At 43.4% G+C, this 72,089-nt stretch overlaps 1 protein-coding gene across 1 annotated transcript; it reads right to left on the bottom strand.

Annotated features, from left to right (window-relative positions):
* Positions 1 to 20,008: 20,008 nt before the first annotated feature.
* Positions 20,009 to 52,857, bottom strand: LOC132210412 (uncharacterized; the record flags this gene model as incomplete). The annotated part of the gene is made up of 12 exons (XM_059649990.1): positions 20,009 to 20,838; positions 23,931 to 24,126; positions 24,456 to 24,568; positions 25,201 to 25,281; positions 30,971 to 31,108; positions 32,267 to 32,404; positions 32,497 to 32,634; positions 38,013 to 38,232; positions 38,869 to 38,981; positions 44,299 to 44,556; positions 44,996 to 45,041; positions 52,702 to 52,857. Coding segments are annotated over 12 exons (1,842 nt in total), but the record flags the coding sequence as incomplete, so codon positions are not given.
* Between the last annotated feature and the right edge of the window lie 19,232 nt (positions 52,858 to 72,089).

A 72,089-nucleotide genomic window follows, 5' to 3' on the forward strand; every position in this document is an offset into this window, starting at 1 on the left:
TGAGAATCTGTGTCTGAATTTTCTTTTTTGCCAAGGGGTGTATTTATGGGACGTTACTGAATTAGAACACTTAATGAGCAACAGCAATTGTATCTAGTATTCTGTTAAGTTTTTCACAAAGGTTAAGTTATTCTAAGTTCTTATTTCTTTTGTTTGTATTTTAACTATAGTATTTAAGTATGTCGTAGTTTTGCTTAATCTTGAGTGGTTTGACCAGTTGCATTTCATCTGTAATGCAGCACTTCACATTGTGACCTGGGGTAGACTTTATAAAATGCTCTCTACCACCTGCTGAAAAATTGCACAGACTGACGATACCTCAAATGGCAGTCTCATGTATCAGTACAAACCCTTACGGGTATCAATTGTAGCATTCTCCTGGGAATCCTCGCCGAGCTGCATATCGAAATACATGCGGCTAACATGCAGCTTCGTGAAGAACAGCCCTCCTGCCAGCATTGTTCATAAATCCACTATAGGTGTAAAGAGGTGTACTGTTTGTTTAAGATGCCAAAAAATCTGAACTGACCTGTTGGCCTTTCTAATTGGTACAACTGAAACCTCACACTGATTTTCTCTTCACTGATGCTCTCAGACCTGCTGAGCATTTCCAGCAACTTCTGCTTTTGTTCCTGATTTACAGAAACTGCAGATCTTTCATTTTTTATTTAGTAATTAACTCATTGCCACATCTCTTCTAGGCACGTCCACATTGAAGAAATTCTGCTCCTCTCCCTGACGGGTTTTCAAATTCTGAGGAAGAGTCACTGGACTCGAAACGTTACGTCTGATGCTGCCAGACCTGCTGAGCTTTTCCAGCAACTTTGACTTTGTTCCTGCCCATTCTGAAAACTGGTCTGGTTTGATGATTCTTTCATTTTCCAGCCTCCTAATGTCTGTCTCCATTTCCGGATATAAGGTGAATGGCATCAGGTGGGCCTTGCAAAATCACACATTTGCTTCCTGATCAACATGTAAGTTGACCTTGGCTCCTTTAATGGACCCACGTCTTACATAAAAATGTCCAAGTATTTAATTAAGACTATTCAGGCAGCCATTTTCAAATCAAGAAGTATTGAGCCCACCAAAGTGAATCTTTCTCAACTAGTTTCACCCCAACCAGCTTCGGCTCAAGGTTTTTCCTCCAATCACTAGTAACTGAACCATCTGCTTCTCTAAGAGACTGGAATGAAAGTTGTCCCCTTAATCTGTAAAGGCTTCTGGTATATGTTCTCAGTCTAGCTGAGGTCTTGTGCAAATTTAAGGGTTGGAGTCCAAAGTGGGTTCTGTTAAAAGCTGGTTCTGCAATCACATACTCCCCGTGTCTGCGCAGGTTTCCTCCAGGTGCTCTGGTTTCCTCCCACAGTCCAAAGAAGTGCAGGGATAGGTGGATTGGCCATGCTAAATTTGCTTGTACTTTGCATCAGGTTTCACCAAAGAGAGGGACATGATGGATGTTGAGGTTAGGGATAGATGTTTGATTACTCTAGGTCAAATCAGCATAAAGAGGGAGGAAGTGTTGGGTATCCTAAAAGGCATTAAGGTGGACAAGTCCCCAGGCCTGAATGGGATCTATCCCAGGTTACTGAGTGAAGCGAGAGACGAAACAGATATCTTTGCAGCGTCCTTAGACACGGGTGATGTCTTGGAGGACTGGAGAATTGCTAATGTTGTCCCCTTGTTTAAGAAGGGCAGCAAGGATAATCCAGGTAATTATCAACTGGTGAGCCTGGCCTCATGTGTGGGGAAGCTGCTGGAGAAGATACTGAGGGATAGGATCTATTCCTATTCGGAAGAAAATGGGCTTATCAGTGGTAGGCAACATGGTTTTGTGCAGGGAAGATCATGTCTTACCAACTTAATAGAACTCTTTGAGGACGTGACAAAGTTGATTGATGAGGGAAAGGCTGTAGATGTTATATACATGGACTTCAGTAAGCCATTTGATAAGGTTCCCCATTGGTAGGCTGATGGAGAAAGTGAAGTCGCATCGGGTCCAGGGTGTGCTCGCTAGATGGATAAAAACCTGACTAGACAACAGGAGACAGAGAATAGTAACGGAAGGAGGTTTCTCAAATTGGAGACCAATGATCAGTGGTGTTACACAGGGATCTGTGTTGGGACCACTGTTGTTTGTGATATACATAAATGATTTGGAGAAAGGTATGGATGGTCTGATTAGCAGCTTTGCAGATGACACTAAAATTGGTGGAGTAGCAGATAGCGAAGGGGACTGTCAGAGATTACAGCAGAATATAGATAGATTGGAGAGTGGGGCAGATAAATGGCAGACGGAATTCAATCCGGGCAAATGCGAGGTGATGCATTTTGGAAGATCTAATTCAAGTGCATACTATACAGTAAATGGAAAAGCCCTGGGGAAAATTGATGTTTAGAGAGATCTGGGTGCTCAGGTCCATTGTACCCTGAAGGTGGCAACACAGGTCAATAGTGTGGTCAAGAAGGCATATGGCATGCTTTCCTTCATCAAGAGTTAGCGGGTCATGTTACAGTTGTATAAGACTTTGGTTCGGCCACATTTAGAGTACTGTGTACAGTTCTGGTTGCCACATTACCAAAAGGATGTGGATGCTTTGGAGAGGGTGCAGAGGAGGTTCACCAGGATGTTGCCTGGTATGGAGGGCACTAACTATGAAGAGAGGGTGAATAGATTAGGATTATTTACATTAGAAAGACGGACATTGAGGGGGGGACCTTATTGAGGTCTGCAAAATCATGAGGGGTACAGGCAGGGTGGATAGCAAGAAGCCTTTTCCCAGAGTGGGGGACTCAATTACTAGGGGTCATGAGTTCAAAGAGAGGAGGAAAGTTTATGGGACATATGCATGGAAAGTTCTTTACGCAGAGGGTGGTGGGTGCGCATTGGCAGTGGAGGTAATAGACGTAGACACGTTAGTGTCTCTTAGGATGCATCTGGACAGGTACATGGATGGGCAGGGAGGAAAGGGATACAGACCCTTAGAAAACAGATGACAGGTTTAGACAGAGGATCTCGATCGGTGTAGGCTTGGAGGGCCAAACGGCCTGTTCCTGTGCTGTGATTTTCTTTGTTCTTTGTTCTAAATTTCCCATAGTGTTCAGGGATGTGTAGATTAGGTGGGTTATAGGGGGATGGATCTCTGTGGGATGCTCTGAGAGTCGGTGTGGACTTGCTGGGCCGAAGGTCCTGTTTCCACACTGTAGGGATTCTATGATCTATGAAACCATCACACCGGTGTCAACCTCCGTTAGAAACACATGACTATTTCACCAGAAGTTTACTTTGATTTGGATGTTGCTCAGCCATTTAATTAAGTAGGTGTAATTTCCAGGGTGTGCACTTTCCTGGAATCTGTCCCGTGAGTTCTCTTGCTCCTTTTAGGTTGAGTGGAACTCTTGCTGCCTTGAGTCTGCTGTGGCTGACGTAGAGTCCTGTTCAGGATATGTCCTGAGTGAGGCCATGCAATTGCTTTCATCCAAGTGATGTTTCTCAAACTCAGTCATCCAGGCAAGAGTGTCCAGTTTCATTGGAGTACCCTGCAACTCATTTGCTCCACCTGCTTCATTTTCAAATGATAAAATCCGTTGTAGTGCCTGTCTGAAGTCCAGTTGGACTTCATCTAGTAGCACTTTTGCATGGTTACATCATTAATCCCACACACTAAACTGTTTCTCAGCATCTCGTTAAGGATTAATCACACATTTCCACCAACCATCTTTACCTAGTCACAAATCCCGAAATGGATTCCCCTGGCTCTCAAATTGCCAAGTAAAAAGGACTACATCTCAGAATTGGAGGAAGCTTGGGGTCATAATGTTCCCTAACTACATCCATCAACCCTTCAAAGGTTTTAGCCTCTATTGCTTCAAGGAAAGTTAGGCACCTGATAAGGGAAAATCTGCAGGTCCACAAGCTGTTGCTTTTCATCTGCTCCAATGACATTTGCCTGGGAAAAAAAATGCATTTTTTCCACATACTTGGCCTATTCTTCAACAACATGGTCAAATGAATCAAGTTTCCTAAATAACAACATGATGCCAGAAATGCTTAGTCCAACTCAAAGATGTCTATTGCGAGTGAATTTCTTCAGGACCGTGTCTTTCTTGCATTGCTACTGAAATGACTCCACAGAGGCCGGTATCCCATCATCAAGTCTCCCTTTATTTACATGTGGTAATTCTTTGACACTGATCCAGGTGCCTCAGATCTAGCTGTCAGAATGAACCAATCTCTGATGCTCCCATTCATATTTGTCAGCCCAGGCTCCCTGACTGACCCCAGATTAACAGGACCAGATTAACAGCCCCACTCAGGGAACTCATTATCTGTAAGGTCCATTTGGCTGATCACATTATAACCACGACTTTTTGCGCATCTTTCCAAGCTTGGATTGTACCTGATTTTCGGCCCCTCTCTCCCATTCAGCCCTGTAAGTCATTTTTTAAACATTCTTTAACAAGATGTGTCTGTCTTTCATTGCCTCCGAACTAAGTGAGTTTCTGGGCCATTTCAGGTTCAACCATATTACTGGGCTTTCTTAAGATAAAGGTGAATCACATTTCCTTCATAAAGTGCATTTGTGAACCAAATGGATTTCTACAACAGCTAATGATAATCTTCAGGGTCAGCCATTAATAACTAACTTTTAATTCCAGATTTAGTCATTGTTTTGGTTGGATTTCAACACCAGCTGCCAGAATATTGGCAGGGCCCCTGAATAACTAATCCAGTGACATAACCACTATCGCGCTACCTCCCCCGACACTTCACTCAGCTTTATTGCAGCACACCTCAACCCTGAGCTGCTTTTGCTTCTTCACTTAATGTGAATCAATCAGCTTTGCCTACCCATCAATTTAACTCAACACAATTTTGCAAGAAGACTTTCCGATATATAAATATTACACAACAGGAACAGGCACCTTGTCCATTGGCCAGTTCAGTCAGAGAGGTACATGATTATAAAACAATTTATTAAATAATCTGCCAATTTAGAGTTCAAAACAACTTTGCTGAATCAAAAGTCTATTTGGAGACTTACCTAAAATTAAAATTAAGTAGAAAATCCCTTGCTCCATCTTGAATTCCAGATTGTAGCTTGCAAGACTTTCAATCACTGGGTCTTCCAACTGGGTGCTCAGTTTGAAATGCCTGACTTAAATGTTTAAAAATGTTTATTGAACATTGTACTTAGACTTCATAATCTTCATGTCGTTAACACTGATCATTCATAGAATTTATTTTGTATTCCACACCTCTGAGAAGTGATGGGGACGTAAGCAGTTGATGCACCATTGGTATTCACCATTGTGCAATGCCTGTGGTAATGAGTCAACTAAGTTGTCAGCTATATTATTTTTTTAAAATTGGCAATTAAAGTTTTGGGGATTTTCAGTGATCGTTGCCCAAAGAGTAAATGGGCAAAGAGTCTTCAACAATATTGACTGTCCACGGCTTGCTGACATTGCAGCACAATGTTAATGAGCTCAGAGCGAGATTTCTAGGGTGGAGCTCCCATCTCAGATCCAATTGGCCAGGAGCTCTGTAAGCCAAGCAGTACAGATTCAAGTCACTGCTGAGGTTGTAGGCTGCTCCCCGCCAAGTCAGAGGATCCCAGTGACACCTGGGTGGCAGGCCCCAGAGAAGGGAGTGACTGAGTTTGGGGAGATAGGGGGAAAAGTACTGTGTATGACTCCATGTAGAGGAATGCCTCTAATCTGCATACAGGAGCCCCCTAAAGACAGAACACTACCTTTGGCCAATTCGAACCTGACTAGTTGAAGCTGACAGGTTACCCATTTGGTTTGGCTCCTACACGGCAGGGAAAACAAGAGTGCAGTTGGAATCAGGCCCTTGAGTGGCTATTACTTGGCCTCTTGAAGGCCACAAAAGACTCATGAGCAGACCACATGACTCCTATACCACCTCCAGTACAGTGGGAAGGGGGTGGGCAGGAATGTGATGAGCTGGCCAAGGATAGAGTTTATGAAGCCCCTGTCCATCTGCTGTCAGTTGCAGAAGTGCGAACATCTGCATCCTGTTTGAACTGGCCAATGGATACAACGTAAATCAAGGCAAGAGCGAAGCATGTTCTTTGAGACTGGGGCTGACTGACCCTCTCCCCACTTCGCTATCACTACAGATTACCTGAAGGCGCTGGGAGGGGCCAGGGTATGCACAAAATCTTGGGAGGAGCGCATTGCCAAGGTGAAGCAGAAACTGTTCTTTTTGGGAGATCCACTTCCTCTCCATTGCATGTAAATATCAGGTCATTAAGTGTGAGGCACTCTCTCTGTTTCTGTACATGGCGCAAGTCTGGCCCATTCCCCGAAACTGCACTGTTACTGTCACCCAAGCCATCTTCCACTTCATCTGAAATCCTGCCTGACATCCCTATCCCTCTTTCTACCTATGTCATTGGTGCCTATGTGGACCACGACTTGGGGCTAGTCACCCTCTCCCTTCAGGACCCCAAAGACACGATCTAAGACATCATGGACCCTGGCACCTGGGAGGCAACAAACCAACCGTGAGCCTCTTTCGTTCCTGACAAACCTTCTACCAGTCCCTCTAACAATTGAGTCCCCAATGACTAACACTCTCTTCCTATACCCCCTTCCCTTCTGTGCAAGAGGGACAGACTCTGTGCCAGAGACCTGCACCCCTGTGCATGCCCCTGAGTAAGTCATCCCCCCCAACAGTATCCAAAACGGTATACTTGTTTTTCAGGGGAACGACCACAGGGGATCCCTGCACTGACTGCTTTTTCCCCCCTTCTAACAGTTTCCCAGCTTTCTTCATGCTTAGGAGTAACCACTTCCCCGTAGCTCTTCTCTATCACTTACTCTGCCTCCCGAATGATCTGAAGTTCATCCAGCTCCCGCTCCAGTTCCCTAACGCGGTCTTGGAGGAGCAAGAGTTGGGTGCACTTCCTGCAGATGTACTTGGATGGGACACTAATGGCATCCCTCACCTCATACATCATGCAGGAGGAACATTCCTCTACCTGCATTGCCATCTCTCTGGACCACTCTCTGAGGTCTTGCTTCTGAAGCTGAAGTGGGGACTCATTCAGTTACTGTATCCTCCTAGTGCCTCAATGCATGTAAATATAGTCTTGTATGTGCAATAAATGTCTTTGTTTGGATAGAGTAAAACTCCAATATTTGTTTGTTTCATTGATATATTGCTTTACAGAGCCAAACTGCATTTGTGACTTTGTGTACATACAAAGTTAAAGGGCTCCATGAGTAAGTTCTCACTATGGACCCCAAGGCAAACATCCTTCTCAGTTTGAGAGACTGCTCAAATGAAAGATCTATGCTGTTGTCTAAATGGCGTGTGACTTAGACTCAATCATTTTCCTGTGAAGTTAGGCCATTTTTCAGATAGCAGAGGTTACCAGGTTTTGTGCTAATGTCAAAGGAATTTCTGCCAAATAATCACAGTGTAACCTATCTATTTAACATACTCCATCTCTGACTAATAGTTCAGGTAGACAGAGTGGTGAAGAAGGAATTTGGTACGCTTGCCTTCATTGGGCAGTACATCGAGTATAGGAGTTGAGAGGTCATATTGCAGCTATACAGCATATTGGTTAGGCCACTGAATTCAGTTCCGGCCTTCATACTATAGGAAAGATGTTGTTAAACTTGACAGAGTTCAGAAAATATTTACAAGGGTGTTGCTGGGATTTGAATGTTTGAGTTATAGGGAAATGCTGAATAGACTTGGGCTATTTTCCCTTGTGCATCGGAGGCTGAGGAGTGATGATATGGAGATTTATAAAACCTTGGCGTGAATAACAAAGGTCTTTTTCACAGGGTAGGGGAGGCCAAAACCAGGGGGCATAGGTTTAAGGTGACAGGGGGAAAATTGAATAGGGATCTGAGGGACAACATTTTCATGCAGAGGGTAGTGTGTGTACCTGAATGAGTTGCCAGAGGAAATGGTGGGGGCAGGTACAATTCCAACATTTAAAAGGCATATGGATGGATATATGAATAGGAAAGGTTTACAGGAACAAATGCTGGCAAATGGGACTAGATCAGTTTAAGAAATCTGGTTGGGATGGATGAGTTGGACTAAAAGATCTGTTTCCGTGCTGTATAACTCTATGATTCAGTACACTGACTGTGATCAATTAACATGGGTGGACACAAGCTAACCAAAAGAAATTAAATATAGCACTGCTAAAAGAAGATTTTGGAAATGATGACAGGCCTATTGAGCAATGAATACTGTATTCTAGTGGTCCTTTGAACACAAGAATAATTATCAATGCTGTAATATCTTGAATGTTTGTGGTTCAAATTAAAACTCTGTAGGTGCACCAATCATTTCTCAGCCTCTGGTAAGACTTGAAGCCAGCATGACACCTTTGGATGTAATTGGTCTGGGATGAGCAGAAGTGTCACCTACTATCTTTAATACTAAAGTTGAAAATCTCTTGGTTTTATCCAGCCTTAATTATTCCAGCCGTTTTTGTGACAGCCCACTGTCAGCACAGAGTCCTGACAAGTTTAATGCTGTGATCAGAGATAATGGGAACTGGGGATGCTGGAGAATCTGCGAGAACAAAGTGTAGGGCTGAATGAACACAGCAGGCCAAGCAGGATCTTAGGAGGTGATAGATCCAATCTCAGGTTTGAGAAAATTGACAGTTTAATAATTCTTAAATACATAAACATGCCCCTTAAGTATTTTGTCTCTTCATTGAAATTCCACGAATTTTACATGGAATCTCAAGTGCCAAGAATTAGCACTTTTCATTCTCTACGTCCACTACATATTCCACAATGGAATAAGTAACAAACTATTCTCAAGAAACTTACACATGGAAACGTTTCCTTGCCAATAAGAATTATTTTGTGTATTTTCACAATTGTTATGACTAAGCAAAGGCCAGTTGACCTTAAAACCACACAATTAAATGATTGGAGCTTGAGTTTATGTAAGAGGAAGAAAGATGATGGTTTATTCTCATCCATAACCAATTATCAATTTGCTTCACTGGGTGAAGACTTAAGTTGAAACGAGACTGTGTCATGTCAATGTCAATGTTTATTCACATCAAATTCTCCAAGTTCCTCCAAAAGGTCTTCATAACAAGCTCATGGTATACAGTATGATGATACCCTAAAGTAGTCAAATAGGGTGGAAAAGCATTTATTATACCACATAAATATTTTAGCTGGCAACTAATAAATAGGTGTGACTGTACAGACATTTTTCTGACAGGTAATACATTTCAGAGATGGAGTTATCATCAAACATGAGAACAACAGCAGGCCATTCAGCCCATCAAACTTGCTGTACCATTCAGCACAGTCATGGCTGATTGAGAAGATCGATGCCTTTTTATCCACATAATCCTCATATCATTTGCAGTGTTAGTATTCAAAAATCGATCAAGCCAACTTCAAATATACTCAAAAACTAAGCTTCCACAGCCCACTGGAGTAGAGAATTTCAAATATTTACAATTCTCTGAGTAGAGTAAATGTCTCCTAATTGCAGTCCTAAATGAGATTCTCCTTATTTCGAAATAAAGGAGGTTGCCTCCCATTCTGGACTCTCCAGCCAATCTTGCTTTCATTTACCATGTCTATCCTGTTTAGTAGCTTTCAATTAGATTACTATTCATTCAAAATGTCAGAGAATATAAGTGCAATTTGCTCAATCTCTCTTCATAGTACAGCCACATCATCTTGCAAACAGTTCTGATGAACAACTCCCAAGCTCAAAGTCTCCAAACCCCATAGAAATCCACTTCCCCCTTCTTCCCAAAATCCACAAACTAGACTATCCAGGCAGATTAATAAAATGTGAGGCTGGATGAACACAGCAGGCCAAGCAGCACCTCAGGAGCACAAAAGCTGACGTTTCGGGCCTAGACCCTTCATCAGAGAGGGGGATGGGGTGAGGGTTCTGGAATAAATAGGGAGAGAGGGGGAGGCGGACCGAAGATGGAGAGAAAAGAAGATAGTTGGAGAGAGTATAGGTGGGGAGCTAGGGAGGGGATAGGTCAGTCCAGGGAAGACGGACAGGTCAAGGAGGTGGGATGAGGTTAGTAGGTAGATGGGGGTGCGGCTTGGGGTGGGAGGAAGGGATGGGTGAGAGGAAGAACAGGTTAGGGAGGCAGAGACAGGTTGGACTGGTTTTGGGATGCAGTGGGTGGAGGGGAAGAGCTGGGCTGGTTGTGTGGTGCGGTGGGGGGTGGGGACAAGCTGGGCTGGTTTAGGGATGCAGTAGGGGAAGGGGAGATTTTGAAACTGGTGAAGTCCACATTGATACCATTAGGCTGCAGGGTTCCCAGGCGGAATATGAGTTGCTGTTCCTGCAACCTTCGGGTGGCATCATTGTGGCAGTGCAGGAGGCCCATGATGGACATGTCATCTAAAGAATGGGAGGGGGTGTGGAAATGGTTTGCGACTGGGAGGTGCAGTTGTTTGTTGTGAACTGAGCGGAGGTGTTCTGCAAACCGGTCTCCACTCCCCCTCCCATTCTTTAGATGACATGTCCATCATGGGCCTCCTGCAGTGCCACAATGATGCCACCCGAAGGTTGCAGGAACAGCAACTCATATTCCGCCTGGGAACCCTGCAGCCCAATGGTATCAATGTGGACTTCACCAGTTTCAAAATCTCCCCTTCCCCAACTGCATCCCTAAACCAGCCCAGCTCTTCCCCTCCACCCACTGCATCCCAAAACCAGTCCAACCTGTCTCTGCCTCCCTAACCTGTTCTTCCTCTCACGCATCCCTTCCTCCCACCCCAAGCCGCACCCCCATCTACCCACTAACCTCATCCCATCTCCTTGGCCTGTCCGTTTTCCCTGGACTGACCTATCCCCTCCCTACCTCCCCACCTATACTCTCTCCACCTATCTTCTTTTCTCTCCATCTTCGGTCCGCCTCCCCCTCTCTCCCTATTTATTCCAGAACCCTCACCCCATCCCCCTCTTTGATGAAGGGTCTAGGCCCGAAACGTCAGCTTTGTGCTCCCGAGATGCTGCTTGGCCTGCTGTGTTCATCTAGCCTCACATTTTATTATCAGGGTAACAAGCCAGTTGTTTTATCTCAAGATGTTATGAACTCATTGCGATGTAAAGCACAAAAACAGTCCAGCTCATTCATGCTGACCAGATATCCTAATTTAATCCAGACCCATTTGCCAGTATTAGCCCTGAACACTCTAAAGCCTAGAAAGAGCTGGATGAACACAGCAGACCAAGCAGCATCTTAGGAGCACAAAAGCTGACGTTTTGGGCCCAGACCCTTCATCAGAAATAATACCATTTCTGATGAAGGATCCAGGCCTGAAACATCAGCCTTTCTGCTCCTAAGATGCTGCTTGGCCTGATGTTTTCATCCAGCTCAACACCTTGTTATCTCGGACTCTCCAGCACCTGCAGTTCCTATTATTTCTCACTGTAAACCCTTCCTATTCATATAACCAACCAGATAACTTTTAACTGTTGTAATTGTACTGACTTCCACCACTGCCTTGGGCAGCTTATTCCATATACACACCACCCTCCCTCAGGTCCCTTTTAAATCTTTCCCCACTCACCTTAAACCTATGCCCTCTAGTTTTTGCCTCCTCTACCCAGGTAAAAAGACCTTAGCTATTCACCCTATCCATACACCTCATGACTTTATAAACTTCTATAAGGTCACCCCCTCAGCCTCCCCCATTCCAGAGAAAATAGCCCCAGCCTGTTAAGCCTCTCACAATAGCTCAAACCCCTACTCTGGCAACATCCTTGTAAATCTTTTCTGAACCCTTTCAAGTTAAACAACATCTTTCCTGTAGCAAGGAGACCAGAAATGAGCACAGTATTCCAGCGGTGGTCTAACCAATGTCCTGCTGCAACACGACTTCCCAACTCTTGTTCTGATGTTCTGACCGATAAAGGCAAGCCTTCTCCATTATTTTGTCTATCTGCGACTCCATTTTCAAGGAATTGAGAACCTGCACTCCAAGATCCTTTTGTTCGGCAACACTCCCCAGGACCTTACCATTAAAGCATAAGTCCTGCCCTAATTTTGGGTTACTTGTGTATTTTTGGAGCTATACTTATCCACGAAAGTTGGGAGTCAGCCATCACACTCCTGATTTGTGCCTTGTAGATGGTTGACAGATTTTGGGAAGACATAAGACGAGTTGCTCACTGTGGCATCCCCAGTTTCTGACCAGCTCATGGATCATCAGAATTTATATGGTTATATGCCAGATAACTTCAGTTTCTGATCAATGATAACCACCAAGTCATTGATGATGGGTGAATTCAGTGACGGCAATACTGTTGAATGTCAAGGGGTGATTGTTAGACTTCCTTTAGCTGGAAACGTTTATTGTCTGGCAATTGTGCAACAGAAATGCTACTTGCCACTTATCAATCCAAGCCTGAATGTTATCCAGGCCTTGCGACATGTGTACACTAGGTCAGATGCTGCTTTGACGCGAGGGACAGTCACTGTCAGCTTACCAGTTGGGTTCAGCTCTTTTTACTATATTTGGACCAAAATTGTACTATGCACTCTGGAACAGCATGTTTTGAGTCAAAATAATGCAAAAGATAAATGAAAAGGTGATGAATAATGTTGCTTGATAACACTGTCAGAAACACTTTTTCTCACATTGCTGATGATCTGGAATAGACTGATGGGCCTCAATTTGGCCATGTATGTAGTTTCCAGGATATCTAAGTGCACCACGCAGCAAGTTAGGATTGGATTTCCCATGTTCTTTGGCACTGGCGCTCCTGAGTCATATTTTCCCTTTGAGTATCTTAGAATCCACCCAATTAATGGTTGGTAAACAGCAGTAATGCCTCGCATGCAGTGAGCAAACTAGTTTCAATTTGTCCCTGAAATCACAGCAAAATACTGCCAGTGTTGATCAGAATTAGAACAGAAATTGTTGGAGAAACTCAGCAGACCTGTGAAAAGAGAAACAAAAGCGAATACTTCAAGTTTTTTTTTAATTCACTCATGGGATGTGGTTTCTTCAGAACTTCTGAAGAAGGGTCCCGACCCAAAACTTCGACTTTCCCAATCCTTTGATGTTAACGGACCTGCTGTGTTCCTCCAGCTCCACACTGTGTTAGACTCGGAGTTGAGTGATATAGCCTGATGCGCTGAAGAATTTTAAGGTCAAACAGCAGAGTTCAGACTTTCCCAACATTGAAATTTGTGATTGTTGAGTGACCTTTTCTGATGAACACACTTTTCAGGAGCAAAGCTATTTAATACGTAGTAATATGATACGACCATTAATAGTTTTCTTACTTTTGTTGCTTGTTCTGGTTTGTTTCTGTTTGGGGCAGTAAAACAGAACAGCCAAATCAGGCTGATTGCATAATTGAAAACATTCGTGATAAAAACTGACTCACTCAGTTACCAAGATAATAAAATGTGAGGCTGGATGAACACAGCAGGCCAAGCAGCATCTCAGGAGCACAAAAGCTGACGTTTCGGGCCTAGACCCTTCATCAGAGAGGGGGATGGGGGGAGGGAACTGGAATAAATAGGGAGAGAGGGGGAGGCGGACCGAAGATGGAGAGTAAAGAAGATAGGTGGAGAGGGTGTAGGTGGGGAGGTAGGGAGGGGATAGGTCAGTCCAGGGAAGACGGACAGGTCAAGGAGGTGGGATGAGGTTAGTAGGTAGCTGGGGGTGCGGCTTGGGGTGGGAGGAAGGGATGGGTGAGAGGAAGAACCGGTTAGGGAGGCAGAGACAGGTTGGACTGGTTTTGGGATGCAGTGGGTGGGGGGGAAGAGCTGGGCTGGTTGTGTGGTGCAGTGGGGGGAGGGGATGAACTGGGCTGGTTTAGGGATGCAGTGGGGGAAGGGGAGATTTTGAAACTGGTGAAGTCCACATTGATACCATATGGCTGCAGGGTTCCCAGGCGGAATATGAGTTGCTGTTCCTGCAACCTTCGGGTGGCATCATTGTGGCAGTGCAGGAGGCCCATGATGGACATGTCATCAAGAGAATGGGAGGGGGAGTGGAAATGGTTTGCGACTGGGAGGTGCAGTTGTTTGTTGCGAACTGAGCGGAGGTGTTCTGCAAAGCGGTCCCCAAGCCTCCGCTTGGTTTCCCCAATGTAGAGGAAGCCGCACCGGGTACAGTGGATGCAGTATACCACATTGGCAGATGTGCAGGTGAACCTCTGCTTAATGTGGAATGTCATCTTGGGGCCTGGGATGGGGGTGAGGGAGGAGGTGTGGGGACAAGTGTAGCATTTCCTGCGGTTGCAGGGGAAGGTGCCGGGTGTGGTGGGGTTGGAGGGCAGTGTGGAGCGAACAAGGGAGTCACGGAGAGAGTGGTCTCTCCGGAAACCAGACAGGGGAGGGGATGGAAAAATGTCTTGGGTGGTGGGGTCGGATTGTAAATGGCGGAAGTGTCGGAGGATAATGCGTTGTATCCGGACGTTGGTAGGGTGGTGTGTGAGAACGAGGGGGATCCTCTTGGGGCGGTTGTGGCGGGGGCGGGGTGTGAGGGATGTGTCGCGGGAGATGCGGGAGACGCGGTCAAGGGCGTTCTCAATCATCGTGGGGGGAAAGTTGCGGTCCTTAAAGAACTTGGACATCTGGGATGTGCGGGAGTGGAATGTCTTATCGTGGGAGCAGATGCGGCGGAGGCGGAGGAATTGGGAATAGGGGATGGAATTTTTGCAGGAGGGTGGGTGGGAGGAGGTGTATTCTAGGTAGCTGTGGGAGTCGGTGGGCTTGAAATGGACATCAGTTACAAGCTGGTTGCCTGAGATGGAGACTGAGAGGTCCAGGAAGGTGAGGGATGTGCTGGAGATGGCCCAGGTGAACTGAAGGTTGGGGTGGAAGGTGTTGGTGAAGTGGATGAACTGTTCGAGCTCCTCTGGGGAGCAAGAGGCGGCGCCGATACAGTCATCAATGTACCGGAGGAAGAGGTGGGGTTTGGGGCCTGTGTAGGTGCGGAAGATGGACTGTTCCACGTAACCTACAAAGAGGCAGGCATAGCTGGGGCCCATGCGGGTGCCCATGGCCACCCCCTTGGTCTGTAGGAAGTGGGAGGAGTCAAAAGAGAAGTTGTTGAGTGTGAGGACGAGTTCCGCTAGGCGGATGAGAGTGTCGGTGGAGGGGGCCTGGTCGGGCCTGCGGGACAGGAAGAAGCGGAGGGCCTTGAGGCCATCTCCATGCGGAATGCAGGTGTACAGGGACTGGACGTCCATGGTGAATATGAGGTGTTGGGGGCCAGGGAATTGGAAGTCCTGGAGGAGGTGGAGGGCGTGGGTGGTGTCACGGACATGGGTGGGGAGTTCCTGGACCAAAGGGGAGAAAATGGAGTCCAGATAGGTGGAGATGAGTTCGGTGGGGCAGGAGCAGGCTGAGACGATGGGACGACCGGGGCAGGCAGGTTTGTGGATTTTGGGAAGGAGATAGAAACGGGCCGTGCGGGGTTGGGGAACAATGAGGTTGGAGGCTGTGGGTGGGAGGTCCCCTGAGGTGATGAGGTCATGAATGGTGTTGGAGATGATGGTTTGGTGCTCGGGTGTGGGGTCATGATCGAGGAGGCGGTAGGAGGTGGTGTCGGAGAGTTGGCGTCTGGCCTCGGCGATGTAGAGGTCAGTACGCCATACTACCACTGCGCCACCCTTGTCTGCGGGTTTGATGGTGAGGTTGGGGTTGGAGCGGAGGGAGCGGAGGGCTGCCCGTTCTGCGGGGGAGAGGTTGGAGTGGGTGAGAGGGGTGGAGAGGTTGAGGCGGTTGATGTCTCGACGGCAGTTGGAGATGAAGAGGTCAAGGGAGGGTAGGAGGCCTGGGGGTGGTGTCCAGGAGGAGGACTTGTGTTGGAAGCGGGTGAGGGGGTCAGTGGAAGGAGGGTTGGGTTCCCGGTTGAAGAAGTAGGCATGCAGGCGAAGACGGCGGAAAAACTGCTCTATGTCCGACCGTGACTGGTATTCGTTGATGTGTGGTTGTAGGGGGACAAGAGACCACTCTCTCCGTGACTCCCTTGTTCGCTCCACACTGCCCTCCAACCCCACCACACCTGGCACCTTCCCCTGCAACCGCAGGAAATGCTACACTTGTCCCCACACCTCCTCCCTCACCCCCATCCCAGGCCCCAAGATGACATTCCACATTAAGCAGAGGTTCACCTGCACATCTGCCAATGTGGTATACTGCATCCACTGTACCCGGTGCGGCTTCCTCTACATTGGGGAAACCAAGCGGAGGCTTGGGGACCGCTTTGCAGAACACCTCCGCTCAGTTCGCAACAAACAACTGCACCTCCCAGTCGCAAACCATTTCCACTCCCCCTCCCATTCTCTTGATGACATGTCCATCATGGGCCTCCTGCACTGCCACAATGATGCCACCCGAAGGTTGCAGGAACAGCAACTCATATTCCGCCTGGGAACCCTGCAGCCATATGGTATCAATGTGGACTTCACCAGTTTCAAAATCTCCCCTTCCCCCACTGCATCCCTAAACCAGCCCAGTTCATCCCCTCCCCCCACTGCACCACACAACCAGCCCAGCTCTTCCCCCCCACCCACTGCATCCCAAAACCAGTCCAACCTGTCTCTGCCTCCCTAACCGGTTCTTCCTCTCACCCATCCCTTCCTCCCACCCCAAGCCGCACCCCCAGCTACCTACTAACCTCATCCCACCTCCTTGACCTGTCCGTCTTCCCTGGACTGACCTATCCCCTCCCTACCTCCCCACCCACACCCTCTCCACCTATCTTCTTTACTCTCCATCTTCGGTCCGCCTCCCCCTCTCTCCCTATTTATTCCAGTTCCCTCCCCCCATCCCCCTCTCTGATGAAGGGTCTAGGCCCGAAACGTCAGCTTTTGTGCTCCTGAGATGCTGCTTGGCCTGCTGTGTTCATCCAGCCTCACATTTTATTATCTTGGAATCTCCAGCATCTGCAGTTCCCATTATCTCTCACTCAGTTACCTGGTGACTTTCATCACCTCAGGGCGTCCAAAGGAATTTCGACTGTGGAAATTAATAAAGATGAGAGTTGGCCATTCAGCACATTGTGCCTTTGTTGGAGCTAGCTCCTCCACTGTACCTATCAGATTCAAAAGTTATAGAATCCCTACAGTACCGAAAGAGGCCATCCAGACCATCGAGTCTGCAACCAATCCTCTGAAGAGCATTTGACACATCCAGTGTCCCCCTCCCCTGTCCACCGTAGCACATCAATGTCATTGTGGAGCAATTAGGCATGGCTGATCCACCTAACCTGCATATCTTTGGGCTGTGGGAGGAAACATCAGCAGAAACCTACGCTGACATGGGGAGAACATGCAAAATCTATGTTGACAATTGCTCAAGGCCAGAATCGAACCTGGGTCCCTGGCACTGTGACGCAGCAGTGCTAGCCATTTTCCACCACTCCATCCTTACTGAGCTACCATGCCACCCCTAAGCCCATGCACATTACTGGATTTACATGACCAAAACCTCTGGCAACTGAACCCACAAAGTTCACAGGATTACGGAGGCCCTTCAAAAGAATTGCCAATGGCTGACATTCTTCCCACATTGACACAGCTGGGGCATGCACCTTTGGTATTCTGATGCAGAGCACCAAACCGGTCAGGCACACAATGAGATAACATAGTGTGGAGCTGGAGAAACACAACAGGTCAGGCAGGATCAGAGGAGCAGAAAAGTTGACGTTTCAGGTCGGGACCCTTCTTTAGTCCAGACCCAAAACATCAACTTTCCCGCTCTTCTGATGCTGCCTGGCCTGTTGTGTTCCTCCAGCTCCACACTGTGTTATCTCTGACTCCAGTGTATGCAGTTCTTGCTATCTCTCGGGCACACAAGGAGCTAGGTCTTCTCCCTCTACTGCTCAGAAACACGCAAATGGGCCATAAAAACATTTTGTTTTACTGATTGCATTCATCCTCAGAGGTCCGGCATCAGGAAGGTCACACAGGCACAACTCATTGGAGCAGTTGGTTTCCCTGACCATAAGATCATAAAATATATGAGCGGAATTAAACCATTTGGCCCACATTTTCAGGTCCTGTGTCCATCTATCTGTGAAGTGATGCAGGTCATCAATACATAAATCCATTCTGTCTCTGGGTTTTTATTCATTTTTGATCTCTTTAAGTATGTTTCACTGTAGATGGAAGAACAGTTTGGACTTTCTGACAGCCTCTGCATCACTTAAGAGAGGTTGTTAGATACTAAGGTCCTTTTAAGATGATTTCCTTTATTCATTCACAGGATGAGGGCGTCACTGGTAGAAAACGTTTATTGCCCATAGGACAGTTAAGAGTCAAACACATTGCTGTGGGTCTGGAGCCACATGTAGATCAGACCAGATAAGGATGGCAGTTTCCTTCCCTAAAGGGCATTAGTCAACCAGATGGATTTTTCCTGACAATCAGCAATGGATTCATGGAAATCATTAGATTCCTAATTCCAGAGTTTTAATTGAATTTAAATTCCGCCATCTGCTGTGGCAGGATTCGAACCCAGGCATCCAAGACGTTGTCTGAGTTTCTGGATTAACAGTCCAGTGATATTGCCACTAGGCCATCACCTCCTGTTAGGATGATTTCTTAAACAACATTCTAAGAGCCATTTGTGCTCTTTAAGGCTCAGCATGAAATGCAGTGGCATCTCTCCCTGTCGTGTAATCTCCTAAATCAACACCAACATAGTTGACTCTTTTACACATTTATGGATCAACTCTGTCCTCCATGGCCACAACCTAAGGGTAAGCGATCTGCCTGATGCCTTACCCACCCTCTGGACAAGCCAGGAGTAGGCCGAAAGACAGTGGGCTAGTCACTCACTTTTATCTTAACACTCCCTGTCATAAAATGCTGGACGGAAGGCTGTAAAATCCAGCTCCCCCTTGATCTTGAGGGTAAAAGCGAAGCCACCCCAAAGTTGAGATAACACTGTGTGAAGCTGGAGGAACACAGCAGGCCAGGCAGCATCAGAGGAGCAGGAAAGGTGACGTTTTGGGTCGGGACCCCACACCAAAGTTCTTCCTCTTGCAGAAATTTGTCAAAGGTAAATTGCAAAGTTCACTTGAAATATATGTATTTATTTATTACGGTAGAATAATTTAGAAAATACACAGGGCAAAACAAAATATACAATTTCTTTCAACATTGAAAGACTCAATCCACATAAAAAGAATAATTCTTCAACAAAATAATTCAGCAAGAGCACACCCAAGGAAAAAAAATGCCTGTTACTACAACCTGGTGTCCACTGGCTAGTTTTCTGTCTGTGTTTTTCTCTCAGACGGTTGTGCAACTTTGGAACGCTTCCTCACAGGAAGGTGAAGACGGAGTCCTTGAATATTGTTCAGGTGGAGGCAGATGGATTTTAATTGGTCAAGAGAATCAAAAGGTATCAAACAGGGCAAGTTGGGATTCAAGACACAAACCAATCAACCGTGATCTTACAGAAAGGCAGAGCAGGCTCGAGGGGCCAAATGGCCTATTTCTGCTCCTAATTTGATGGTTTCTAGATTGTCTTTTCCTTGCACATTTCTCCACTTATCTCCTGAGTGTGGGGAAGCCTTCCCACACTTTGACTGAGTGACCATTTTCCATGCGTAAGTGCAGACTCCAGGCTATTCCACTACAGGTAACACCAGTCAAGCAATGTGTCCAGAGGCTCTGAGGACAATTGTACTGCCACTGTCACCATGCCAAATCAGAGCAGCAAGCTCACTTCATACTAGTGCAGATACAATGGGCTGAATGGCCTCTAACTGTGCCATAAAGTTCTATGGTTCTTCCAAGATTGAATGTGGAAGCTGGCTGATATTTGTGCGATTCAGTCCCAAACCAGACATTGAATCTATCCAACATAGCTTCAAACAAAGGACATATGTATGTGAGGCTGGATGAACACAGCAGGCCAAGCAGCATCTCAGGAGCACAAAAGCTGACGTTTCGGGCCTAGACCCTTCATCAGAGAGGGTCTAGGCCCGAAACGTCAGCTTTTGTGCTCCTGAGATGCTGCTTGGCCTGCTGTGTTCATCCAGCCTCACATTTTATTATCTTGGAATTCTCCAGCATCTGCAGTTCCCATTATCTCTGACATATGTGTGTATTTCTTTCTGTTACTTGAAGATCAGAAATCCCAGTGGGAAAAATTATTTACAAACCTGAGAACTGAGAACCATACAAGGCATGTTGAGGGCTATGAGATTTTGGTAATAGCAGTTGTGGAAGCAAGGTCATTGGGGTCATTTAAGAGACTGCTGGACGTGCATATGGTCACAGAAATTTGAGGGTGCATACATGAGGATCAGTGGTCGGCACAACATCGTGGGCTGAAGGGCCTGTTCTGTGCTGTACTGTTCTATGTTCTATGTTCTATGTTCTATGAATGAATGCATACATTATTGTAACACATTCTGCCACCAATCACCAGATACCATTAAATACTCTTTTTTATCTGTTAATATAAATGCAAGCTCATGTTTTTGCAGTATCACTTCTCCTGTATAAAGTTCAAATGACCCATGAGATTATGTTGCAAATATTGCATCGAAATCCTGAGAAAAGTAGTAAACTGGCCAACAATTCTTCATTGAGGCTTTATAGAAGCTGTTATAAATTTGAATAATTGATTTGTCGCACAATATCAGATGTTTCTACGCTATAACTCCTGGATTTTTTCTTTGTGTACAGCAATGTCAGCACTGCTGCCAGTATGGTGAGCAGAGCTACACCGAGAATAGATCCCAAAACGATCACAGCCGCTTTCCATCCGGGGTTTTCAGTTCCAGGTTTCGATTGCAAGGTCGGGGCAGTCTGTGGCTGGACAGGAGCTTCAGTTGTAAGTTGTGTTGTACCTAAGACAAATAACATGGAATCATTAAGACACAACTTGCTGCCATTATATTTTTAAAAGATTCTTCAGATTATAGCGTAGAGAAAGTCTTGGTATTGCGAAGAATAAATTCAGAGAATATTATGCATGTGTGAGCAGACCAGATCTGTTCCTAAGCTATGACCAATGTAACTCAGAACTGGAGAAACTCAGCAGGTATGGCAGCATAGCTGGAGACAGAAAGAATTAATGTTTCAAGGCCAGTCTGACTCTTCTGCAGAACTGAAGAGGGTCATATGGTACTTGAAACGTTAACTTTGTTTCTCGCTCCATTGATGCAGCCAGACCTGCTCAGTTTCTCCAGCATCTTCTGCATTTGTTTCAGATTTCCAGCATCCACAGTTTGTTGTTTCGATATCACTCAAAATTGTCTACTTGGTGATGCACGAAAAACGGGGCCAGGCTAAGTCTGTTCCCTCCAATTTTGTCTTCTTTCCACAAGACCTGCCTTAAGTTGGACACTAGAAGGAGATAGTGATGGAATGTCACTTGGACTACTTAATCAGAAGGCATAAGCTAATGCTGTAGGGATGTGAGTTCAAATCTACCATAGTAGCTGGCAGTCTCTAAATTCAATTAATGAAACAGAGAATATAATATCAGTCTCAGTGATGGTGATTACGAGCCATTCTTTTAAAAGTCTATTTAGTTCACTATTCCTGTTTTAGGACAGAAATCTCCCATCCTTATCCAGCCTGGCCAACATGTGGCACCAGGTCATGGCAATGTGGTTTAATCATAATTGTGCTGTAAAATGGCCTCCCACTGATTCATATTCATGAAGTTGGCACAGTCATTGCCTGAGGCCAACATTTATTGCCCGTCCTGAGTCGCTGTAGAGAAGGTGATGATGAGCTGCTTTCTTGAACGGCTGCGTCCATGCAATACTATTGAGAATGAGTGAGACCAAAAATTAAGATATTAATACATGAGTGAGCTGAATTTCCCAAATAGGTGTGAAGTTATCTACTTTGGACCGATAAAGGACACATCAGTGTTCTCTACAGATGGTAAGAAATTATATACAGTGACTGCCCAAAGAGACTTGAGAGTTTGGGTGCATAGATTTTTAAAATGCCATAAACAGGTGCAGAAAATAATCAAGAAGGCGAATGAAATGCTGATCTTTCTGTGCACAGGCTTAGCAGATAAGGATGCAGAAGTTATCCTGCAGTTATAAAAAAGCCCTGGCTAGACCCTAGGCCCGAAACGTCAGCTTTTGTGCTCCTGAGATGCTGCTTGGCCTGCTGTGTTCATCCAGCCTCACATTTTATTGCCCCCATTTGGAGTGCTGTGAGCAGATCTGACCAGCACATGTTAGAAAAGGTATATTGGTCTTGGCGGAGCACAATGTGGGTTTACAAGAATGATACCTGGATTTCAGTGGTTGCGTTATGAAGAGAGATTATACAAACTAAGACTGTTTTCTCTAGAATTTAGAAAGTTGAGGGGTGACCTGGTCAAAGTCTTCAGGATATCGGCAGGAAAAGACAGGTTAGGTAAAGAAAAACCCATTTATTCCAGATAACAAAGTGTGAAGCAGGCCAAGCAGCATCTTAGGAGAACAAAAGCTGATGTTTCGGGCCTAGACCCTTCATCAGAAAAGGGGGATGGGGAGAGGATTCTGAAATAAATAGGGAGAGAGGGGGGTAGCGGACTGAAGATGGATAGGGGAGAAGATAGGTGGAGAGGTGAGTATAGGTGGGAAGGTAGGGAGGGGATAGGTCAGTCTGGGGAGGACGGACAGGTCAAGGAGGTGGGATAAGGTTAGTAGGTAGGAAATGGAGGTGGAGCTTGAGGTGGGAGGAGGGGACAGGTGAGAGGAAGAACATGTTAGGGAGGCAGGGACGAGCTGGGCTGGTTTTGGGATGCAGTGGGAGGAGGGGAGATTTTGAAGCAGGTGAAATTCACATTGATACCATTGGGCTGCAGTGTTCCCAAGCGGAATTTATTCCAGAAGTTGGGGGCAATGTCTTACAAGTAGGGCCAGGACAGATGTTAGGAGTTACTTCCAAATGCAAAGGGCGGCAGAGGTTGGGAACTCTCTTCCACAAATGGCAGTTGATGTTAAATCAGTTGTTAATTTTAAATTTGAGATACACAATTTTTTTGTAAGCAATGGAATTAAGGGATATGGACCAAAGGCAAGTGCGTGGAGTTAGGCCACAGATCAGCCCCGATTGCATTGAATGGTAGAACAGGGGCTGAATAGCCTACTGCTGACTCCATGTTCCTGTTTGTTATTTTTGTGGAGTTTCTTAGCGGGTATCTCGTTGCAGCTCGCAGTCACGGTACCTTCCCATCCTCAACAGGTGTCCTTCCTACACAATTATGTGACAGAAAAGGTAAAATCTTATACCTATTGCTGGGAGTTTCTGGCAGACAAGACACTGAAACCAGTTCTGATACAATGTAAGCCAGGACCTCACACACCCCTTCAGAAACTGAAATATCTTGAGAGAGAGCTGGCATTCTATATTCCGATGGAAACCTGGTGAACCTGGGATGGGCAGTTGAGTGGAGGGTCATGCTCTACTCAGTGAACCTCCACCAAAGACATCAAGGTATTACACACAGCCAGCCTAGAAACGGATAGCAACCCTGGTCAGTGCTGCCTGCCAGACAGATTATGCATGTGTTCCTCTACATCCCCCAAGAGTCAGCATCACCATCTTCTGTCTACTACACTCACACTCACTAGAACACTGCCAATGCACACCAACCTCACTAACGCTCATGGGCTCACAGTTGCAAGCAGCATATCCACTCAACTGCTGTCACTCATCTCATCCTCCACAATTATTAACCCTTCATGCCCTCTGGCTAAAGTCCTGTGCAACCCACAGAGGTTGGCAACCTCCGAGAATGTACAAAGTGAGTTATCGCTGAGAGGTTAAGAGCCATGAATTCTATCCCGTCTAGATGCTGGAGCTGGCCATGTGTCCCTGGGTTTAAGTGACCTGCAAGTCAAGGCCCATGAGTTTCAAAGTGAAGTGTACATAGACAGATAGATATTTGCATAATATTCAGCACAAAATTCAGCACAATACTTACCTGTTATGGTGATTAAACTATTATTATCCAGTGCTTTAACAGCAGCACCAACAGCAGTGAGCAGTCTGCTTCTGTTAACTGTTGAGGTGTCATTCAAGACAGCCAGGAAATTTATCACTATACTTCCATTTTGGAAGCCAACGATGAAGATGTTAAAGCTACGATCATTGAGATTGACTTGAGTTCTTGGCACAACCTAAAAACAAAGCACAAATGTTATTTACTTATGATTAAGGCACACTAGAGACTTCCACTCATGCCATTGTTCACCCATGCTCTTCTCCATTCAGCCAACAATCCCCCCATTCTCCCAGTCATATGTGTGTCCATCTATCCAGAATCCTATTCATCAATCTATCCATCCACCAATTTTTCAAACTGCATCCTACCAGCCACAGTAAGTGCAATCCATGTGAAATGCCAGTCTGCATGTTTAAAACTAAGAAAGCAGGCTCACTAGACCTAACAGTGGGGATCATTCTGTTTTTAAAAGAAAAATGTAAGCACAAGAATAATTTAACTCACTGTGTTCATAAAACTGTTGGATAGGTTCCTGTAGGCTTCACTCACTGGATTCCTCAGGTCATTGGAGAATACTCTCGATCGCAAAATCACCTGCATTCTGAATGCAATTTTGTCTGAATAAACAGTGACAAACTCGTTAGCTGCTTTACTGCAAAGTACATTGAATCTGCATTCAAACACTAGGGCATGTCCCTCCAAATTTACAAGTCATGAATAAATCTGTATACGAATAACCTCTTACCATTCTACAGAAAAAGTTTCAGAGCACAGCAAGATGGCAGTGCTATAAAACCATGCAGTGTCTTCATTTAAAAAATGTCTTATCGTCTCTTACATTTAAATTTTAGTGGAAAAGCTAATCAACACAGCCTGAGGTATATTACGTTCCGGGGAAATAAACAGTTTGAGTCCTGCCACCAGGAGGACTCCTTCCCCATGTGAGGGGTGGTGGCCCTCAGGTTAAATGACAGAACTAATACAAAATCTCCAGCTGTCCCTCTGTCGTGAGACAGCAGCCCTATGGCCCATTAAGACGATAACAACCAGCCTGTAATGGTACCAGAAGTGTGTAGAAGTCAGTGAGTTTCATTCCCAATGCCTTGATAATGTTACTGTTGTGGCTGTGTAATTTTCCAATTAAAACACTTAAAACAAGGAGGACGTTTGCAGAGACAACTAAAATGGGAGTTGGAGAACATCTGGACCGCACCGCTGTAAAAGGCCAGAGAAAATAAAACCAACTTACTATTGCAGTTACTGACTGTAGACACCATGCAGTCTGATAAAGTACAAATATTTCCATTGTTGATGAAACAGATATTGGGATCTGTACACAGACGGAAGTAATATTTTAGCCCATAAAGACATAGAATTTTCTTCAACAGTCAATAGTTCTAGGAAGATATGCACTTGAAAATGAGTTGTGCTTTTTCCTGTGATAATGGGAACTGCAGATGCTGGAGAATCCAAGATAATAAAATGTGAGGCTGGATGAACACAGCAGGCCAAGCAGCATCTCAGGAGCACAAAAGCTGATGTTTCGGGCCTAGACCCTTCATCAGAGAGGGGGATGGGGTGAGGGAACTGGAATAAATAGGGAGAGAGGGGGAGGCGGACCGAAGATGGAGAGAAAAGAAGATAGGTGGAGAGAGTGTAGGTGGGGAGGTAGGGAGGGGATAGGTCAGTCCAGGGAAGACGGACAGGTCAAGGAGAGGGGATGAGGTTAGTAGGTAGATGGGGGTGCGGCTTGGGGTGGGAGGAAGGGATGGGTGAGAGGAAGAACAGGTTAGGGAGGCAGAGACAGGTTGGACTGGTTTTGGGATGCAGTGGGTGGAGGGGAAGAGCTGGGCTGGTTGTGTGGTGCAGTGGGGGGGAGGGGACAAACTGGGCTGGTTTTGGGATGCGGTGGGGGAAGTGGAGATTTTGAAACTGGTGAAGTCCACATTGATACCATTAGGCTGCAGGGTTCCCAGGCGGAATATGAGTTGCTGTTCCTGCAATCTTCGCATGGCATCATTGTGGCACTGCACGAGGCCCATGATGGACATTTGTACTGCATCCACTGTACCCGGTGTGGCTTCCTCTACATTGGGGAAACAAAGCGGAGGCTTGGAGACCGCTTTGCAGAACACCTCCTCTCAGTTCGCAACAAACAACTGCACCTCCCAGTCGCAAACCATTTCCACTCCCCCTCCCATTCTTTAGATGACATGTCCATCATGGGCCTCCTGCAGTGCCACAAGGATGCCACCCGTAGGTTGCAGGAACAGCAACTCATATTCCGCCTGGGAACCCTGCAGCCTAATGGTATCAATGTGGACTTCACCAGTTTCAAAATCTCCCCTTCCCCAACTGCATTCCTAAACCAGCCCAGTTCGTCCCCCCCACCCACTGCATCCCAAAACCAGTCCAACCTGTCTCTGCCTCCCTAACCTGTTCTTCCTCTCACCCATCCCTTCCTCCCACCCCAAGCCGCACCCCCATCTACCTACTAACCTCATCCCACCTCCTTGACCTGTCCGTCTTCCCTGGACTGACCTATCCCCTCCCTAGCTCCCCACCTATACTCTCTCCACCTATCTTCTTTTCTCTCCATCTTCGGTCCGCCTCCCCCTCTCTCTCTATTTATTCCAGAACCCTCACCCCATCCCCCTCTCTGATGAAGGGTCTAGGCCCAAAACGTCAGCTTTTGTGCTCCTGAGATGCTGCTTGGCCTGCTGTGTTCATCCAGCCTCACATTTTATTATCTTGTGCTTTTTCCTGTGACAGTCAAAGAAACAAAGAAACCTACAGCACAGGAGCAGGCCCTTCGGCCCTCCAAGCCTGCGCCGATCAAGACCCTCTGTCTGACCTGTCATCTATTTTCTAACGTTCTGTGTCCATTTGTTCCCTGCCCATCTATGTACCTGTCCAAATATATCTTAAAAGACGCTAACGTGTCTGCGTCTACCACCTCCACTGGCAACGCGTTCCAGGCACCCACCACCCTCTTGTGTAAAGAACTTTCCACACATATCTCCCTTAAACTTTCCTCCTCTCACTTTGAACTCATGACCCCTAGTAATTGAGTCCCCCACTCTGGGAAAAAGCTTTTTGCTATCCACCCTGTCTATACCCCTCATGATTTTGTAGACCTCAATCAGGTCCCCCCCTTAATCTCCGTCTTTTAATGAAAATAATCCTAATCTATTCAACCTCTCTTCGTAGCTAGCACCTTCCATACCAGGCAACATCCTGGTGAACCTCCTCTGCACCCTCTCCAAAGCATCCACATCCTTTTGGTAATGTGGCGACCAGAACTGCACGCAGTACTCCAAATGTGGCCGAGCCAAAGTCCTATACAACTGCAACATGACCTGCCAACTCTTGTAATCAATACCCTGCCCAATGAAGGAAAGCATGCCATATGCCTTCTTGACCACCCTATTGACCTGCACTGTCATCTTCAGGGAACAATGGACCTGAACACCCAGATCTCTCTGTTCATCAATTTTCCCTAGGACTTTTCCATTTACTGTATAGTTCGCCCTCGAATTTGATCTTCCAAAATGCATCACCTTGCATTTGCCTGAATTGAAATCCATCTGCCATTTATCTGCCCAACTCTCCAGTCTATCTATATTCTGCTGTAATTTCTGACAGTCCCCTTCACTATCAGCTACTCCACCAATCTTAGCGTCATCAGCAAACTTGCTGATCAGACCACCTACACCTTCCTCCAGATCATTTACATATATCGCAAACAACAGTGGTCCCAGCACAGATCCTTGTGGAACACCACTGGTTACAGGTCTCCAATTTGAGAAACTCCCTTCTACTACTACCCTCTGTCTCCTGTTGCCCAGCCAGTTTTTTATCCATCTAGCACACCCTGGACCCCATGTGACTTCACTTTCTCCATCAGCCTGCCATGGGAAACCTTATCAAACGCCTTACTGAAGTCCATATATATGACATCTACAGCCTTTCCCTCATCAATCAACTTTGTCACGTCCTCAAAGAGTTCTATTAAGTTGGTAAGACATGACCTTCCGTTTACAAAACCATGTTGCCGATCACTGATAAGCCCATTTTCTTCCAAATGGGAATAGATCCTATCCCTCAATATTTTCTCCAGTAGCTTCCCTACCACTGACGTCAGGCTCACTGGTCGATAATTACCTGGATTATCCTTGCTGCCCTTTTTAAACAAGGGGACAACATTAGCAAGTCTCCAGTCCCCTGGGACCTCACCCATGTCTAAGGGCAGTGCAAAGATATCTGTTAGGGCCCCGCCTATTTCCTCTCTCGCTTCCCTCGGTAACCTGGGATAGATCCCGTCCAGACCTGGGGACTTGTCCACCTTAATGTCGTTTAGGATACCCAACACTTCCTCCTTCCTTATGTCAACTTGACCTAGACTAAGCAAACATCTATCCCTAACCTCAACATCCGTCATGCCCCTCTCCTTGGTGAATACCGATGCAAAGTACTCGTTAAGAATGTCACCCATTTTCTCTGACTCAGGGCATAACTGTCCTTCTTTGTCCTTAACTGGGCCAATCCTTTCTCTAGTTACCCTCTTGCTCTTTATATATGAATAAAAGGCTTTGGGATTTTCCTTAACCATGTTTGCCAACAATATCTCATGTCCTCTCTTAGCCCTCTTAATCCCTCGTTTCAAATTCGCTCTACATTCCCGATATTCTTGCAAAGCTTCGTCTGTCTTCAGTCACCTAGACCTCATGTATGCTTCCTTTTTTCTCTTGGCTAGTCTCACAATTTCACCTGTCATCCATGGCTCCGTAATCTTGCCTTTTCTGTTCCTCATTTTCACAGGAACATGTCTCTCCTGCACGCGAATCAACCTCTCTTTAAAAGCCTCCCACATATCAAATGTGGATTTACCTTCAAACAGTTTCTCCCAATCTACATTCCTCAGATCCTGCCGAATCTTGGTATAGTCGGCCTTGCCCCAGTTTAAAACTCTTCCTTTAGGACCACTCCTATCCTTGTCCATGAGTATTGTAAAACTTATGGATTTGTGGTCGCTATTTCCAAAGTAGTCCCCTACTGTAATATCAACCACCTGGCCGGGTTCATTCCCCAGCACCAGGTCCAGTATGGCCCTTTCCCAAGTTGGACTACATGCAAACTGCTCTAGAAAACCCTCCTGGACACACCTTACAAATTCTGCTCCGTCTTGACCCCTAACACTGAGTGAATTCCAGTCAATGTTGGGAAAATTAAAATCTCCCATCACCACCACGCTGTTTCTCCTACACCTTTCCATTATCTGTTTACATATTTATTGTCCCAGTCACAGAACTGAAATGGTGCAGAAAGAGACTCTTAAGCTCATCACCTCTATTCTAGCCCTCCAAATGAGCATCGAGGTTAGTGCAATTCTCTCACCCTTTCTACGTAACCCCGCATATTCTTTCTCAGTAAATGATCATCTCGTGCCCTCTTGGATGCCTTGATTGAACCTACCTTGACTATACTTGTGCAAAACCATTTCTTCTCACATTATGTTTGCTACTTCTGAAAATTACTTTCGATCCCCACTCTCTCATTTTTGATCTTTTTGTGAGAAGCAGCAATTTCTCACTGCATACTCTGCTGATTTTGAAAACTTCAGTCAAATCTCCTTTTGGCCTTCTACTGCCCAAAGAAAGCAGTCCTAACTTCTCCAATCCATCTCCACAATGGACAATTCTCAACCCTGAAATCATTCTCATAAAGTTCTTCAGTACTCCCTCCAGTGTCTTCACATCCTTCTTAAGTTGGATGTTGGAGTCTTGAAGATACAACTGACAATGTTGGAGAAACTCAGCAGACCTGGAAGCATCAGAGCTCAGATCTGTGGAGCTTCTCCACCACTACCCGTTTTGAATGCAGCTTTAACTTGTATTACAGTGTACAGCAATATTTAGTCTTAGTAAGTTATAAAGGGCACTTCTTTGATGTCCAAACCAAACACCAAACTATTAGCTGTACTCAGTGGACCACATAGAATGAAACTTTTAAGGGAGTCCCTCTGAAATAACTTCAATAATATAACCCTGAACATTTTATACTCACGAACTGCTGATAGATATGTCTTCCACTTGGCATAGTCGCCCATCAGCAAATTTTTTTAATCGTTCACATGATGAGGGCATTTCTGGCTAGGCCAGCATCTATTGCCCAGGGGACAGTTAAGAATCAACAACAGTGCAGTGGGTCTGGGGTCACTGCTAGACGAGACCAGGTAAGGACAGCAGTTCCCTGACCTCATTAGTGAACCAGATGGATTTTTATGACAATCAACAATGGATTGATGGTCATCATTAGACTCTCAATTCCAGATTCTTATGGAATTCAAATTCCACCATCTGCTGTGGTGGAATTCCAAGCTGGATACATTACCTGGGCCATTGGCTTAGTAGTTCAGCGGTAATACGACTAGACAATTGCCTGCCCAAAACAATCTGAGGGGGTTTATCCCAATGGAATATCCAGAGTGGCAGTCATGAGACAATGCGATGCCTCAAGCTCAGAGAGGGCAGGCAATGCACAACATGGCCTCAACTTCCAGAGAGAGAAAAGAAAATTGAGGACGAACGCTGAAATACTTCAAAAAGTTAGTGATAATGAATTCAACTGCAATCAATTGACACTTTCTATTTCACTGGTTGGGACTTTCACAAGGCCCACATCAGGAGCTCTGGCTACGGATGGGATTGGGCTGAACTTGCACATTTTTATAGTCCTCCTGTTTTAAACAAGGCACTGCCCCCTTACCCCGTACATCACCCATCACTCACTTCTACCATCTACACTGCAACACTGCAAGGTCCACATAGCTGAGGCTGGCTGAAGCTGGTGTGAGAATGCAATTTCTTGGGAATCTCCAAAATAGAGGAGAAACATCTCCAACTTGGAACTGGCTCGACCAGGAATCCAAACATTCACCCACCCACTCTATCACAACGCTGTCAGAAATTCTGTCTGTTTTAACTCTTTCTAATGTTCTCAGCAGTCCTGATTGTTACCTATGCACTGTGTTCCTGGATTTGCCAGATTGGTATCTATAATCCCCTGGAAGCAGCTGCAGGAGAAATTCCCTGGGATGTTCCTGCAGACAGCTAAATCAGAGCATGTGTTGTTCCCATTCTGACATTCGTCAATATCTGAAACAAGAAACAGACCAAAACAATCATTGGGAGCAACATTTACTTTAACCTTATGATTTTATATCAAACCTTTATAGATCCTGCCTGATATTTCGCGTTTGTTACCTCTGAACCCAGCCTCCCACTGACAGGGGTATGTTGTATTCTATCTGATACAAGTTTCTTCACCTCAACAGTCATTCACACGTCAACGGAGGGTCACTGGACTTAAAATGTAAACTCTTTTATCTCACCACAGATGCTGCCTGACCTGCTGAGTTTCTCCAGAAATTTCAGTTTAAGGGTATTTCATATCTGCAATGTCCATGATACTTCATGTTAATTTTGTAATCCAGCCCTACCAGGCAGCTGCCCCTCTCTCTCTCTCCCTCTATCTCTATCACCTTCTAAGAGACAATTAGTGAGTGGCAATAAATGGCCTCACCAGGGACATTCACAGAATCCCTACAGTGTGGAAACAGGCCATTTGGCTCATCTAGTCCATACCAACCCTCTGAAGAGCACCCCATTCAGATCCACCTCCCCTCACCCTTTAGCCCTACATTCTCCATGGCTAGGCCATTCCAGCCAATCTACGTAATTTGCACATTTTTTGGATGATAAGAGGAAACTACAGCACCCAGAGGAAACCCACACATACACAGGGAAATTGTGCAAACACCACACAGATGGTTGCCCAAGGCTGGATTCAAATCCAGGTCCCTGGGCACTGTGAGGCAGCAGTGCTAACCACTGAACCACTGTGCTATTCTTAGTGACCGGAGAGAGAAATGTGAGCAGCAGGATCCTACAATTTTTTTTTCTTAAATGGGAAACACATATATAATTTATAAATTATCTGGGTCTGGAAAAGGGCAGATCTATGACGCTAGTCAGAGAATAGGTTCACACAATCAGCAGCAGGATTAAAAGCTGAATGTCCTCATACTAGTGATGGAAAATTTCATGATTTCACAACATTGCTCTGAGTGTTCCTCCAATATTTTAAGACAGCCATTAATCCATTTATTTCAAATGGTTAGAGGAGCTTTATAACAACAAAGAGATGATTGCACTGTTAAAAATGTTAAAGATTTTCATATCTGTATCACAATGACTCATTCTGAATCATTTTCGTATTCTTCCCTATCTCACCACTCCTGGTTAACATTGTACCTTTGCACTGTGCTCCTGGGTTTGCCGGATCGGTATCTATTGTTCCTGCTAAACAGTTACAAGTAAAATTCCCTGGAGTATTTGTGCAGGTCGCTAATGCCGAGCATGTGTCTTTCCCAGTCTGACACTCATCAATGTCTGAAACAAGAAACAGATTAAAACAATCAGTAGGATCAAAAACTACTTTAACTCATGGTTTCAAGTCTTGTTAAATTCAGGCAATGGCCCACCTTCACAGATCCTTCCTGGTACATTGGGGCTTGTGTCGTTGAACCCAGTGTTGCATTGACAAGTGTAAGTTGAGTTCTGTCGTGTACAAGTTCCATTATCTGAACAGTCATTGAACTCTGGTTGGCAGCTATCCCTCTCTGCAATGATGAGGAAAGATCCATGTTAGCAAATCAGTTATGATTATTTTAAAGAATTAATGTCATTTAGATAAAAGATCAAGTCTGATAACAGCTTTTTTCCAAAATCATTATGCAAGAGAAAGCATGTTATCTGATTCTTCAGTTTCCTCCACTTCACATTCTGTCTGTCTCTCTTTTTCTTTCACTGTTGAAAGTTTCGTGATGATATGACCGGAAGAGTAGGTTATTCATTCTAGCTCATGGCAGTCTGGCCACATCAAATCATGAATGGCAACTGAACGATTAAACAGTAAAATGGAGCAAACAGTCATAGAACATGGAACATTACAGCACAGTACAGGCCCTTCGGCCCTCGATGTTGTGCCGACCTGTCATACCGATCTCAAGCCCATCTAACCTACACTGTTCCACGTACGTCCATATGCTTATCCAATGACGACTTAAATGTACCTAAAGTTGGCAAATCTACTACCGTTGCAGGCAAAGCGTTCCATTCCCTTACTACTCTCTGAGTAAAGAAACTACCTCTGACATCTGTCCTATATCTTTCACCCCTCAATTTAAAGCTATGCCCCCTCGTGCTCGCCGTCACCATCCTAGGAAAAAGGCTCTCCCTATCCACCCTATCTAACCCTCTGATTATTTTATATGTTTCAATTAAGTCACCTCTCAACCTTCTTCTCTCTAATGAAAACAGCCTCAAGTCCCTCAGCCTTTCCTCGTAAGACCTTCCCTCCATACCAGGCAACATCCTAGTAAATCACAGCTGCACCCTTTCCAAAGCTTCCACATCCTTCTTATAATGGGGTGACCAGAACTGTACACAATACTCCAAGTGTGGCCGCACCAGAGTTTTGTACAGCTTCACCATTACCTCTTGGTTCCAGAACTCGATCCCTCTATTAATAAAAGCTAAAACACTGTATGCCTTCTTAACAGGCCTGTCAACCTGGGTGGCAACTTTCAAGGATCTGTGTACATGGACACCGAGATCTCTCTGCTCATCTACACTACCAAGAATCTTACTATTAGCCCTGTACTTTGCCTTCTGGTTACTCCTACCAAAGTGCATCACCTCACACTTGTCTGCATTAAACCCCATTTGCCACCTCTCAGCCCAACTCTGCAGCTTATCTATGTCTCTCTGCAACCTACAGCATCCTTCGTCACTATCCACAACTCCACCGACCTTAGTGTCGTCTGCAAATTTACTAACCCATCCTTCTACGCCCTCATCCAGGTCATTTATAAAAATGACAAACAGCAGTGGACCCAACACCGACCCTTGTGGTACACCACCAGTAACTTGTCTCCAGGATGAACATTTCCCATCAACTACCACCCTCTGTCTTCTTTCAGCAAGCCAATTTCCGATCCAAACTGCTATATCTCCCACAATTCCATTCCACCGCATTTTGTACAATAGCCTACTGTGGGGAATCTTATCGAACACCTTGCTGAAATTCATATATATCACACCAACCTCTCATTACTCTCATTTACCTGTTTGGTCACCTTCTCAAAGAACTCAATAAGGTTTGTGAGGCACGACCTTCCCTTCACAAAACCGTGCTGACTATCCCTAATCAATTTATTCTTTTCTAGATGATTATAAATCCTATCCCTTATAACCTTTTCCAACACTTTACCAACAACTGAGATAAGGCTCACTGGGCTATAATTACCAGGGTTGTCTCTACTCCCCTTCTTGAACAGGGGAACCACATTTGCTATCCTCCAGTCGTCTGGCACTATTCCTGTAGACAATAACGAGTTAAAGATCAATGCCAAAGGCTCGGCAATCTCCTCCCTGGCTTCCCAGCGGATCCTAGGATAAATCCCATCCGGCCCAGGGGCCTTAACTATCTTCACCCTCTGTAGGATTTCTAATACCTCTTCCTTGTGAACCTCAATCCCACCTAGTCTAGTAGCCTGTATCTCAGTATTCTCCTCGACAACATTGTCATTTTCTAGAGTGAATACTGTTGAAAAATATTAATTTAGCACTTCCCCTATCTCATCTGACTCCACACACAACTTACCACTACTATCCTTGATTGGCCCTAATCTTACTTGCGTCATTCTTTTATTCCTTAAATATCTATAGAAACCCTTAGGGTTTACCCTGATCCTATCCACCAACAACTTCTCATGTCTCCTCCTGGCTCTTCTGAGCTCTCTCTTTAGGTCTTTCCGGGCTACCTTGTAGCCCTCAAGCACCCTAACTAAGCCTTCACATCTCATCCTAACATAAGCCACCTTCTTCCTCTTGACCAGAGATTCCACCTCCTTCGTAAACCACGGCCCCCGCGCTCTACAGCTTCTTCCCTGCCTGACACGTATATACTTATCTAGGACACACAGGAGCTTTTCCTTGAATAAGCTCCACATTTCTAACCCTTTGTAATATTAGGGTTAATGGGAACTGCAGATGCTGGAGAATCCGAGATAACAAAGTGTAGAGCTGGATGAACAGGGAAGACCAGCAGGCCAGTGTAAAAGGCTGAAGTGTTTGCAACCATCTTAAACCAGACGTGGTGAGTATCCGAGATAATGGGAACTGCAGATGCTGGAGAATCCAAGATAATAAAATGTGAGGCTGGATGAACACAGCAGGCCAAGCAGCATCTCAGGAGCACAAAAGCTGACGTTTCGGGCCTAGACCCTTCATCAGCTTTTGTGCTCCTGAGATGCTGCTTGGCCTGCTTTGTTCATCCAGCCTCACATTTTATTATCGTGGTGAGTATCCTGCTTTCCTGAACTTTGATCATCCCCCTTCATTGTCTTAATACCACCATTTCATCTTTTCTTAGCATCCTGTCATTCCTAAATGTTCTGTACTCTCCAGTAATCATGAGCTAATCCATATTATCCTGTAGCCCTATCCATGTAATAGCTATGATACATGGCGTATTTATTTCTGTTTGCACTCTTAGTCCATCTATTTAATTTCAATATGATACACATTCAGATACAAGAACTTTTCACTTTCTATCCGTCCTGAGCGCTCTCCACTGAGAAATTATCAGACAAAGTGAGTAATGAGACAAAGAGCCAGATGTTATGAAAGACGACCATCAGAACTGGGTTTTATGAATTGGGATAAAATGTTTGAACAAGGCAAAAAGGGATGGCTGGGAGAATTCCAGGGAAAATCCCAGAAAGCAACACATTAATACACAGTTACACAGAAGTTAATAATGGGGATATCAGAAAAATGAGCAGAAGAAAAGATAAGAGCCCAATGAATGAAGAGTCATAAAAACTGAAAAACTGCGGATGCTGATCAAAGAACAAAGAAAATTACAGCACAGGAACAGGGCCTTCGGCCCACCAAGCCTGCGCCGATCCAGATCCTCTATCTAAACCTTTCAACTATTTTCCAAGGATCTGTATCCGTATGCTCCCTGCCCATTCATGTATCTGTCTAGATATATCTTCAATGATGATATCGTGCCTGCCTCTAACACCACTGCTGGCAACGTGTTCCAGGCACCCATCACCCTCTGCGGAAAGAACTTTCCACGCATATCTCCCTTAAACTTTTCCCTTCTCACCTTGAAATTGTGACTCCTAGTAATTGAGTCCCCCACTCTGGGAAAAAGCTTCTTGCTATCCACCCTGTCTATACCTCTCACGATTTGTAGACCTCAATCAGGTCCCCCCTCAACTTCTGTCTTTCTAATGAAAATAATCCTAATCTATTCAACCTCTCTTCATAGCTAGCACCCTCCATACCAGGCAACATCCTGGTGAATCTCCTCTGCACCCTCTCCAAAGCATCCACATTCTTTTGGTAATGTGGCGACCAGACCTGTATGCAATATTCCAAATGTGGTTGAACCAAATTCCAATACAACTGTAATATGACCTACCAACTCTTGTACTCAATACCCGGTCTGATGAATGAAAGCATGCCGTATGCCTTCTTGACCACCCAATCAACCTGTGTTACCACCTTCAGCGTACAACGTACTTGAACACCCAGATCTCTGTGCATCAATTTTCCTCAGGGCTTTTCCATTTACCGTATAGTTCGCTCTTGAATTTGATCTTCCAAAATGCATCACCTCGCATTTGCCCAGATTGAACTCCATCTGCCATTTCTCCGCCCAACTCTCCAATCTATCTACATTCTGCTGCATTTTCCGACAATCCCCTTCACTATCTGCTACTCCACCAATCTTAGTGTCATCTGCAAACTTGCTAAGCAGACCAGCTATACTTTCCTCTGGAACATTTATGTATATCATAAACAACAGTGGTCCCAACACGGATCCCTGTGGAACTCCACTGGTCACAGTTCTCCATTTTGAGAAAGTCCCTTCCACTACAACTCTCTCTCCTGTTGCCCAGCCAGTTCTCTATCCATCTAGCTAGTACACCCTGAACCCCATGCAACTTCACTTTCTCCATCAGCCTACCATGGGGAACCTTATCAAAAGCCTTACTGAAGTCCATGTATATGACATCTGCAGCCCTTCCCTCAGCTATCAACTTTTTCACTTCCTCAAAGAATTCTATCAAGTTGGTAAGACATTACCTTCCCTGCACAAAACCATGCTGTGTATCACTAATAAGCCCATTTTTTCCAAATGGGAATAGAATTATCCCTCAGTATCTTCTCCAGCAGCTTCCCCACCACTGACGCCAGGCTCACTAGTCTATAATTTCCTGGATTATCCTTGCTACCCTTCTTAAACAATGGGACAACAATAGCAATTCTCCACATCTCTGGGATCTTACCCCTGCAGAAGGATACTGCAAAGATATCTGTTAATGCTTCAGCTATTTCCTCTCTCGCTTCCCTCAGCAACCTGGGATATATCCCATCTGGACCTGGGGACTTTTCCACCCTAATGCCTTTTAGAATACCCAACACATGCCCCCTACTTATGCTGACGTGACCTAGAGTGATCAAACATCTATCCCTATCCTCAACATCTGTCATGTCCCTCTCCTTAGTGAATACGGACACAAAGTACTCATTAAGAATGTCACTCATTTTCTCTGACTCCTCACATAATTTCCCTTCTTTGACATTGAGTGGGCCAACCCTTTCTCTAGTTATCCTCCTGGTCCTTATGTATGAATAAAAGACTTTGGGATTCTCCTTAACCCTGTTTGCTAAAGATATTTCAAACCCCTTTTAGCCCTCTTAATTCCTTGTTTCAGAACTTCAAAAACAAAGTTGCTGGAAAAGCTCAGCAGGTGTGGCAGCATCTGCAAAGGAAAAAATAGATTTAACATTTCGGGTCTGGTAACCCTTCCTTGGAACAGAAAGAAGAGTTATGTTGTGTTGTATCATCTGTATACATCTGATAAAATTTTACTATGATTGACGTATTTGAAAGACTTACTGTCAAATATCTTACCTGCTATATTAGTGTTTGTAATATCTATGTCAAACTCTGTACTCGTGTTCAAGGACTTAGCAAAAATTTCTGCAGTTTCCCTCAAGGTGACATTTTCATTTAAGGACAGTGCAATGTTAAAGTCTACTGTCACACTTCCTGGTGTAAGACGAATTATGACAATTCTCAGGAGATTGCGATTGTACAAGGATAAAAATCTCAGGGTTACTCTGCGAAGCAACTGAAGCAAATTAAACATAGTCAGTGATTAAGATTTGCATTTCAACTTTACTCTGCTATTCCACTTCCTCTCACCCTTTGCTGTCCTTCCATTGGCTTTGAAAGAAATGCCGCTTGACTCATCCTCACCATATATGGGATGTTTGACAAGCCGAGACCTCAGTGCCCAATGATAAGACAGAGCAATTGTTAATCATAGAATCTCCACAGTGTGGAAACAGGCCATTCAGCCCATCAAGTCTACTCCGAAGGACATCCCACTGAGACCCTCCTCCCCACCTTATCCCTGTTATCCTGCATTTCCCATGGCTGATCCACCTCACCTTCACAACATTGGACGCTATGGACTATTTAGCTTGGCCAATCTGCACATCACTGGAGAATGGGAGGAGAACCAGAGCCCCTGGAAGAAATTGTGTGCAGGCACGAAGAGAATATGCAAACTTCACTCAAATATTTGCCCAAAGGCCGGATTCAAACCTGGGTCTCTGGCGCTGCATGGCAGCAGTGCGAACCACTGAGCCACCGTACTGTCCAATCTTTTACTTCCACAAAATCAAATGCATATTGTACATCTTTCTTTTGTCAATTAGTCATGATTTCAACATACAAGAGCTAATGAGAATAAAAGACTTACATCTTGAATGAAATTATTTACAAATTGCTTGTATATCCGACTTGTTCTGTCCAGAAGTTGTGGCACAAAAGCCCTGTTTCTAATTCTTGTCCTTGCATTCAGCACTTTAGCGCCTTTGGAGAGTGAAAAAGACAGCATTAAAAGCAGTGTAAAACTCAATGTGTACATATCAAACAATAGTTCTGTTGACTTAGTAGGCAAACAGTGGTTAAGATAAACAGACCAAGATAATTGCATCCTCATGTAAGAACTAGGAAACAGTGAATGGAGATGATGAGGGCAAGGCTTTGCGGTTTTAATCCATGAAGCTAAGCCTTTGAATGGAAACTCAGTTCCAGACCAGTTTTTGTAATTTTGAGATGTCATAAGCTCTCCTGAGGCTTTGTAAATCCGAATTTCCCTCATTCTCCAGAGAGGCACCCAAGACGCCAGGAGTCAGTTTGCCTTCTCTGAGGAAAAAAAGTTTTGCAACAACTGTGGATGCTGTAAATCAGAAACAAAACCATAAATTAGTGGGAAATGCTCAGCAGGTCTGGTGGCATCTATGGAGAGAAATCAGAATAAACATTTTGGGCCCAGTAACCCTTCCTCAGGAGTTCTGAGGAAGGATCACTCGACCCAAAATGTTAGCTCTGATTTCTCTCCACAGGTGCTGCCAGACCTGCTGAGCTTTTCCAGCAAATTCTGTATTTGTGCCTTCTCTGCGACTGAGCACTTAAGACTTTCACAAATAAGAACTGACATACTACGCTATTTAATTTGCAAAGTAAGCATCGACTGTTGTGATGAGGAGATTGTGTGTCTCACTTTTGTGATGATTGGCGGTGTGACCAACTGCTACAGGCTGTCTTCAACAGTGGGAAAGTCATGGTGTCAGAGGGCAGCTTCTGTCTGTTAAGGCACTTATCTGCCACTTCCACAGAGTCAGAATCCTAGGCCAGAGCAGCTGATGTATACATAGACCTGCCCACTATTGTCACTTCAGGAGACGGATGGCGGATGCCTTCACCTCCAGTCATGATCCCAGCTGCATGGTGGCAGGTTGGGAGGTTGGGAGGAAAACCTGTCCATCGATTACATGACAGAAGTCAAATGCAGTTCGGGTCAGGGCTGGAATTCTAGAAAGATCATTAATCTTGGTCTGAATGCTGCACTAAGTTCATTCTACCTTTCTGTTAAACAAGGGGAAGTGGAAATCGTCATCCAGCAGAAATGCCATGCATTTTGTTATCTTGGATGTGGTGAAAGCTTACTCTAACAAGGTGCTGGTGAGGTTACATCTGGAGAACTGTCAGCAGTTTTGTTGCCTTTATTTAAGGAAATACAGCATTTCATTAGAAGCAGTTCCAAGAAAGTTCACGAGAATAGTATGTACAGATTGTCTCATGAGCAAAAAGCTGAACAGGTTGCAACTCACTGGAATTTAGAAGAATGAGAGGTGATCTCTTTGAGACATGTAAGATTTTTAAGGTGTTTGACAGGGTAGTGCTGTTTCCCCTTGTTGGAGAGTCTAGGACCAGAGGAGACAGACTCAAAATAAAGGGGTGCCAATTTAAAACGAAGATGAGAAGGAATTTCTTCTCTCAGAGAGTTGAGAGACTCGGCAATTCTTTGCCACAGAAACCTGTGGGAGCGTGCTGAGACAGATGGATTCTTGATAAGTTGAGAAATCAACGATAATGGAGAAAACTTAGGAAAGTGGAATTGAAGAATGTCAGATCAGCCATGATCCCAACGAACAGCTCAAGAGGCTAAATGGCCTATTGCTATTCTTATTTCTTACAGTATACTTGTTCTTATTCATTAACAGGATGAAGACATCTCTGGCTAGGCAGCATTTATTGCCCATCCCTAATTGCCCAGAGGGCAGTTCAGAGTCAACCACATTGCTGTGGGACTGGAGTCACATGTAGGCCAGACTGGGTAAGGATGGCAGCTTCCTTTCCTAAAGGACATTAGTGAACCAGGCGGGTTTTTACCAACAATTGGCAATGGATTCATGGTCATCATTAGATTCTTAATTCCAGGTATTTTCTTGAATTCAAATTCCACCATCTGTCACGGCAGGATTTGAACACGGGTGCCCAGAATGTTATCCAGGTCTCTGGATTAACAGTCCAGCAATAATACCACTAGGCCATTGCTTTCCCTGACAACTTTATGTTATTAATGGAACACTCAATGTCACTTGTTCATCAAAACGACAGGATTCACATTGTCCCAACAGGCAGCAAATGGCTGAAGCCATTCTGGAGACATGCACACAAGCAAAATCGGAATGAATGTGAAAAATTCATATTTATCAGTGACAGGTTGAGAAGAATCAAGCTTCCTAGTCTGGATTGTCAGCAGTGTTCAAAAACAGAGAAGCCAGGAAGTGGCAAATTAAGACATTGGGCACAACTAGATATGCCATCTGACAATTTGTAAACTGCATGTGGAAGAGGGTTTTGAGCCATATAGAGAAATGCCTCAGCCTTGAAAACTTTTGAAGGAATATCAGATTAGGAAATGGTGCCATGAAGACTAATTTCCAGTAGAGTTATAGAGTCATAGGGTTGTAAAGCTGGAAACAGACAAAACTTGTCCATGCTGACCAGATATCCTCAATTAGTCTAGCCCCATTTGCCAGCATTTGACCCATTTCCCTCTAAACCCTTCCTATTTCATGTTGCAGCTGTACAAGACTCTGGCATGGCTGCACTAGGAGTATTGCGTATAATTCTGGTCACCGCATTATAAGAAGGATGTGGAAGCTTTGGAAAGGGTGCAGAGGAGATTTACTAGGAAGTTGCCTGGTATGGAGAGAAGGTCTTATGAGGAAGGGCTGAGGGACTTGAGGCTGTTTTCGTTAGAGAGACAAGGTTAAGAGGTGACCTAATAGAGACATGCAAGATGATCAGAAGATTAGATAGAATGGACAGTGAGAGCCTTTTTCCTCAGATGGAGACGGCTAGCATGAGGGGACATAGCTTTAAATTGAGGGGTGAAAGATATAGCACAGATGTCAGAGGTAGGTTCCTTACTCAGAGAGTAGTAAGGGAATGGAATGCCCTTCTTGCCACAGTAGTAGACTCACCAAGTTTAGGGGCATTTTAATGGCCATTGGATAAACATATGGATAATAATGGAATAGTGTAGGTTAGATGGGCTTCAGATTGGTTTCACAGGTTGGCGCAACATCAAGGGCCGAAGGGCCTGGACTGTGCTGTAGTGTTGTATATTCAATCTATGTTCTATCTATGTTCTATGTTTTATTCACATAGCCATCCAGATGCCTTTTAATACTACAATTGTACCAACCTCCACCATATCCTCTGGCAGCTCATTCCATACATGCATCAGCCTCAGCATGAAAAAGCTGCCCTTTAGGTCCCTTTTAAATCTTTCTCCTCTCACTTTACACCTATGCCCTCTAGTTTTGGACTCCCCTACCCCAGGGAGAAGACTTTGTTGATTCACCCTGTCCGCGCCCCTCATGATTTTATAAACCTCTGCAATGTCACCCTTCAGCTTGCAATGCTTCAGGGGAAAAAAGACCCAGTTAATGCAACCTCTCCCTTTAGCTCAAACCGTCCAACCCTGGCAACAGTAGATCGAGGCAGTGAGTGAATTAGCTCATGGGCAGAAAACAGTGAGTGAGGATATGGGCTAACAAAGTGTGGAGCTGGAGGAACACAGCAGGCCAGGCAGCATCAGAGAAAGAGGAAAGCTGATGTTTCATGTCGGGATCCTTCTTCAGAAAATGTTCCTGCTCCTCTGACACTGCCTGGCCTGCTGTGTTCCTCCAGCTCCACACTTTGTTATCTGTGACTCCAGCATCTGCAATTCTTGCTATCTGAGTGAAGATAAGGGACTCTTTTACAGATTGGCATCCCATAACCAGTGGGGTTCCACAGGAATTGGTGATGGGACCACAACTGTTTACAGTGCATATTAATGACTTGGAGGAAAGGAGAGAATGTACTGTCACCAATTTTTCATAAAGAAAGAAAAGTAGGTGTAAAGGTGGGTTGTGATAGGGATTCAGATAGTTTATGGAGAGATATTGATAGGCTAAATAAATCGGCGAAACGTTGGCAAATAGAGCATAATGTGGGAAAATGCAAAGTTGTTCATTTTGGAAGGGAGAACAAAAGAACAGAATTTTTATTTTAATGGAGAAAAACTCCACAAAGCATCTACAAAGGGATTTGGGGATACCGGGCCATGAAACACATAAAGCTAGCACCCAGATATATAGCAGGTAATCAGGAAGGTTAATGGAATGTTGGCTCTTATTTCAAGGGGATTGGAGTGTTAGAGTAGGGATGTCTTATTGCAACTCTACAAGGTGCTGCAGAGAGCACATATGAAGTACTGTCAGCAGCTTTGATGCCCTCATTTAAAGAATAATATCATTTCATTGGATGCTATTCAGAGCAGGATCACTGGGATTTTCCGTGATACAGGGAGGACTGTCTAATCAGTAAGGATTAAACAGATTGGGACACTACTGGATGGAGTCAAAGGTTATCGGGAAAGGACAGGAAAGTGGAGTGAATGACAGAACAGGATCGAGGAGTGGAATGGCCCACTCTTGTTCCTAATTGTTATGATTTTCCGCAAGGGAATCGAGTAGTGTCTTTTCTCTCAGAGGATTGTGGGTCTCTGGTGTCCTTTCCCCAGAGAGCAGTGGAGATAGGGACATTAAACATTTTTAAGGCAAAAAATAAAGAGATTCTTGTCTAACAAGGGGGTCAATGGCATGGGGAATAGGCAGGAATGAAGAGTTGAGGCTGAGCCGGCTGTGCAATGATGTTAATGGGCGGCAGAGAAGACTCAAGGGGCTGAATGGCCGACTCCTACTCCTAATTTCGATGTAAGTAAGTCTAAAAATTTCAATTGAAGCCTCTGGTACCAAAAAAGAGGAAAGCTCAGAGGATTAGATAGGGTGGTCAGTGAGAGTCTTTTTCCGAGGACGATGACTTCAGCTTGTACGAGGGGGCATAGCTACAAATTGAGGGTGATAGATTTAAGACAGATGTCAGAGGCGGGTTCTTTACTCAGAGAGTGGTAAGGGCGTGGAGCGCCCTGCCTGCCAATGTAGTGAACTCAGCCACATTAGGGGCATTTAAACAGTCCTTGGATAAGCAGATGGATAATGATGGGATAGTGTAGGGGGAGGGGCTTAGATTAGTTCACAGGTCGGCACAACATCAAGGGCTGAAGGGCCTGTTCTGAGCTGTAATGTTCTATGTTCTATGTTCTAAGCACCGATTACTGTGGCTTTGGCAAAATAGAAAGAGACTAAGGACGGCTGACACAATCTGTATGAGCCACGTCCTCCTCTTTTCACAGTCCGAGGTTTGGTGGGGTTAATTCAGCAATAGGCCAGGGAATGGAGTCATATTGTACATTGTTACTCAAGGTTTAACATTGAAGACTTACGTGTCCTGATTCTTCTTTGTATTGACTGTTGTTGGCTGCAAGATTTTACCAAGACCAAAATGTTATACTCAACATCGGGAAGCAGGTTCCTGAATACTGCTTTTTTTTTGTTCGTCGTAAAGGGCAATTCCTGTCTGATTGCACTGGATAAGATGACTTCATACACAGTCAGGGTGAATGCATTGCTGGCATCCCAGGAAATGGAAATCTCACGACTTGCCACACGAATTAGATTTATACGCACAAACCGGGTTGGAACTGAAAGAGAAAAACTTTATGAGTATTTAACAATGAGCATTGATTTATTTCTCGCTCGAAAAGAAAGACTTCTTTTTCATTAGCGCCTCACAACGTTCCTACGAAACATTCAAGTTGCTCCATGTTGAAGTGACATCAGCTGTTCAGGCTTAATGTGGAATCTATTTTGTGTACAGTACAAAACCAATGCAGAATAATGGGCCAAAAAGGATTCCTGTACTGTGCTGTAAACAGTTCTGTGATTCGATGTACAGGATTAACAATGAGTCGGTTTTTCAATGGTGTTAATTTAGGATGAAATATTGGCTAGCGCACAGTGGGACTCCTGCCTTTCTGTATGGCTTGGTTATTGTACACACAATCAATTAGTGGGAAACTTACTCTAACATCCCACCTGAGGGGCAGCACATCTGTTACAATGAAGATATCCCTCCAGTACAGTGTGGAGTGATGGTCAAGAGATTAATGTAGATGATGCTTTGGTTCTGGAGTAAGAATATAAACTCACAAACCAAAACACGCTGACACAGGCACACCCCAATAAAAGGACAGCCTGGTGGCTCAGTGGTCAGCACTGCAGCCTCACAGTGTCAGGGACCCACGTTCGATTCCAGCCTTGGGAGACTGTCTGTGTGGAGCTTGCATGTTCTCCTCAGGTCTGTGTGGGTGCCCCTTGGGCGCTCTAGTTTCCTCCTGCTGTACAAAGATGTGCAAGTTACGTAGACTGGCCATGATAAGTTAGTGCCCAGACTAGGTGAGGTAGCCATGAGTAAATGTGGGATTATGGGGATCGAGTGGATGTAAGCTTGATGAGCTAAACGGCCTCTACCTGCACTACTCTCAGAGAATGGACAGCTGAGACTCGGAACTGATTGCAGCATCTTACTGACAATGGCCTCTGCATTAAATAAGAAGGTGTTCCCCCTTTATAATGCTATAATTCCATGGCTCGGTTGTCAGCATCATCACTCTTGAGTTGCAGAGTTCCCTTGCTACAATATGAAGTGACAGTGAAAGGATTACTATAGGTTATGCATGGCTTCTGGAATGATGGTACAAGCTCATGACTGCATTCACTTTGCTCATTCAGAGACCAGCCTCTGTTTTCTTTCAAAGGAGCAGGTGAGGTTCTGGCTGAAAACTTATTTTCAGAGGCCTCCATTTCCCTGGCGTAACTAGGATTAGAGGAACAGGAAGAGGCCATTTATCTCCTTAGCCTGTACCCCTATTGAATGAAATCATTGCTATGCATTCCTCAACATCACCCAACCATCAAAGATCCATATCCCTTAATACCCTTAGATGGCACAAATCTAATCATTTGAGCTGAAAATTACAATTTGATTTTTTTTTCAGTTACTCTTTCAAGGCTTGTGAGTACCATTTGGGTAATGGTTGTCCGTCCTTAATTGAGTTTGAGCTGAGAACTTTGCTAGGGCCATTTCAGAGGGTAGGTAGGAGTCAAGCACATTTCTATGGCTCTGGAGTCCCATATGACCCAGACTGGGTGACACAGATTTCCTTCCCAAGAGGACATGAGTGAACTAGTACCAAGTTTATACTACAATTGGTGAAACTGCATGTTCACCACTGCCGAGACCAGTTTCCAATTTAAATAATTTTGTTCATTGAATTTTAAATGCCACCGGATTCCCATCATCGGTTTTAACCCTAAGTTCCCATACAAGAGGCTCTGAGTGACTAGACCAGTGACATTATACTGCGTCACCATCTCACCAACAGTTAGCAGCTAATGCTTATTCTGAGACAAAGTTTTATATTCATACCATACTTAGCATAAAGAAATGTTTTCTAATCTCTCTCCTGAACACTTTGCACCTTTCCTTCACTTGCCTAAGCCTGATAAAGTTTCTCTCATTTTTTTTTAGTTTATTCATTCACAGGATGAGGGCATCACTGGCTAAGCTTCCATTTATTGTCCATCCCTAATTGCCCAGAGGCCAGTTATGAGTCAACCACATTGCCATGTGTCTGCAGTTGCATGTAGGCCAGACCAGGTCAGGTTAGCAGTTTCCTTTCCTCAAGGACATAAGTGAACCAGATGGGGATTTCCCCTGATAATGAATTCATGGCTATCATTGGATCTTAACTCCAGATATTTATTGAATTCAAATTCCACCATCTGCCACGGCAGGATTCGAATCCAGGTCCCCAGAACATTAGCTGGGTCTCTGGATTAACAATGCAGTGATAATACCACGAGGCCATGGACTGCAGATTGCATTGGTAAGACCTTATTGACATGTTACTACCCTCCAACCACAAATGGGCATCCGGAAAAGGAATACCAAACAGGGAAGGCACCAATCTACAACCCTGTGGGAGCAATTTCAAGGAGGGCATTGACATTCAAGGCTGGGAGAAGGAAGCCCTGTGATCGTAGGTCATTTGGGGCCCACGTGAGTGCGAGCATTTGGAACATCATTTATACATATTAACCTCTTGATTTTGGGCATATACACAAAATGGTTGAAAAGTTTTGGAGAAACAGTGGAGTAGACATAATCTGACTGGGCTAGTGATCTTAGAACCCAGACTAACAAACTGGGAACATGGGCTCAAATCCCACCAGAGTGGCTGGTGAAATGTAAATCTGATCAATGATTCCAGAATTGAAATCTAGTCTCAATAATGATAACCATGAACGCTACCATCAGTTGTCAAAAGAACTCATCTTGCTTGAAGGGAACAAAACCTTCCATCCTTTACACAATCTCCATATGTCTGAGTGGCTTTCCTCCAGATGATCCCCCGACAGTCCAGTGATGTGCAGGCAAGGTGGATTGGTCATGCTAAATTGCCTGTAATGCTCAAGGATGTGTAGATTAGGTGGGTTATAGGGGAATGCATCTGGGTGGGATGCTTTGAGGGTCAGCGTGGACTTGTTGGGCCAAAGGTCCTGGTTCCACACTGTAAGGATTCTATGATAAAGGACAGTCAGATAGGACTCAGACTCAATATCAATATCTTAACGGTCAGAGGCAGCGCATTAACTGGAAAGGTGCTTGTTCTGTGCAGGTTTGTAATGCTGTGTCAGGCTCCATTGGCAGTGCCTTCTCTTCTGAATCACAAAGGCTTCAGGTTGAAGTCTTCATCTTAGAATTTGGAGCAGAAAAATCCTGAATACTGCAAGGAGGTGTTATGATTTTAGATACAATGTCAAGCCAAGGCATGCCCAGGCGGTATAAGCAATTCTTGGTATTATTCCATTAATAAATAGTGTGGTGTTTACTTCCAGTATCTTGACCAATATTTGTGCTTCAATCAATATCACAAAAATCAAGGCATCTGGCCATATGACATTGCTGTCTATAACAGTTTGCCGAATACAGAGGAGTTGCTACATTTACTGCATCAGGATAGTCACTATACCATAAACAGAAGAATTTTAGTTGAGTGCAAAGAGCTTAAGGTCATTTGAGAATACGAACCACTCACTAAGTTACAGGGAGCACAAGATCTAAATGACATTACTGTTTTGGTCAGCAATGAATTCCATAAGAGTGACACAATAATAATTCGATAAGAGGAAGGCTACCAAAGACAATATTGCGATTACTCACCGCAGGGAGGTGGGGGAGAAAAAGCAGTTGCGATGGTGCTGATAGTGGTCGGGACAGCAGTTTGGCTTGCAATGCTGAGTGGTGATGTTGAGGCTGAGGTGAATGTTTGGGCTGGTTTGTTTACAGTTGTTGTTATTGTCGATGATTCAGGTGAGGTGGTCAGGGCCGATGTTTCTGTTGCCGTAATCAATGCGACTGCATCTGATGAGCGAGGAGCAGTCGACAATTCTGTTGTGTTAGGTTGTGATGACGATTCTAATGTGGTGGCTAAAAATGATGTGGTAGGAACAGGCGATGTAACTGCTGTGGGACTTTGTGATGGAGATTCAGTGGTAATTACCGTCAATGTTTTGGATGCGGTAATTTCAGACATAATCACTGGAGTGAAACTTGTTTGTGATGTTGTGTCTGTTGCAGTAGTTTGTGATGTTGTGTCTGATGCAGTAGTTTGTGATGTTGTGTCTGATGCAGTAGATTCTGATGTTGTTTCTGATGCAGGAGTTTGTGATGTTGTGCCTGATGCAGTAGTTTGTGATGTTGTCCCTGATGCAGTAGTTTGTGATGTTGTGTCTGATGCAGTAGTTTGTGATGTTGTCCCTGATGCAGTAGTTTGTGATGTTGTGTCTGATTCAGTAGTTTGTGATGTTGTTTCTGATTCAGTAGTTTGTGATGTTGTGTCTGATGCAGTAGTTTGTGATGTTGTATCTGATGCAGTAGTTTGTGATGTTGTATCTGATGCAGTAGTTTGTGATTTTGTGTCTGATGCAGTAGTTTGTGATGTTGTCCCTGATGCAGTAGTTTGTGATGTTGTGTCTGATTCAGTAGTTTGTGATGTTGTTTCTGATTCAGTAGTTTGTGATGTTGTGTCTGATGCAGTAGTTTGTGATGTTGTATCTGATGCAGTAGTTTGTGATGTTGTATCTGATGCAGTAGTTTGTGATTTTGTGTCTGATGCAGTAGTTTGTGATGTTGTGTCTGATGCAGTAGTTTGTGATGTTGTGTCTGATTCAGTAGTTTGTGATGTTGTTTCTGATTCAGTAGTTTGTGATGTTGTATCTGATGCAGTAGTTTGTGATTTTGTGTCTGATGCAGTAGTTTGTGATTTTGTGTCTGATGCAGTAGTTTGTGATGTTGTGTCTGATGCAGTAGTTTGTGATGTTGTGTCTGATGCAGTAGTTTGTGATGTTTCTGATGCAGTAGTTTGTGATTTTGTGTCTGATGCAGTAGTTTGTGACGTTGTGTCTGTTGCAGTAGTTTGTGATGTTGTGTCTGATGCAGTAGTTTGTGATGTTGTTTCTGATGCAGTAGTTTGTGATTTTGTGTCTGATGCAGTAGTTTGTGATGTTGTGTCTGATGCAGTAGTTTGTGATGTTGTGTCTGATGCAGTAGTTTGTGATGTTGTTTCTGATGCAGTAGTTTGTGATGTTGTTTCTGATGCAGTAGTTTGTGATTTTGTGTCTGATGCAGTAGTTTGTGATGTTGTTTCTGATGCAGTAGTTTGTGATGTTGTTTCTGATGCAGTAGTTTGTGATGTTGTGTCTGATGCAGTAGTTTGTGATGTTGTGCCTGATGCGGTAGTTTGTGATATTGTGTCTGATGCAGTAGTTTGTGATGTTGTGTCTGATGCAGTAGTTTGTGATGTTGTGTCTGATGCAGTAGTTTGTGATGTTGTATCCGATGCAGTAGTTGGTGATGTTTCTGATGCAGTAGTTTGTGATGTTGTATCTGATGCAGTAGTTTGTGATGTTGTGTCTGATGCAGTAGTTTGAGATGTTTCTGATGCAGTAGTTTGTGATTTTGTGTCTGATGCAGTAGTTTGTGATGTTGTATCCGATGCAGTAGATTGTGATGTTGTGTCTGATGCAGTAGTTTCTGATGTTGTTTCTGATGCAGTAGTTTGTGATGTTGTGCCTGATGCAGTAGTTTCTGATGTTGTTTCTGATTCAGTAGTTTGTGATGTTGTTTCTGATGCAGTAGTTTGTGATGTTGTTTCTGATGCAGTAGTTTGTGATGTTGTGTCTGATGCAGTAGTTTGTGATGTTGTGTCTGATGCAGTAGTTTGTGATGTTGTATCTGATGCAGTAGATTGTGATGTTGTGCCTGACGCAGTACTTTGTGATGTTGTGTCTGTTGCAGTAGTTTGTGATGTTTCAGATGCAGTAGTTTGTGATGTTGTGTCTGCTCCAGTAGTTTGTGATGTTGTATCCGATGCAGTAGATTGTGATGTTGTGTCTGATGCAGTAGTTTGTGATGTTGTGTCTGTTGCAGTAGTTTGTGATGTTGTGTCTGTTGCAGTACTTTGTGATTTTGTGTCTGCTGCAGTAGTTTGTGATGTTGTATCCGATGCAGTAGATTGTGATGTTGTGTCTGATGCAGTAGTTTGTGATGTTGTGTCTGATGCAGTAGTTTGTGATTTTGTGTCTGCTGCAGTAGTTTGTGATGTTGTATCCGATGCAGTAGTTTGTGATGTTGTGTCTGATGCAGTAGTTTGTGATTTTGTGTCTGCTGCAGTAGTTTGTGATGTTGTATCCGATGCAGTAGTTTGTGATGTTGTGACTGAGGCAGTAGTTTGTGATTTTGTGTCTGCTGCAGTAGTTTGTGATGTTGTATCCGATGCAGTAGATTGTGATGTTGTTTCTGATGCAGTAGTTTGTGATGTTGTATCTGATGCAGTAGTTTGTGATGTTGTGACTGATGCACTAGTTTGTGATGTTGTGTCTGTTGCAGTAGTTTGTGATGTTGTGTCTGTTGCAGTAGTTTGTGATGTTGTGTCTGATGCAGTAGTTTGTGATGTTGTGTCTGATGCAGTAGTTTGTGATGTTGTGTCTGATGCAGCAGTTTGTGATGTTGTATCCGATGCAGTAGATTGTGATGTTGTGTCTGATGCAGTAGTTTGTGATGTTGTGCCTGATGCAGTAGTTTGTAATATTGTGTCTGATGCAGTAGATTGGGATGTTGTGCCTGATGCAGTAGTTTGTGATGTTGTGTCTGATGCAGTAGTTTGTGATGTTTTATCTGATGCAGTAGTTTGTGATGTTGTGTCTGATGCAGTAGGTTGTGATGTTGTGCCTGATGCAGTAGTTTGTGATGTTGTATCCGATGCAGTAGATTGTGATGTTGTGTCTGAGGCTGTAGTTTGTGATGTTGTGTCTGATGCAGTAGTTTGTGATGTTGTTTCTGAGGCTGTAGTTTGTGATGTTGTGTCTGATGCAGTAGTTTGTGATGTTGTATTTGATGCAGTATTTTGTGATGTTGTGTCTGATGCAGTAGTTTGTGATGTTGTGTCTGATGCAGTAGTTTGTGATGTTGTGACTGAGGCAGTAGTTTGTGATGTTGTGTCTGATGCAGTAGTTTGTGATGTTGTGTCTGATGCAGTAGTTTGTGATGTTGTATCTGTTGCAGTAGTTTGTGATGTTGTGTCTGATGCAGTAGTTTGTGATGTTGTGTCTGATGCAGTAGTTGGTGATGTTGTGTCTGATGCAGTAGTTGGTGATGTTGTGTCTGATGCAGTAGTTTGTGATGTTGTGCCTGATTCAGTAATTTGTGATGCTGTGCCTGACGCAGTAGTTTGTGATGTTGTATCTGAGGCTGTAGTTTGTGATGTTGCATCTGATGCAGTAGTTTGTGCTGTTGTATCTGATGCAGTAGTTTGTGATGTTGTGTCTGATGCAGTAGTTTGTGATGTTGTGTCTGATGCAGTAGTTTGTGATGTTGTATCTGATGCAGTAGTTTGTGATGTTGTGTCTGATGCAGTAGTTTGTGATGTTGTGTCTGAGGCTGTAGTTTGTGATGTTGTTTCTGATGCAGTAGTTTGTGATGTTGTGTCTGATGCAGTAGTTTGTGATGTTGTGCCTGATGCAGTAGTTTGTGATGTTGTGTCTGATGCAGTAGTTTGTGATGTTGTATCTGAGGCTGTAGTTTGTGATGTTGTGTCTGATGCAGTAGTTTGTGATGTTGTGTCTGCTGCAGTAGTTTGTGATGTTGTGACTGAGGCAGTAGTTTGTGATGTTGTTTCTGATGCAGTAGTTTGTGATGTTGTGACTGAGGCAGTAATTTGTGATGTTGTTTCTGATGCAGTATTTTGTGATGTTGTGTCTGATGCAGTATTTTGTGATGTTGTGTCTGATGCAGTAGTTTGTGATGTTGTGTCTGATGCAGTAGTTTGTGATGTTGTGTCTGCTGCAGCAGTTTGTGCTGTTGTTTCTGATGCAGTAGTTTGTGATGTTGTGACTGAGGCAGTAGTTTGTGATGTTGTGCCTGATGCAGTAGTTTGTGATGTTGTATTTGATGCAGTAGTTTGTGATGTTGTTTCTGATGCAGTAGTTTGTGATGTTGTGTCTGATGCAGTAGTTTGTGATGTTGTGTCTGATGCAGTAGTTTGTGATGTTGTATTTGATGCAGTATTTTGTGATGTTGTGACTGAGGCAGTAGTTTGTGATGTTGTGTCTGATGCAGTAGTTTGTGATGTTGTGTCTGATGCAGTAGTTTGTGATGTTGTGTCTGATGCAGTAGTTTGTGATGTTGTGTCTGATGCTGTAGTTTGTGATGTTGTTTCTGATGCAGTAGTTTGTGATGTGGTATTTGATGCAGTATTTTGTGATGTTGTGACTGAGGCAGTAGTTTGTGATGTTGTGTCTGATGCAGTAGTTTGTGATGTTGTGTCTGATGCAGTAGTTTGTGATGTTGTATCTGATGCAGTAGTTTGTGATGTTGTGACTGAGGCAGTAGTTTGTGATGTTGTATCTGATGCAGTAGTTTGTGATGTTGTGTCTGATGCAGTAGTTTGTGATGATGTGTCTGATGCAGTAGTTTGTGATGTTGTGTCTGATGCAGTAGTTTGTGATGTTGTGTCTGATGCAGTAGTTTGTGATGTTGTATTTGATGCAGTATTTTGTGATGTTGTGACTGAGGCAGTAGTTTGTGATGTTGTGTCTGATGCAGTAGTTTGTGATGTTGTATTTGATGCAGTGGTTTGTGATTTTGTGTCTGCTGCAGTAGTTTGTGATGTTGTATCCGATGCAGTAGTTTGTGATGTTGTGTCTGATGCAGTAGTTTGTGATTTTGTGTCTGCTGCAGTAGTTTGTGATGTTGTATCCGATGCAGTAGTTTGTGATGTTGTGACTGAGGCAGTAGTTTGTGATTTTGTGTCTGCTGCAGTAGTTTGTGATGTTGTATCCGATGCAGTAGATTGTGATGTTGTTTCTGATGCAGTAGTTTGTGATGTTGTATCTGATGCAGTAGTTTGTGATGTTGTGACTGATGCACTAGTTTGTGATGTTGTGTCTGTTGCAGTAGTTTGTGATGTTGTGTCTGTTGCAGTAGTTTGTGATGTTGTGTCTGATGCACTAGTTTGTGATGTTGTATCCGATGCAGTAGATTGTGATGTTGTGTCTGATGCAGCAGTTTGTGATGTTGTATCCGATGCAGTAGATTGTGATGTTGTGTCTGATGCAGTAGTTTGTGATGTTGTGCCTGATGCAGTAGTTTGTAATATTGTGTCTGATGCAGTAGATTGGGATGTTGTGCCTGATGCAGTAGTTTGTGATGTTGTGTCTGACGCAGTAGTTTGTGATGTTTTGCCTGATGCAGTAGTTTGTGATGTTGTGCCTGATGAAGTAGTTTGTGATGTTGTATCCGATGCAGTAGTTTGTGATGTTGTGACTGATGCAGTAGTTTGTGATGTTGTGTCTGAGGCAGTAGTTTGTGATGTTGTGTCTGATGCAGTAGTTTGTGATGTTGTGTCTGATGCAGTAGTTTGTGATGTTGTGACTGATGCAGTAGTTTGTGATGTTGTGTCTGAGGCAGTAGTTTGTGATGTTGTTTCTGATGCAGTAGTTTGTGATGTTGTGTCTGATGCACTAGTTTGTGATGTTGTGTCTGAGGCAGTAGTTTGTGATGTTGTGTCTGATGCAGTAGTTTGTGATGTTGTGACTGAGGCAGTAGGTTGTGATGTATCCGATGCAGTAGTTTGTGATGTTGTATCTGATGCAGTAGTTTGTGATGTTGTGTCAGATGCAGTAGTTTGTGATGTTTTTCCTGATGCAGTAGTTTGTGATGTTGTGTCTGATGCAGTAGATTGTGATGTTGTGTCTGATGCAGTAGTTTGTGATGTTGTATCTGATGCAGTAGTTTGTGATGTTGTGTCTGATGCTGTAGTTTGTGATGTTGTTTCTGATGCAGTAGTTTGTGATGTTGTGTCTGATGCAGTAGTTTGTGATGTTGTGTCTGAGGCAGTAGTTTGTGATGTTGTATCCGATGCAGTAGTTTGTGATGTTGTGTCTGATGCAGTAGTTTGTGATGTTGTTTCTGAGGCAGTAGTTTGTGATGTTGTGTCTGATGCAGTAGATTGTGAAGTTGTGTCTGATGCAGTAGTTTGTGATGTTGTGTCTGATGCAGTAGTTTGTGATGTTGTGTCTGACGCAGTAGTTTGTGATGTTGTGTCTGATGCAGTAGTTTGTGATGTTGTATCTGATGCAGTAGTTTGTGATGTTGTTTCTGATGCACTAGTTTGTGATGTTGTGTCTGATGCAGTAGTTTGTGATGTTGTATCTGATGCAGTAGTTTGTGATGTTGTGTCTGATGCACTAGTTTGTGATGTTGTGTCTGATGCAGTAGTTTGTGATGTTGTGTCTGATGCAGTAGATTGTGATGTTGTTTCTGATGCAGTAGTTTGTGATGTTGTGTCTGAGGCAGTAGTTTGTGATGTTGTGTCTGATGCAGTAGTTTGTGATGTTGTGTCTGATGCAGTAGTTTGTGATGTTGTTTCTGATGCAGTAGTTTGTGATGTTGTGTCTGAGGCAGTAGTTTGTGATGTTGTGTATGATGCAGTAGTTTGTGATGTTGTGTCTGATGCAGTAGTTTGTGATGTTGTATCTGATGCAGTAGTTTGTGATGTTGTGTCTGATGCAGTAGATTGTGATGTTGCGTCTGATGCACTAGTTTGTGATGTTGCGTCTGATGCACTAGTTTGTGATGTTGTGTCTGATGCACTAGTTTGTGATGTTGTGTCTGATGCAGTAGTTTGTGATGTTGTATCCGATGCAGTAGTTTGTGATGTTGTGTCTGATGCAGTAGTTTGTGATGTTGTATCTGATGCAGTAGTTTGTGATGTTGTGCCTGATGCAGTAGTTTGTGATGTTGTATCTGATGCACTAGTTTGTGATGTTCTATCTGATGCAGTAGTTTGTGATGTTGTTTCTGATTCAGTAGTTTGTGATGTTGTGTCTGATGCAGTAGTTTGTGATGTTGTGTCTGATGCTGTAGTTTGTGATGTTGTGTCTGATGCTGTAGTTTGTGATGTTGTGTCTGATGCAGTAGTTTGTGATGTTGTTTCTGATGCAGTAGTTTGTGATGTTGTGTCTGATGCAGTAGATTGTGATGTTGTGTCTGAGGCAGTAGTTTGTGATGTTGTTTCTGATGCAGTAGTTTGTGATGTTGTGTCTGATGCAGTAGATTGTGATGTTGTGTCTGAGGCAGTAGTTTGTGATGTTGTTTCTGATGCAGTAGTTTGTGATGTTGTGTCTGATGCAGTAGTTTGTGATGTTGTGTCTGAGGCAGTAGTTTGTGATGTTGTATCCGATGCAGTAGTTTGTGATGTTGTGTCTGATGCAGTAGTTTGTGATGTTTCAGATGCAGTAGTTTGTGATGTTCTATCTGATGCAGTAGTTTGTGATGTTGTTTCTGATGCAGTAGTTTGTGATGTTGTGTCTGATGCAGTAGTTTGTGATGTTGTGTCTGATGCAGTAGTTTGTGCTGTTGTTTCTGATGCAGTAGTTTGTGATGATGGGTCTGATGCAGAAGTTTGTGATGTTGTTTCTGATGCAGTAGTTTGTGATGTTTTATCTGATGCAGTAGTTTGTGATGTTGTGTCTAATGCAGTAGTTTGTGATGTTGTGTCTGATGCAGTAGTTTGTGATGTTGTGTCTAATGCAGCAGTTGGTGATGTTGTGCCTGATGCAGTAGTTTGTGATGTTGTGTCTGATGCAGTAGTTTGTGATGTTGTGTCTGATGCAGTAGTTTGTGATTTTTTATCTGATGTAGTAGTTTGTGATGTTGTGTCTGATGCAGTAGTTTGTGATGTTGTGTCTGATGCAGTAGTTTGTGATGTTGTGTCTGATGTAGTAGTTTGTGATCTTGTGTCTGATGCAGCAGTTTGTGCTGTTGTGTCTGCTGCAGCAGTTTGTGCTGTTGTTTCTGATGCAGTAGTTTGTGATGTTGTGACTGAGGCAGTAGTTTGTGATGTTGTGCCTGATGCAGTAGTTTGTGATGTTGTATTTGATGCAGTAGTTTGTGATGTTGTTTCTGATGCAGTAGTTTGTGATGTTGTGTCTGATGCAGTAGTTTGTGATGTTGTGTCTGATGCAGTAGTTTGTGATGTTGTGTCTGATGCAGTAGTTTGTGATGTTGTATTTGATGCAGTATTTTGTGATGTTGTGACTGAGGCAGTAGTTTGTGATGTTGTGTCTGATGCAGTAGTTTGTGATGTTGTGTCTGATGCAGTAGTTTGTGATGTTGTGTCTGATGCAGTAGTTTGTGATGTTGTGTCTGATGCTGTAGTTTGTGATGTTGTTTCTGATGCAGTAGTTTGTGATGTGGTATTTGATGCAGTATTTTGTGATGTTGTGACTGAGGCAGTAGTTTGTGATGTTGTGTCTGATGCAGTAGTTTGTGATGATGTGTCTGATGCAGTAGTTTGTGATGTTGTGACTGAGGCAGTAGTTTGTGATGTTGTATCTGATGCAGTAGTTTGTGATGTTGTGTCTGATGCAGTAGTTTGTGATGATGTGTCTGATGCAGTAGTTTGTGATGTTGTGTCTGATGCAGTAGTTTGTGATGTTGTGTCTGATGCAGTAGTTTGTGATGTTGTATTTGATGCAGTATTTTGTGATGTTGTGACTGAGGCAGTAGTTTGTGATGTTGTGTCTGATGCAGTAGTTTGTGATGTTGTATTTGATGCAGTGGTTTGTGATTTTGTGTCTGCTGCAGTAGTTTGTGATGTTGTATCCGATGCAGTAGTTTGTGATGTTGTGTCTGATGCAGTAGTTTGTGATTTTGTGTCTGCTGCAGTAGTTTGTGATGTTGTATCCGATGCAGTAGTTTGTGATGTTGTGACTGAGGCAGTAGTTTGTGATTTTGTGTCTGCTGCAGTAGTTTGTGATGTTGTATCCGATGCAGTAGATTGTGATGTTGTTTCTGATGCAGTAGTTTGTGATGTTGTATCTGATGCAGTAGTTTGTGATGTTGTGACTGATGCACTAGTTTGTGATGTTGTGTCTGTTGCAGTAGTTTGTGATGTTGTGTCTGTTGCAGTAGTTTGTGATGTTGTGTCTGATGCACTAGTTTGTGATGTTGTGTCTGATGCAGTAGTTTGTGATGTTGTGTCTGATGCAGCAGTTTGTGATGTTGTATCCGATGCAGTAGATTGTGATGTTGTGTCTGATGCAGTAGTTTGTGATGTTGAGCCTGATGCAGTAGTTTGTAATATTGTGTCTGATGCAGTAGATTGGGATGTTGTGCCTGATGCAGTAGTTTGTGATGTTGTGTCTGACGCAGTAGTTTGTGATGTTTTGCCTGATGCAGTAGTTTGTGATGTTGTGCCTGATGAAGTAGTTTGTGATGTTGTATCCGATGCAGTAGTTTGTGATGTTGTGACTGATGCAGTAGTTTGTGATGTTGTTTCTGATGCAGTAGTTTGTGATGTTGTGTCTGATGCAGTAGATTGTGATGTTGTGTCTGATGCAGTAGTTTGTGATGTTGTGTCTGATGCAGTAGTTTGTGATGTTGTTTCTGAGGCTGTAGTTTGTGATGTTGTGCCTGATGCACTAGTTTGTGATGTTGTGTCTGATGCAGTAGTTTGTGATGTTGTGTCTGATGCAGTAGTTTGTGATGTTTTATCTGATGTAGTAGTTTGTGATGTTGTGTCTGATGCAGTAGTTTGTGATGTTTCAGATGCAGTAGTTTGTGATGTTGTATCTGATGCAGTAGTTTGTGATGTTGTGTCTGATGTAGTAGTTTGTGATGTTGTGTCTGATGCAGTAGTTTGTGATGTTGTGTCTGATGCAGTAGTTTGTGATGTTGTGTCTGATGTAGTAGTTTGTGATCTTGTGTCTGATGCAGTAGTTTGTAATATTGTGTCTGATGCACTAGTTTGTGATGTTGTGTCTGATGCAGTAGTTTGTGATGTTGTGTCTGATGCTGTAGTTTGTGATGTTGTGTCTGATGCAGTAGTTTGTGATGTTGTTTCTGATGCAGTAGTTTGTGATGTTGTGTCTGATGCAGTAGTTTGTGATGTTGTGTCTGAGGCAGTAGTTTGTGATGTTGTATCCGATGCAGTAGTTTGTGATGTTGTGTCTGATGCAGTAGTTTGTGATGTTGTTTCTGATGCAGTAGTTTGTGATGTTGTGTCTGAGGCAGTAGTTTGTGATGTTGTGTCTGATGCAGTAGTTTGTGATGTTGTGTCTGAGGCAGTAGTTTGTGATGTTGTATCCGATGCAGTAGTTTGTGATGTTGTGTCTGATGCAGTAGTTTGTGATGTTTTTTCTGATGCAGTAGTTTGTGATGTTGTGTCTGATGCAGTAGTTTGTGATGTTGTATCTGATGCAGTAGTTTGTGATGTTGTGTCAGATGCACTAGTTTGTGATGTTTTGCCTGATGCAGTAGTTTGTGATGTTGTGTCTGACGCAGTAGTTTGTGATGTTGTGTCTGATGCAGTAGTTTGTGATGTTGTGTCAGATGCAGTAGTTTGTGATGTTGTATCTGTTGCAGTAGTTTGTGATGTTGTGTCTGATGCAGTAGTTTGTGATGTTGTGTCTGATGCAGTAGTTTGTGATGTTGTATCTGATGCAGTAGTTTGTGATGTTGTGTCTGATGCATTAGTTTGTGATGTTGTATCTGATGCAGTAGTTTGTGATGTTGTGTCTGAGGCTGTAGTTTGTGATGTTGTATCCGATGCAGTAGTTTGTGATGTTGTGTCTGATGCAGTAGTTTGTGATGTTGTTTCTGATGCAGTAGTTTGTGATGTTGTGTCTGAGGCAGTAGTTTGTGATGTTGTGTCTGATGCAGTAGTTTGTGATGTTGTATCTGATGCAGTAGTTTGTGATGTTGTGTCAGATGCACTAGTTTGTGATGTTTTGCCTGATGCAGTAGTTTGTGATGTTGTGTCTGATGCAGTAGTTTGTGATGTTGTTTCTGATGCAGTAGTTTGTGATGTTGTGTCTGAGGCAGTAGTTTGTGATGTTGTGTCTGATGCAGTAGTTTGTGATGTTGTGTCTGATGCAGTAGTTTGTGATGTTGTGTCTGATGCAGTAGTTTGTGATGTTGTGACTGATGCAGTAGTTTGTGATGTTGTGCCTGATGCAGTAGTTGGTGATGTTGTGTCTGAGGCAGTAGTTTGTGATGTTGTGTCTGATGCAGTAGTTTGTGATGTTGTGTCTGATGCAGTAGTTTGTGATGTTGTGTCTGATGCAGTAGTTTGTAATATTGTGCCTGATGCAGTAGTTTGTGATGTTGTGTCTGAGGCAGTAGTTTGTGATGTTGTGCCTGATTCAGTAGTTTGTGATGTTGTATCTGATGCAGTAGTTTGTGATGTTGTGTCTGAGGCAGTAGTTTGTGATGTTGTGTCTGATGCAGTAGTTTGTGATGTTGTGTCTGAGGCAGTAGTTTGTGATGTTGTGCCTGATGCAGTAGTTTGTGATGTTGTTTCTGATGCAGTAGTTTGTGATGTTGTGTCTGAGGCAATAGTTTGTGATGTTGTGTCTGATGCAGTAGTTTGTGATGTTGTGACGGAGGCAGTAGGTTGTGATGTTGTATCCGATGCAGGAGTTTGTGATGTTGTATCTGATGCAGTAGTTTGTGATGTTGTGTCAGATGCAGTAGTTTGTGATGTTTTTCCTGATGCAGTAGTTTGTGATGTTGTGTCTGATGCAGTAGATTGTGATGTTGTGTCTGATGCAGTAGTTTGTGATGTTGTATCTGATGCAGTAGTTTGTGATGTTGTGTCTGATGCTGTAGTTTGTGATGTTGTTTCTGATGCAGTAGTTTGTGATGTTGTGTCTGATGCAGTAGTTTGTGATGTTGTGTCTGAGGCAGTAGTTTGTGATGTTGTGTCTGATGCAGTAGTTTGTGATGTTGTTTCTGATTCAGTAGTTTGTGATGTTGTGTCTGAGGCAGTAGTTTGTGATGTTGTATCCGATGCAGTAGTTTGTGATGTTGTGTCTGATGCAGTAGTTTGTGATGTTGTTTCTGAGGCAGTAGTTTGTGATGTTGTGTCTGATGCAGTAGATTGTGATGTTGTGTCTGATGCAGTAGTTTGTGATGTTGTGTCTGACGCAGTAGTTTGTGATGTTGTGTCTGATGCAGTAGTTTGTGATGTTGTGTCTGATGCAGTAGTTTGTGATGTTGTGTCTGACGCAGTAGTTTGTGATGTTGTGTCTGATGCAGTAGTTTGTGATGTTGTGTCAGATGCAGTAGTTTGTGATGTTGTATCTGTTGCAGTAGTTTGTGATGTTGTGTCTGATGCAGTAGTTTGTGATGTTGTGTCTGATGCAGTAGTTTGTGATGTTGTATCTGATGCAGTAGTTTGTGATGTTGTGTCTGATGCTGTAGTTTGTGATGTTGTGTCTGATGCTGTAGTTTGTGATGTTGTGTCTGATGCAGTAGATTGTGATGTTGTGTCTGATGCAGTAGTTTGTGATGTTGTGCCTGATGCAGTAGTTTGTGATGTTGTGTCTGATGCAGTAGTTTGTGATGTTGTGTCTGATGCAGTAGTTTGTGATGTTGTGTCTGATGCTGTAGTTTGTGATGTTGTGTCTGATGCAGTAGTTTGTGATGTTGTGTCTGATGCAGTAGTTTGTGATGTTGTGTCTGATGCAGTAGTTTGTGATGTTGTGTCTGATGCAGTAGTTTGTGATGTTGTGTCTGATGCAGTAGTTTGTGATGTTGTGTCTGATGCAGTAGTTTGTGATGTTGTGCCTGATGCAGTAGTTTGTGATGTTGTGTCTGATGCTGTAGTTTGTGATGTTGTGTCTGATGCAGTAGTTTGTGATGTTGTGTCTGATGCAGTAGTTTGTGATGTTGTGTCTGATGCAGTAGTTTGTGATGTTGTGTCTGATGCTGTAGTTTGTGATGTTGTGTCTGATGCAGTAGTTTGTGATGTTGTGTCTGATGCAGTAGTTTGTGATGTTGTATCTGATGCAGTAGTTTGTGATGTTGTGACTGATGCAGTAGTTTGTGATGTTGTATCTGATGCAGTAGTTTGTGATGTTGTATCCGATACAGTAGTTTGTGATGTTGTGTCTGCTGCAGTAGTTTGTGATGTTGTGTCTGAGGCTGTAGTTTGTGATGTTGCGTCTGATGCAGTAGTTTGTGATGTTGTGTCTGATGCAGTAGTTTGTGATGTTGTGTCTGATGCTGTAGTTTGTGATGTTGTGTCTGATGCAGTAGTTTGTGATGTTGTGTCTGATGCAGTAGTTTGTGATGTTGTGTCTGATGCTGTAGTTTGTGATGTTGTGTCTGATGCAGTAGATTGTGATGTTGTGTCTGATGCACTAGTTTGTGATGTTGTGTCTGATGCAGTAGTTTGTGATGTTGTGTCTGACGCAGTAGTTTGTGATGTTGTGTCTGATGCAGTAGTTTGTGATGTTGTGACTGATTCAGTAGTTTGTGATGTTGTATCTGATGCAGTAGTTTGTGATGTTGTGTCTGATGCAGTAGTTTGTGATGTTGTGTCTGATGCAGTAGTTTGTGATGTTGTGACTGATGCACTAGTTTGTGATGTTGTGTCTGATGCAGTAGTTTGTGATGTTGTATCTGATGCAGTAGATTGTGATGTTGTGTCTGATGCAGTAGTTTGTGATGTTGTGTCTGATGCAGTAGTTTGTGATGTTGTATCTGATGCAGTAGTTTGTGATGTTGTGTCTGATGCACTAGTTTGTGATGTTGTGTCTGATGCAGTAGTTTGTGATGTTGTGTCTGACGCAGTAGTTTGTGATGTTGTGTCTGATGCAGTAGTTTGTGATGTTGTGTCTGATGCAGTAGTTTGTGATGTTGTATCTGATGCAGTAGTTTGTGATGTTGTATCTGATGCAGTAGTTTGTGATGTTGTGCCTGATGCAGTAGTTTGTGATGTTGTATCTGATGCACTAGTTTGTGATGTTCTATCTGATGCAGTAGTTTGTGATGTTGTTTCTGATGCAGTAGTTTGTGATGTTGTGTCTGATGCAGTAGTTTGTGATGTTGTGTCTGATGCTGTAGTTTGTGATGTTGTGTCTGATGCTGTAGTTTGTGATGTTGTGTCTGATGCAGTAGTTTGTGATGTTGTTTCTGATGCAGTAGTTTGTGATGTTGTGTCTGATGCAGTAGATTGTGATGTTGTGTCTGAGGCAGTAGTTTGTGATGTTGTTTCTGATGCAGTAGTTTGTGATGTTGTGTCTGATGCAGTAGTTTGTGATGTTGTGTCTGAGGCAGTAGTTTGTGATGTTGTATCCGATGCAGTAGTTTGTGATGTTGTGTCTGATGCAGTAGTTTGTGATGTTGTTTCTGATGCAGTAGTTTGTGATGTTGTGTCTGATGCAGTAGTTTGTGATGTTGTATCTGATGCACTAGTTTGTGATGTTGTGTCTGAGGCAGTAGTTTGTGATGTTGTATCTGATGCACTAGTTTGTGATGTTGTGTCTGATGCACTAGTTTGTGATGTTGTGTCTGAGGCAGTAGTTTGTGATGTTGTATCCGATGCAGTAGTTTGTGATGTTGTGTCTGATGCAGTAGTTTGTGATGTTGTTTCTGATGCAGTAGTTTGTGATGTTGTTTCTGATGCAGTAGTTTGTGATGTTGTGCCTGATGCAGTAGTTTGTGATGTTGTATCTGATGCACTAGTTTGTGATGTTGTGTCTGATGCAGTAGTTTGTGATGTTCTATCTGATGCAGAAGTTTGTGATGTTGTTTCTGATGCAGTAGTTTGTGATGTTCTATCTGATGCAGTAGTTTGTGATGTTGTTTCTGATGCAGTAGTTTGTGATGTTGTGTCTGATGCAGTAGTTTGTGATGTTGTGTCTGATGCAGTAGTTTGTGATGTTGTGTCTGATGCAGTAGTTTGTGCTGTTGTTTCTGATGCAGTAGTTTGTGATGATGTGTCTGATGCAGAAGTTTGTGATGTTGTTTCTGATGCAGTAGTTTGTGATGTTTTATCTGATGCAGTAGTTTGTGATGTTGTGTCTAATGCAGTAGTTTGTGATGTTGTGTCTGATGCAGTAGTTTGTGATGTTGTGTCTAATCCAGCAGTTGGTGATGTTGTGCCTGATGCAGTAGTTTGTGATGTTGTGTCTGATGCAGTAGTTTGTGATGTTGTGTCTGATGCAGTAGTTTGTGATGTTTTATCTGATGCAGTAGTTTGTGATGTTGTGTCTGATGCAGTAGTTTGTGATGTTGTGTCTGATGTAGTAGTTTGTGATGTTGTATCCGATGCAGTAGTTTGTGATGTTGTGTCTGATGCAGTAGTTTGTGATGTTGTTTCTGATGCAGTAGTTTGTGATGTTGTGTCTGATGCAGTAGTTTGTGATGTTGTATCTGATGCACTAGTTTGTGATGTTGTGTCTGAGGCAGTAGTTTGTGATGTTGTATCTGATGCACTAGTTTGTGATGTTGTGTCTGATGCACTAGTTTGTGATGTTGTGTCTGAGGCAGTAGTTTGTGATGTTGTATCCGATGCAGTAGTTTGTGATGTTGTGTCTGATGCAGTAGTTTGTGATGTTGTTTCTGATGCAGTAGTTTGTGATGTTGTTTCTGATGCAGTAGTTTGTGATGTTGTGCCTGATGCAGTAGTTTGTGATGTTGTATCTGATGCACTAGTTTGTGATGTTGTGTCTGATGCAGTAGTTTGTGATGTTCTATCTGATGCAGAAGTTTGTGATGTTGTTTCTGATGCAGTAGTTTGTGATGTTCTATCTGATGCAGTAGTTTGTGATGTTGTTTCTGATGCAGTAGTTTGTGATGTTGTGTCTGATGCAGTAGTTTGTGATGTTGTGTCTGATGCAGTAGTTTGTGATGTTGTGTCTGATGCAGTAGTTTGTGCTGTTGTTTCTGATGCAGTAGTTTGTGATGATGTGTCTGATGCAGAAGTTTGTGATGTTGTTTCTGATGCAGTAGTTTGTGATGTTTTATCTGATGCAGTAGTTTGTGATGTTGTGTCTAATGCAGTAGTTTGTGATGTTGTGTCTGATGCAGTAGTTTGTGATGTTGTGTCTAATGCAGCAGTTGGTGATGTTGTGCCTGATGCAGTAGTTTGTGATGTTGTGTCTGATGCAGTAGTTTGTGATGTTGTGTCTGATGCAGTAGTTTGTGATGTTTTATCTGATGCAGTAGTTTGTGATGTTGCGTCTGATGCAGTAGTTTGTGATGTTGTGTCTGATGTAGTAGTTTGTGATCTTGTGTCTGATGCAGTAGTTTGTAATATTGTGTCTGATGCACTAGTTTGTGATGTTGTGTCTGATGCAGTAGTTTGTGATGTTGTGTCTGATGCTGTAGTTTGTGATGTTGTTTCTGATGCAGTAGTTTGTGATGTTGTGTCTGATGCAGTAGTTTGTGATGTTGTGTCCGGGGCAGTAGTTTGTGATGTTGTATCCGATGCAGTAGTTTGTGATGTTGTGTCTGATGCAGTAGTTTGTGATGTTGTTTCTGATGCAGTAGTTTGTGATGTTGTGTCTGAGGCAGTAGTTTGTGATGTTGTGTCTGATGCAGTAGTTTGTGATGTTGTGTCTGAGGCAGTAGTTTGTGATGTTGTATCCGATACAGTAGTTTGTGATGTTGTGTCTGATGCAGTAGTTTGTGATGTTGTGTCTGATGCAGTAGTTTGTGATGTTGTTTCTGATGCAGTAGTTTGTGATGTTGTGTCTGAGGCAGTAGTTTGTGATGTTGTGTCTGATGCAGTAGTTTGTGATGTTGTATCCGATGCAGTAGTTTGTGATGTTGTTTCTGATGCAGTAGTTTGTGATGTTGTGTCTGAGGCAGTAGTTTGTGATGTTGTGTCTGATGCAGTAGTTTGTGATGTTGTATCTGATGCAGTAGTTTGTGATGTTGTGTCTGAGGCAGTAGTTTGTGATGTTGTGTCTGATGCAGTAGTTTGTGATGTTGTGCCTGATGCAGTAGTTTGTGATGTTGTGTCTGACGCAGTAGTTTGTGATGTTTTGCCTGATGCAGTAGTTTGTGATGTTGTGCCTGATGCAGTAGTTTGTGATGTTGTATCCGATGCAGAAGTTTGTGATGTTGTGACTGATGCAGTAGTTTGTGATGTTGTGTCTGAGGCAGTAGTTTGTGATGTTGTGTCTGAGGCAGTAGTTTGTGATGTTGTGTCTGATGCAGTAGTTTGTGATGTTGTGTCTGATGCAGTAGTTTGTGATGTTGTGACTGATGCAGTAGTTTGTGATGTTGTGTCTGAGGCAGTAGTTTGTGATGTTGTGTCTGATGCAGTAGTTTGTGATGTTGTGCCTGATGCAGTAGTTTGTGATGTTGTGACTGAGGCAGTAGTTTGTGATGTTGTGTCAGATGCAGTAGTTTGTGATGTTTTTCCTGATGCAGTAGTTTGTGATGTTGTGTCTGATGCAGTAGTTTGTGATGTTGTGTCTGAGGCAGTAGTTTGTGATGTTGTGACTGATGCAGTAGTTTGTGATGTTGTGTCTGATGCAGTAGTTTGTGATGTTGTGTCTGATGCAGTAGTTTGTGATGTTTCTGATGCAGTAGTTTGTGATGTTGTGTCTGATGCAGTAGTTTGTGATGTTGTATCTGATGCAGTAGTTTGTGATGTTGTGTCTGAGGCAGTAGTTTGTGATGTTGTGTCTGATGCAGTAGTTTGTGATGTTGTGCCTGATGCAGTAGTTTGTGATGTTGTGTCTGACGCAGTAGTTTGTGATGTTTTGCCTGATGCAGTAGTTTGTGATGTTGTGCCTGATGCAGTAGTTTGTGATGTTGTATCCGATGCAGAAGTTTGTGATGTTGTGACTGATGCAGTAGTTTGTGATGTTGTGTCTGAGGCAGTAGTTTGTGATGTTGTGTCTGAGGCAGTAGTTTGTGATGTTGTGTCTGATGCAGTAGTTTGTGATGTTGTGTCTGATGCAGTAGTTTGTGATGTTGTGACTGATGCAGTAGTTTGTGATGTTGTGTCTGAGGCAGTAGTTTGTGATGTTGTGTCTGATGCAGTAGTTTGTGATGTTGTGCCTGATGCAGTAGTTTGTGATGTTGTGACTGAGGCAGTAGTTTGTGATGTTGTGTCAGATGCAGTAGTTTGTGATGTTTTTCCTGATGCAGTAGTTTGTGATGTTGTGTCTGATGCAGTAGATTGTGATGTTGTGTCTGATGCAGTAGTTTGTGATGTTGTGACTGATGCAGTAGTTTGTGATGTTGTGTCTGATGCAGTAGTTTGTGATGTTGTGTCTGATGCAGTAGTTTGTGATGTTTCTGATGCAGTAGTTTGTGATGTTGTGTCTGATGCAGTAGTTTGTGATGTTGTGTCTGATGCAGTAGTTTGTGATGTTGTGTCTGATGCAGTAGTTTGTGATGTTGTGCCTGATGCAGTAGTTTGTGATGTTGTATCCGATGCAGTAGTTTGTGATGTTGTTTCTGATGCAGTAGTTTGTGATGTTGTGTCTGAGGCAGTAGTTTGTGATGTTGTGTCTGATGCAGTAGTTTGTGATGTTGTACCTGATGCAGTAGTTTGTGATGTTGTGTCTGAGGCAGTAGTTTGTGATGTTGTGTCTGATGCAGTAGTTTGTGATGTTGTGCCTGATGCAGTAGTTTGTGATGTTGTGTCTGACGCAGTAGTTTGTGATGTTTTGCCTGATGCAGTAGTTTGTGATGTTGTGCCTGATGCAGTAGTTTGTGATGTTGTATCCGATGCAGTAGTTTGTGATGTTGTGACTGATGCAGTAGTTTGTGATGTTGTGTCTGAGGCAGTAGTTTGTGATGTTGTGTCTGAGGCAGTAGTTTGTGATGTTGTGTCTGATGCAGTAGTTTGTGATGTTGTGTCTGATGCAGTAGTTTGTGATGTTGTGACTGATGCAGTAGTTTGTGATGTTGTGTCTGAGGCAGTAGTTTGTGATGTTGTGTCTGATGCAGTAGTTTGTGATGTTGTGCCTGATGCAGTAGTTTGTGATGTTGTGACTGAGGCAGTAGTTTGTGATGTTGTGTCAGATGCAGTAGTTTGTGATGTTTTTCCTGATGCAGTAGTTTGTGATGTTGTGTCTGATGCAGTAGATTGTGATGTTGTGTCTGATGCAGTAGTTTGTGATGTTGTGTCTGATGCAGTAGTTTGTGATGGTGTGACTGATGCAGTAGTTTGTGATGTTGTGTCTGATGCAGTAGTTTGTGATGTTTCTGATGCAGTAGTTTGTGATGTTGTGTCTGATGCAGTAGTTTGTGATGTTGTGTCTGATGCAGTAGTTTGTGATGTTGTGTCTGATGCAGTAGTTTGTGATGTTGTGTCTGATGCAGTAGTTTGTGATGTTGTGTCTGATGCAGTAGATTGTGATGTTGTGTCTGATGCAGTAGTTTGTGATGTTGTGTCTGATGCAGTAGTTTGTGATGTTGTTTCTGAGGCTGTAGTTTGTGATGTTGTGCCTGATGCACTAGTTTGTGATGTTGTGTCTGATGCACTAGTTTGTGATGTTGTGTCTGATGCAGTAGTTTGTGATGTTGTGTCTGATGCAGTAGATTGTGATGTTGTGTCTGATGCAGTAGTTTGTGATGTTGTGTCTGATGCAGTAGTTTGTGATGTTGTTTCTGAGGCTGTAGTTTGTGATGTTGTGTCTGATGCACTAGTTTGTGATGTTATTTCTGAGGCTGTAGTTTGTGATGTTGTGTCTGATTCAGTAGCTTGTGATGTTGTGTCTGATGCAGTAGTTTGTGATGTTGTATCTGATGCAGTAGTTTGTGATGTTTTGCCTGATGCAGTAGTTTGTGATGTTGTTTCTAATGCAGTAGTTTGTGATGTTGTGCCTGATGCAGTAGTTTGATTTGTTTCTAATCTGGCAGGTTGTGACAGTGTTGCTGTTCTGTTTGCTATCCTACTTTGTGTTGCATTTTCTGATGCTGTGATTCCTGTTAATATTTCTGATGTGTTAGCGTCTGTTTTATTTTCAGGTGTGGTCGTTGTTTTTGATGTTTCTGGTGCTGTAGTTAATGTTGTTAACCCTGATGTATTTGTTCTTGATGTTCTTTCCTCTGCCATGCTTACTGCTATTGTTTCAGAACCTGTTTTGAGAGTAAAAGTACACATTTTAACCATCTTTTAAAATCAGTCAGCTGAGCATAAACTAGCTTATACTTCCACTTCGAATATTGTCCCATAGCCCATTGTAGAAACTTTTTGTTTTGCTTTTATTTTCTCCTCTAGACCTAGCCACCCCTTCGTGGACTAGCATAACGTGTTTGTGGCTCTCTCTGCTTCCTTCCCTTAGTAACAAGTCTAAGCTCAACAGATCTCGCAGGATTTGCAACGAAAAAAGAACTGGAATTTCCGAGTAAGTTCAGAGGATGGATCGCCCAACCTGAAACGTTCACTCTGATGTTTTCTCTCCATATACTGCCAGACTTGCTGAGCTTTTTCAGCAACATCTGTTTTTGTTCATTCCCTTGCTACTTATGTCGGGAAATTCAATGCAAGGAATTAAGGAATTAAGGGCTGCAGGGAGACTGCATGTAAGTGGAGTTGAACTGCCCATCAGCCATGATTAAATTGCAGAGTGGACTCGATGGGCCACATATCCTTACTTCCACTCTTCTGTCTTCTGGTCTTATGGTCTTATGGATGCATTTTCCTGGCCTTCTCTCTTGTTTTTCCTGGCTGTCAAGGCAGCATTGATCAAAGTGAGTGTGTCTACCTGAGAAAGTTGGCAACATGGAATCAGACAATCATATACCACAAAAGAGGCCCTTTGGCCCATCAGCTTTCTACTGCCATCAGCGCACTCTACCTACACTCTTCACACTTTCTGCACCCAGCCGATAGCCTAGAAAGGAATGACATTTCATATTGTCATGTTTGACAGAGCTAAATGCAATTACTTCTCATTAGAAGAGCAATGAAATTTATGACAATTCCTCAATCCAACAAGAAAAGAAGAAAACTGTTCCAAGTTTGTTTTTTGTGCATTCATGTAGAGAGTAGTGCATAAATGGAACAAGCTGCCAGAGGAGGATGTAGAGGCAAATACAATGACAATGTTTAAAGGACATTTGGATTGGTAAATGGATGGGCGTGGTTTAAAGGGATACGGATCAGTTGTGCAAATGGGAATATTTCAGTTTAGGAATCCTAGTCGGCATGGACATGTTGGGCAGAAGGATCTGTTTCTGTGCTGTATGACCCTGTGACTCTATATCACTCTAGTTTTCCTGCTCAACGACCCTGGTAACAATCAATTTCAGGCAATGTTGCAGAGGAGTATTCAGCTTGTACAATACAGATGTAGAGCACCTTGGCCTGTCTTGCTGGTGTGCCTGTTTGAAATCTCCCCTCAAGCAAGTGAGACAAGGAAGGCATATCTCTCTTCAGAATTGAGTCAGAAGTCACATGACACTCTGTTATAGCCCAACAGATATATTTAAAATCACAAGCTTTCAAAGCACAACTCTTTTCACTTCACCTGATTTCACCCGATGTAGGAACAGTGCTCCAAAAGCTTTAGATTTCAAATGAACCTGTTGGATTATAACCTGGTGTTATACGACTTCTGATGTTGCCCATTCCAGTCTAACGCCGATACTTCCACTTCAGAAATGAGCACAGACTGTGTAAGAAAATGAGCTAAACAAACACAGAACACTGGAGAAACTCGGCACATCTGGCAGCATCTGTGAAGAGAGGAACAGTTATTATTTTGAGGCTGGTATGACTCCTTCAGAACTGAAATGTATGGGAAATTCCGGAGGACTTTTTCTACTTTTGACAGAGGGAAAGAGCGTAGAAGCCCAAAGCAAAAGACAAAAGGGAGAACTGGGGAGAAAGAGAAAGAAGGATTAAAAAGCATGCAAATTGAGGAGTGAAAGGGATAGAATGAGTGCAAGTGGAAAGTAAGCATGACACAGCTGTAAGTAGGGAAGGGAAGGGAATGTAAGATATGTGGAGGGCAGAAATAAAGTGGTCAATTTCTGAAGTTATTGAATTCAATATTGACACCTTGAGGCTGTTGAGTCCATCAGCAGAAACTGAGATGTTGCTCCTTGAGTCATTTGTTGGAACATTTCAGGAGACCCAGGACAAAAATATTAACATAAGAATAAGAACTGGTCTATTGAAAGGGCAAGTGATTGGGAGTTCAAGGTCGTACCGATAGACAGAGTGGAGATGTTCCACAAAGTAGTCACCTAGTCTGCATTTGATCTCACCAATGTAAAGGAGAATACTTTGAGAGCAGTGAACACTGGAATCTGGATTGAAGGAATTGCAACTTAAAATGCTGCTTTACCTGGAATGTATTTTTGGGGCCTTAGATCATGAAGAGGCGAATAAGCAAACATTTTAACTTTTACAATTGTATGAGAAGATGCCGTGGGAGCGTGAGAAAGTGTGAGGAGCGATGGAGGAGTTGCTGCTAAGCACACCGTTTCCTTGTCTCAGCATTCTGCATGGACTGCTCCTTCTGTGACACCTTGGTCCTCTCTTTAGGGAGTTTAGCTTATGGGGCGAAGGCAGGAAAATAGAATTGAGGCAATGATCATATCTATCATGATCTTCTTGAATGATAGAGCAGATTCAAAGGATTGAATAGTCTATGCCTGGTCCTATTATTGTATTTTTTTTATGGAGTTGATGTCCCAGAGGAAAAGGAAGATGGTATGTTCCACGTTGGCACCATGAATAGAACGTTGTCTAAGTTTATTCCTTTACCACACATCATAACACTTCAAGCCCTTCTCTGTCCAAAAAGTCATGCTGAAGTTGCCTCTTAAACAGCCTTCCAAAGCAAACTATTTCACAGCCCTACAAGCAGAAGCACTGAGTGCAGTTGTAAGGGTTTTGACGGTCTATTCAGCACAGCTGTGGCTCAAACCTGGGACCTCTCCAGTTCTGTCATGATTTGGTCAATGAGTTGTCAGGGAATCCAACAGTAACTTAATAACCACTATCACTGTGTGATAGGAACATAGGAACAGGAGTAGGTCATTCAGCCCCTCGAGCCTGTTCAGTGGAATCATAGCTGATCTGTTGCCTAACTTCTAACTCATTTGGCCCCTTAATTCCATTGCTCAAGAAAAATTTATCTCAGATTTTAAATTATCAGTTGATCTGCCATTCACTGCCATTTGTGGGTCAGAGTTCCAAACATCCACCATCGTTTGTGTGTCGAAGTGTTTCCTAACATCTCTTCTAGGCCCCTAGTTCTAGACTCCTCAACCAGAGGAAATAGTTTATCTTTATCTATGCTGTCACTTCCTGTTAATATCTGTAATACGTTGATCAGATCAGATTGCCTTTTAAATTTTTAAATTCTAGAGAAAAACAAGTCCAAAGTTTCATATCAGACCTTTCTTTGGAACTGGGAGAAGTTACAAATGCAATAGGTTTTGAGCAAGTATGAAGGGACAATTTGTGCAATAAAGGCACAAAGAGAAGATCTCAGATAGGTTGCAGGACATGAGTGATTAAATGGCAAATAATACATGGCCAAAGGAATTGGTATTGGGGCAAGCAGAGTGAAGAGATGTATATCGAAGAGGTGCAGGTGGCAGGATCTCAAGTAGCTTCCTTCGGAAAGCAATGGAAATAAATTAATGAGAGAGAAACATTAGACCAGCAAAGAACATGAGTCAAGATGGGAGCAGAGATTATGAACTAAATTATTGAGCTCACTATTTAGTGCAAAAGGATAAAAAGCATTGTGACCATGCTATGGCTTTAAGAGGTGTATTTTGCCCTGATTTTTTCTGAAAAGAGTCTTTGAGCCATGGGTGAAAAGCTGTCTC

The sequence above is a fragment of the Stegostoma tigrinum genome, chromosome 12 (assembly GCF_030684315.1).
Source record: "Stegostoma tigrinum isolate sSteTig4 chromosome 12, sSteTig4.hap1, whole genome shotgun sequence".
Taxonomy (NCBI): Eukaryota; Metazoa; Chordata; class Chondrichthyes; order Orectolobiformes; family Stegostomatidae; genus Stegostoma; species Stegostoma tigrinum.